Source organism: Ahaetulla prasina, chromosome 1, assembly GCF_028640845.1.
Source record: "Ahaetulla prasina isolate Xishuangbanna chromosome 1, ASM2864084v1, whole genome shotgun sequence".
Taxonomy (NCBI): Eukaryota; Metazoa; Chordata; class Lepidosauria; order Squamata; family Colubridae; genus Ahaetulla; species Ahaetulla prasina.
In genome coordinates, this window is record NC_080539.1 from 131042171 (window position 1) to 131114259 (window position 72089).

General features: G+C 38.6%; 1 protein-coding gene and 1 long non-coding RNA gene across 4 annotated transcripts; one reads left to right on the plus strand and one right to left on the minus strand.

Annotated features, from left to right (window-relative positions):
- The first annotated feature begins 5147 nt into the window (after positions 1–5147).
- LOC131194701 (uncharacterized) lies at positions 5148–12065 on the plus strand. The gene is made up of 3 exons (XR_009154277.1): positions 5148–5216; positions 10696–10786; positions 11518–12065. It is a non-coding gene; the product is annotated as an uncharacterized LOC131194701 (long non-coding RNA).
- TTK (TTK protein kinase) lies at positions 10990–52796 on the minus strand. 3 transcript variants are annotated; one of them, XM_058175978.1, is made up of 23 exons: positions 52674–52746; positions 51447–51474; positions 45888–46031; positions 44289–44514; positions 40551–40657; positions 38223–38366; positions 35637–35733; positions 35467–35548; positions 35261–35358; positions 34555–34642; positions 31625–31736; positions 29480–29658; positions 27296–27462; positions 26160–26280; positions 23495–23587; positions 21363–21520; positions 21117–21268; positions 18180–18304; positions 16781–16861; positions 14895–15071; positions 14598–14688; positions 14300–14397; positions 10990–11591 (listed from the first exon to the last, which is right to left on the minus strand). In XM_058175978.1, exons 1-23 carry the CDS (start codon positions 52698–52700, stop codon positions 11502–11504), a joined length of 2685 nt encoding a protein of 894 aa, XP_058031961.1. In that variant the 5' UTR covers positions 52701–52746; the 3' UTR covers positions 10990–11501. The 3 variants fall into 3 exon arrangements, with proteins under 3 accessions (XP_058031961.1, XP_058031955.1, XP_058031970.1); XM_058175972.1 differs by lacking the exon at positions 52674–52746 and adding an exon at positions 52327–52394; XM_058175987.1 differs by lacking the exon at positions 51447–51474 and having other exon boundaries at positions 52674–52796.
- Between the last annotated feature and the right edge of the window lie 19293 nt (positions 52797–72089).

Consider the following 72089-nt stretch of genomic DNA (forward strand, 5'->3'; position numbering starts at 1 on the left):
GGGGTCTCAACCGCCACAGCGGCAAGTACCTCCAACAGCTCAGGCAGGGCTGTGGTCACGCAGCAAGGAGCCAGGTACGCGATCACCAAGCCCAACTGATTCCTATGGCCCCACCGCACATAGAGGGATTCACAGCCAGCAATCTGAGGAACAGTGGCCTCCCTCGGCTCTAGATCTTCCTTAATAACAACCGCCACCCCCCCACCCCTATCTTGGGCCCTCGGCTGATGAAATGCTCGGAAACCTGGAGGACACATCTCAACGAGGGGAACCCCCCCCCTCTGGACCCAACCAGGTCTCCGTAATGCCCATGAGGTCCGCGGACTCCCCCTGAATAAGGTCGCAAATCAGGGGAGCCTTATTAACCACGGACCGGGCATTACATAACATCAGCCGAAGATCCAAGCTCTGAGGATCATGGCCGCCCGAGGAACGGGTAGGGACTGAGGGGCCGGAGCACGTGATCGCTTTCAGACATCGAACACGTGCTCCCAACTCTCGATACGGGCCCCCCCCGCCATATCTGCCTCTCCCACTTACCGTACAGATTGAACAACCCTCTAGTCCTGGAACAACGCCCTCCCCCCCTGCCTTCGGACCAGATGGAGTAGTGTCGCGAACTAGCACAGGGGCTGGATCCCTCCCCGACGGGTTCTCACCCCACCCGTCAAAGCCCTCCCCCACCCCAACCCAGACCCGTCAGTTTCCCTCCCCCCCCTTAAAATTTCCATTAAAACTCCCACTTAAAAAACGGTTAAAACAATTGATTAAAAATCCCCTAAGCCTCCTAGATTTAGCATGCCAACTCTCGGGGTTCCAAAACCCGTCCTCAAGATGGGCCCTCGATAGTGAGGAGGGCCAAACCTGCGAGAGAGGGGAGTCTCGCAGGGCAAGAAGGTCCGCAGTAGAAAATCTCCGCATAATAAAATTATGGTGCGATTAGCAGCCCATCCAGCCAGTCCAGATGTCATTACAGCAGAAGTTCCACGACTAGCAGAGTAGGCCGTGGCTCACAAGATAAACCATGGACTCCCCGGACTCCATGGGGTCGTTACTCTATCACCAAACCAAACGGCCACCACATTGCCCCAGGTCCAGATGAAGCTAGCCACTCTCCTCTGAGCCAGTCCGTTCAGCCTAGATATTAAAAGATTAATATAGGCCTTGATGTCAAAAGACGATATGGGCCAAAAGCGCCATACCGAGCTACTCTGGCTCTTCAGGACTTAGTCTTAGTCTCAGTCTTAGTGAGGGCCACCGCTACCACCATCTCGGGCCAAACTGTAGAGGGTCTAAAAGAGGGCCAGCCTCGCCTCCGACTCCCTCCTCAACGGGCTGGACCCTCCAGATGACTCATCCGACCCTCTACTTCTCCCACGTCCGATCCTCTCCTCTCTGGCGTCGATGGAAAAGCCCTCCGGCGCTGATGAAAAAAACCCTCAGCCCCTGGAGTGGGGGGGGGAGTCCGCGACCGCTGCGGCCACCACCCCAAACAGAAGGCCAAGGGAGACGCCGAGGGAACACCATGGGAAAGTATCCGGCCATTCCCTGTCCGGCGTCGCTGGAAAAGCCCTCAGCTCCTGGGGGGGCCTCTGCCGCCGCCACCGCCAGACCCAAAAACCATGCCGCGGCTGCCACCATCGCGGCCGCCACCCCAGCAAGAAGCCGAGGGCAGCACCGAAGGAAACATTGTGGGGAAAGCGTCTGACCATCCACTCTCTGGCGTCGTTGGAAGAACCTTCAGCCCCTGGGGGAGGCCTCCGCTGCTGCCGCCGCCGCCAGGCCCAAAGGCCATGCCGCGGCTGCCGCGGCCGCAACCGCCGCCCATCAGGAGGCCGAGGAAAACGCCGAGCCTACCACACGTCCTGGACCCTCAAATCCGACCAGCCTCATCTTAAACGCTGCTTGAGATGTTCCCCCGGCAGGGTCTGGGACCAGAAGGTTGGAAAACACCACCTCCCGGTCCCAGGCCCTAGGAAAGGCCGCCAACCGCTCCGACGAAGACTTTCACCGCGCCATCTTGGCGCATGCTCACTTCTCCAATTTAGTAATGGTTGCAGAAAAGCTTTAATGGAAATTGCAGATTTGGTTTGGAAAATTGATTCAGTTTGATTATTTAAACCCATTTAGAAAATCAATATGAATTGCCAAATTGGATCAACTTAAATCTGGATTTCAAAAAAAAAGCAAGCCCGTTTCTACATATGGCTAGTAAAAAAGTTCAAAAATACCGTATCTCTTTGATCCAACATTTTGGTTTGAATTTGTTTTCAGAATATCAAGTCTATTTGTGGAATTTATCAAACTGCTTTCACATTAAATTTCTAAACTGAAGCATTGTAAATTCTTAAAATTTGAAAGCATTCTCAGCTTCAGTGATGCAGAATAAATAAATATGTTTTAATATGACAGTTTACATAAATGACAACCAATAAAATACTGACCTACCAACAATGATGAAAGCTACTTGTCCTGTAATTTCACAGTAACATGATACAACTGATTTAATGTTGGGATTGTAATTCAAGCAACTAAGAAGACAAACAGAATGATCAGCTATGCCCTCACATATGAGTTCCAGAAAAATCACAGTGAAGGTGACATCAGGTAGTCCGGAGAAAAGGTCAGGAGGGCTAATACCAGTTGCAGCCAAAAGTCTCAAAGAGGCTTTTCCAAAAGGCAACTGGACTTCCTTGGGTTTTGTTTTTTGTTTTTTGAAAAAGTTTCATTTCTTATCCTTCGCTTCTAAGATTCTTGGATAAGAATGCCAGTCAAATGCCTGACATTTTTTTTCCATATTCCTTTTTTTTTAATTGATACAGTGTAATTACTTGCTTAGCTCATAATAGTAATACCTTACTAAGGCCTTAGATTAGCTTTGCAAATTGGGTGCATCAAGGTTTAATCAACATGTCATGGTTAAATAAATCATCATTTATTCACTGCCAATTCACTGTATTTACACCAATGAAAGAATAGTTGCAGAAAGTTACAAGGGATTCTAGCCACCACAGCAAAACTATCATTGCTCGTATTGCATCAACGCTAAGAAAACGTCGATGTTATTGTTCTGAATACAGACAGAATTCCATCTATATTAGGATATATGCATTAAAAAACAAGGCTATAGGCTGCTTTTTACATAAATTACGGTATTTTTTGGAGTATAAGACGCACTTTTCTCCCCCTAAAAGAGGGTGAAAATTTGGGTGCATCTTATACACCAAATGTAGCCCTGCCCAACCCCACCCTTTAGCCTCTGCCTCCCAGCAATTTGCCTCCTTGCAGCCAACAGCCAGTTTCAATTTCAGCACAGCCTGATTAGCACAAGCAGCTGATTGTTGGCTGGATCGGCCTCCTGACCATCAGCTGTTTCAGGCTCCAGGGATTACCATTGCCTCCATGTGCCCCATTTTCGGCCTCCACTGTTCGCTGCGAGGAGGCAAACTGCTGGGAGGCAGAGGCAGGTTTTTTTTTCTTGTGCTAATCAGGCTGTGATGAAAATGAAAACGAAGCAGGCTGTTTGCTGCAAGGAGGCAAATTGCTGGGAGGCAGATGCAGATGCAGATTTTTTTTCTTGTTTCCCCTTCCCCCCCACCCCAAAAAAAGGTAGGTGCGTCTTATAGTCCAGAGCATCTTATATTCCAAAAAAATACAGTAAAGATGACGTTGTCTCCTTTCATAGGAGAAAGAGAGGGAGGGAAGAAAATCACAGTTGTGACACTGAAATTAAGAGTAACTGAAGCATGGTAGGAAGAAAAGAGTAGAACCACAGGTAGTCCTCACCTTACAACCAGTTGTTTACTGTTTAAAGTTACAACAGACCCACCAAAGGTATTGATGACCCAGTTCTGATGTTATAATGGTTCCCCTTCTCCTTGTGGTCTCTTGAATCACATTTCTGGTGCTCGGCAACTGGCCCACCATTTGCAGCATACTACGGTCACATTACTACAATTTTCATTTTTGCCAAAATCGGCATTTATTTCCAGTTTGAATTGAAGAAACGATCAAGTATAAAATAAAAATCTAGATACAGAACAAGATTAAGGAACAGGACTACCTCTGAACACACAATGCTGATTCAGAATTTTTTTTCAACATCAAAGCTAGATCAACTCACTTTGCACAAAAATATATGTCGTTTTATCCCCAAGCTTTCTTCATTAATGTATTGAAGGAGGGGAGAGATATGTTGCTGGTATATCAAATTAAAAATATTGGTAGATCTCAGATCTAAGAAAATTACCAAAGATATAACAATGATATTAATCTGCCGTCTGCCCATATATTCTGTAAATGGCAGTAGCTTATAATTGAATCAAAACTCAATCAAACTGTAAAATTCGCTTGGCTATATAGCTTTGATAACACACACTTCTCATTCGATATGCTTGTTCCCGCATACCACATGAAAGAACACAATTGACCTATTTGTGGCCCAATCATAGCTTGGGATCTTCTTTGCACCAAGCTGAGTTCATAAACTGGTTACATAGTCAACTTGCTACATGTTCTCATTACAATCTGTAGTCAGTATCACTCTCTCTTGGTTTGGGCCTTAATTTTTAATTTTCAAAAAAGTAGCAACAAATCACATTGTTGATGCACCCAACTCACAAGAGTATCTGCAGGGATATTTAATAGTCAGTTCACTCACCTCTGCACTTTCAGAGCAAATGTTGAGTGGCAACATTTATAGCAACTATAAATAGTTTTATATTTATATTTATAGCAACTGAAACAAATGTAATTCACTGCATTTGTGTATATGAAAACAATATGCCTCTTTCGCTAGTGAAATGTTTTCCATCAGCTGAACTGGAAGTTCTTTTCCGTTCTTCCCCTTATAAACCCATTACACCACAACCTGTTTCCATTCCCCTACAAAAATGACTTATAACAGGGGTGTCCAAACTTGGTCCCTTTAAGACTTTTGGACTTCAACTCCCAGAGTCCCTCAGCCAGCAAAGCTGGCTGAGGAACTCTGGGAGTTGAAGTCCAAAAGTCTTAAAGGGACCAAGTTTGGACACCCCTGACTTATAAGAAGGAAGGGTAACTACTTTTTCTGCCTCCAAAAGCTCCAGCAACTAAACAGACAAGTCGGTCTATTTTGTATTTTTCTTTGATTTTCCCTTGCATTTCCATACCATTATGTCTTTTTACAGGTAATTCTCGACTTAAAACTGCAGTGAGCCCAAGACTTCTGCTGTTAAGTGAGTTTTGCCTCATCTTATCACCTTTCTTGCCGCAGTTAAATGAATCAAAGCAGTTGTTAAGTTAGTAACATGGTTGTTAAATGAATCTGGCTTCCCACATTGACAGGTCACAAAAGCTGATCACATGACCCCAGGACACTGCAACCATCATAAATACGTGCCAGTTGCCAAGCATCTGAATTTTGAACCGATGACCATGGGGATGCTGCAAGAGTTGTTAAGTGTGAAAAATGGTCATAAGTCACTTTTTTCAGTCCTGTTGTAATTTTGAACGGCCACTAAATGAACTGTTACAAGTCAAGGATTACCTGTAAAAGGTAGGACAAAACAGTGTTTTTTTTTGTTTTGTTTTGCAGCTGGCTGTAGCACAGGGGTGTCCAAACTTGGTCCCTTTAAGACTTTTGGACTTCAACTCCCAGAGTTCCTCAGCCAGCTTTGCTGGCTGAGGGACTCTGGGAGTTGAAGTCCAAAAGTCTTAAAGGGACCAAGTTTGGACACCCCTGCTGTAGCAGTTCTGAAAATGGCTGCGTTCAATAGAGCATTGTAAAGAAAGGCTTAGTAGATCAGCTCTGATGTCAAGATAGACTGATTACCAAACATATGTATTGGGCCATATTTTTCACTTTCACTAGTAAGAGTATCAATTTTAGCAATTAGTATGATTGCAATAATAGAATTATCAACACTTAGTTTGTGGAGAAACTAAACCTACACTTACATCTAATCAAAAAATACCCTTAAGATAAAATTGAGGAGAAAAATGCTACCAATCAGACCTGAATAAATAGAAAACAGACTCATACAGGAAAGTTTACCTAATGCTTGATGCAATTAAGTTGCATGGTGGCTAGATTGGAAATAGTTTTTAGCATGTTGTCTGAAGCGTGTTGATTCAAAAATCTTCCTTGCCCGTTTGATAAAATACTGACACAAGGAACAATAATTCTACAGATTAAGTTGACTTCATTTACTGAATGAGGGAAAAGAGACACTGTTGTTTTCCCTGTTGTGATGCAATCCTTTAAAAGAATGAGCCACTACAGGTGGGAGATTTATATTAAGATATGCTTTTGTGTGCATCACAGGATTTTCTCTTTCAGTCTTTTGTTTGGGCATAACTACAGTGTTTCCCAGAATATAAGACCCTGTCTTATATTTTGTTTGAACCCTAAAATAAGTGCTTGGCTTTATTGCCGTGTGCTCAAAAGCCTGATTGGTCTTATTATCAGGGGATGTCTTATTTGGGGGGAAACAGTATGTACAAAAACTGCCTTTTCTCTGCTGCCTTTTCCCTAAAGCAGATAGATGCACATGTGGAGGTACAGACATGTGTCCTTTTATTGCATAGCTGGTGGTTGATTCCTTCTTGGTTGTTTAGGAAGATCAAGTAGGCACCATTAGGGAGACTTCTATCTTATCACATCTCTCCCCAAAAAGAGTGATAGGAGAGTACAATTTGTCTAAAGTATGTACTTATAGTTGTATAGGTTTAGGAGGAAATTTTTAAAAATACCAGGGCATTTATGTTAAGGCAGAATCAAACAAACTCTATTAGAGTAGCATATTGTATACATGGAATCTATAATTTACATAGAAACCTGGTTATATTTCTAAAATGGACTCTGACATTCTGGAGTTAAAGAAACTTGTTTTTCTTTAAACAAATCTAAGACTTCTCAAAGCCTAGGGAATTTTGGGCCGAGATTTAACTAAAGTAGATGCACACCCCTAATATATATGCATATTTCCTTTACGGTTTGTTTCACTGTATATTCAAATGGAGCAAAACTAAGACTCCACAGATGAAGAAACTGATAAGAGTATTCAAAGACATTTTCAAGAGGATGTTAACCTCACAATCCTATGCTTTGTTTTTCTCTGTTCAGTCATGTCTAATTTTCGGAAATGGCCTGGATAAGATCCTTGCCGTTTTCTTGGTAAAGTCTTTCAGAAGGGGTTTGCCCACTTGCCTTCTTCCTAGGGCTGAGAGAAAGTGACTGGCACAAGGTCACCCAGCTGGCTTCGTGCCTAAGGGAGGATTAAAACTCACAGTCTGTTTCAATCTTGGTGCCTTAACTACTATACCAAACCGGCTCTCTTATCTACTCTGAAGTACCCCTAGACATAATTAGCTAGGCTCACACATTGCACTAAACCTTGTTTGGTTTTGGCTGATCTCAAAAGGCTAGACAGGGTAAACCTACTTAGCGTATGGGTGGGAGATCAAATGAATACCATAGCTGGAGCTTCGCTTGAAAATTTGGAGAATCATCTTGGAAGAAAGCAGTAACAACCGATGCCCATTTTGTAGCCAAATCAGTGCATCTGGCCATGTGGCCGCGAAGATGCATACCTGACCCAAACGACACTGTACATTTTCTGACTTAGACTTTGAATAACTTTATTATCACTTTGAACGTACACCAATCGGCATACATTAAAACGAAATTTTGTTGCATACAGCTCTCAAAGGGTCACCACCTCCAATATACACCACATAAACATGGCAAAATAAATAGAAAATATGAACTTATGACATGAACCCATCGTTATATTAAAACCATGGTTCATGCCTCCCATTCATCTTTGATTTATTCAGCACACTATGGTTAAGTAAAACATGGTGTTACCTAATGTGTGGACCCAGAATATAACTTATTTCAAAAAAGCGAACAAAGCCAAGTGTTTGGGTCATTCAATCAACTGTCTTACACTTTTAAATAGGGCACCTCTTCTCGCATAAGAGCCACCCTGATTTTAGTAATCCTTCCAATTGGAATCGGCATTTCATGATTGCAGCATTCAGACTGTTCTCTCAGCCAGCAGGAAGTATTGAGGTGAAGAGTCAGATCGTAGATCAGTTGTAGTCCCTCCCAAGAAGTCCCTGACAAACACTCTACTTCCATTGCCTCTTAGCATTTGGGGTTCAAATTTACATTTTCATTAATAAAGGAGAATATTTGTAGCTCAGGGTTGAAATGAGGGGTGCTTGGTACTCTCTGAGCTTGGTTGTTTTCTTGCTGGTACCACTGACGACGTTACCCAGTTTGGGTAATGAAATGTCTGCAAGAAAACAACCAAGCTCAGAGAGCACTAAGGACCCCATCCTAGCTGTATGCCTATGTGACTGAACATGAGAGAAAATCTCTTTTGTGTTTGTTCCTTCTGTCAACAATTTCTGGTTATGTGACTTGTGATTTAAATATCAGACAAATACATTTCGTAGACCAGTGTCTCTTAACTTTGGCAATGTTTAAGATATATGAACCTCAACCACCACCCCAGTTGCAAGGTTGAGAAATAGTGACATAAACTATTTACTGGCTTATTTTGGACTGGAAGCCTAGTATTCCCTGTGGGATCTCATAAGTCTTCTGTACACTCCCAATTATAATTTGTACACAAAAAATGTAAGTTTTTTTCCCTGGAGGACATGAGAAAGAAAAGTGATGGTGATGTTTTCTGTTTAATATTTGCATCACTTTGTTCACCATAAAGGAACATGCACACCTTGTGCAAAACTGAAAAACAGCACATCTAGGCTTGGAATGAGGTTCTCTTACCTCATTCACTAAATAATGTGAAACTATTATGCATATAGTAGAGGTAGTCCTCAATGATAATTGAGCCTGGCAATTATGGTCCTAAGTCATGATAATCATAAAGTGAGTCGCCATGCAATTGGATCCGGTTTTATGATCTCATTTGTGACAGTTGTTAAGTGAATCCATTGTTCACTATAGGCCGTTCTTTGCCAGAAACCAGAAGTAAATGCAGCTTTCCAGCCAAACTGTTGTAAATCATGGTCACATCACCATGGGCCATTACAAACAGACAGTTGCAGGCCAGTTGCCAAGCACCCCAAATGCAGTCAGAAGCTTAACACTTTAATTGAGGCCCTGATGTTGGAAATTCAAAACCACTTTGTAAGTAGCTTTGGGGGGGAAGACGATCCATCATAACTTTGAATGGTTGCTAAGTAACCGATTGTAAGTCAAGTCTCACTTGTACTACCATGTCTGAGTATTCATCATTTGGAGCATTTTTAAATTAAGAGTCAAACTTATTAAAAATATTTGCACGCTTTCAGAAAAAATGCTATAATACTCAACCTATGCACATTGGAAGCATGTCCCATTGAATTCAGTGATACGGAAGTCACACTAATCTAAATGCACAGTCACATTTTACATATTTTATGAATTGTGAATTATTACATGAATTTTATGAGGATACATCTTTCCATAAAAATAATCTAAGTCTGTATCCAGAAATTTGGCCATCAGTTGACCTTCATAAATGACATCTTAACATATGCCTAATAAGCTACACATGTATGTAGGTTAACTTACAGTATATCTGAAAAGATCTGACAAATATCTGGCTAATTGTTTGATTTGATGGGCAACAAATTTGGAATTTTGGAATGTAACTACTATGAACTCAGAAAAGAACCTGTCTAAAGCAAGCATGAGTTGATGCATATTTATGTTGAAATACCAACATTTCCAGAAATAAACTGGGGAGGATGTGTTGCCTAAAAACTCTAAATAATTGTTGTTATTCATACCTCATGATAAAACATTTAATCATAGTTTACTGAATAAATTACAATCAAATAATTTACACGAGAGGGCACACCACCAGTGAATTAAATGTCAGTTTTAGACTCTGTTGCCCAACTTTGTCTACCCCGTTTCCCCGAAAATAAGACATCCCCTGATAATAGGCCTAATCGTGAAAATAAGGCCAAGCACTTATTTCCGGGTTCAAAAAAATATAAGCCAGGGTCTTATTTTCGGGGAAATACAGTAACTTCAGAAGTAACTAGTCCTGCTTAGTACTTAGATATGCAATCACTAAAAAAAAATCCATGGTTGTAAACTGGGCTGGGAACATGGGGGCCCTCACATAATTCTAGAAAAAAGATAATGGCAAACTGTTCTATAATATTTCCAAGACATCCATGAAATTACCAAGTCAAAACAGTCTGAAAGGAGACTTTTTAAAAAAAGGAAGGCAACAGATCAAATCTGCTTAAAAAAAGAGAAACTGTAGAAGAGGCTAGACTAGTTTTGTATATCTACCATCTCTTATTTGCGTAAGTGCTTATCCAGTTCCCAACCCATCCTTTAGTGACTCCTACTATGATGCTTCAGAGCTGGAGGATTCTGCCTGTCTTCTTCTAAACCCATTCCTTGGGAAGGGAGTGGCATCTCCAAGGATTTCCGAGACCATAAAATATTTTAGAAGAATCAGATGTGATTAAGTAGTGTTATATTTCAGAGTGAAGAGGTAATCCATGTTACTTCTGAGGACCTAAGGAGTTAAATCAGAATCTTGTGAAGATTAGGACATCTATCTGTATTTTAGGCACTTGTCCATTGTGATTGTTAGGAAATAATTAGTTGAGTAGTCCAGGGAATCTCTGCACAGGAAGTTGTTCTTATTTTTTATTATATTTTTGTCTTTTTAGTCTTTTTTAGGACACAGGAAATATTTCCCATAGGAAATAGGAGCTGATCTGAAAATTATTAAACTGCAATGCAAATTTCACAGCACAAAAGGTTTGTTTAAGTGATAACATAATTAAATCAAAAATTAAAAGAAAACCTCCAAGCTTAACAGTAAAGAGGAACCAATTTATAGAACCAGAATTAATAGATTACAATTTCAATTTCAGGATCACTAATTTGTTAAGCTTTTCAAATCAGAATATTTGATTTTTATAGGATGTTCTGTTTACTTAGAAACTGCAAGAAGATTAACACAGGATGGATATCTTTTTATTTACAAAGTTGAACATCAGTATCAGTAGACTGTATCATCTGTACACCAAACTCTTTCCATAGGAATATGTACAGGATAAAATAATGGATAAAAGCAGCATAATTTGAAGTACTGCTTTTATAGTATCTACCACAGCAAAACATGAAAAAATGGCAGCTGGATCTGATATAGAAAATAAATGACTTGATTCTTAAAGATAGTTGTCCAGAACTAGGGTTCCTTAGTTCATCTTAAAACAAGTCAAAATATTTCTCTCAAGGTTCAGAATTGCAGCTAAACTTTACTCAAGTAATCCACAAGTATTTGCTATCCAAGTATAACAGCAGACCAGCATGTTATATAGCAGGGATGCTCCATAATATTCATATGCAAATACTAGATGAACAAATGATGAAATGTATTTGTAAGTGGCAAGACAAATATATCCAGATGGGACCAGCCTTTGCTTAGAATATCTTATTTTTATTAATATCTTTTGTAAATCAGGCCTTATTACTTTGTTTTCCAGGTTGTCTGACTGTCAGATTTCGAAAAAGCAGACACATCTAAACCTTCACCTTTGTTGCACTGCTCATATAAAGTCTGAAATTTAAAAAGACAAGACAAATTAAATAATCTTTCCTCTTTACTTTCAAATGCCCTTACTTTCTTCCCCCCACCCTTATGGAACAGTGAGCTTAATCCTTTTTTGTCGTCATCTCTAACTAAAACAAATCCTTAATAAATATTTACTCTTCTTCCCACCCCAAGTTTTTATTTTTGCTTCTGTTTTTATTCCATTCTCTCAGCCACTTAGGAGATGATTTTTTGCTATTTTTTTCTAAAACTTCTTTAGTAGTGGTATGTAAGTGCCAGTTCATTATATACACAAGCACAGTGAAAGCATAAAAAGGGAGTTCCAATGTTACACACATCCTGCAAATAACAGAATTTGTAACAGAATTTGATGCAGCCCTTATTTTTCTCCTCTTATTTTCTACTTAGCATACCGGTACTTTTTTATTCTTCTGGAGGAGAAAAAGAAATAACTATCAAAGAAACCTGGTTGATGTTACAAATGCAGTAAAACAGAGCAAAATAATTTTCTTAGCAGGATCAAAAGCAGCTAGTGAGAAAGTTATATTTCTGAGGCTTGACTGAAGTAATTGTGCATTTATAAAAAAATAAGGGTTTGGCAGTAACTGCTAATTTACAGTTGAATCTCATTAGTTTACATTGCCTTGGAAAGACACATTTTCCTTACTCTTCCCAACATAGATTGCAAATAATCTTCTGGAATTTATTTTGGCCAAACTCAGGAGTGGCAGATTTAATAATTAATAATTTAGAGTATAGTCATACTTTCTGATAAGACTTCTCTACTATATTAGTAAAAACATCAATTTTAATTAAAAATTTATTTAAATTTTTAAATAGCAGGATTACATTTGTTTAAATTTTTCAACAAAGGATTAATGTATTTTTCTGCAATTGTTTTCAAAAGGAATTGGAAATCGTGTCCATAAATATGAGACATTAGAAAGCCCCACAGTATAAATTGTTTATTTTGGTCAAACTAATTAGAAGCACATTGTCGAATTGAATTTTATTTTAATTTCTGTATCTAAACTCAAATTGGCATGATAAAATTTTTCTTTAAAAAGAATCAGGGAAATCAATGAGAAATCAAATTGCTATTTCCACATTTCTAAACTTGTTCATTTAAAATAGCTTACTTGATATTTCAAAGCACACTTAATGAATGAACTGAAATTAAAGACATTCAGAAATATAACTATACTCATAATACTGATCCCCTCAAGATTAGAACACAGAGTATAAATTGTAAATACTCCCACCCCCACTGACAATTTATTGGAAGAAAATTAAGTTTCCCCAATTATCCACAGCTCATTTTATCTTTTCTTGCTGTGCTGGGTGGAAAAGAGGACCCTTTTAGAGTCTTCTATGCAAATACAAAGGGACGTAGTGGCTTAGTGGATAAGACGCTGAGCTTGTCGATCAAAAGGTCAACAATTCTGCAATTTGAATCCCTAGTGCCACGTAACGGGGTGAGCTCCCATTACTTGTCCCAGCTTCTGCCAACCTAGCAGTTCGAAAGCACATAAAAAATGCAAGTAGAAAAATAGGGACCACAGCGTTCCGTGCGCCTTTGGCGTTGAGTCATGCCGGCCACATGACCATGGAGACGTCTGCAGACAGCGCTGGCTCTTCGGCTTTGAAACGGAGATGAGCACCACCCCCTAGAGCCGGAAACGACTAGCACGTATGTGCGAGGGGAACCTTTACCTTTATGCAAATACAGGCCTTGGCCAGGGCAAAAAGAGTCCCTGGTTGGGGCATGAGAGAAGCCCTGGCAGCACCAGCATGAAAAGTGGCACAAAAGCTCTCCCAGCACAGTAGTGGCACACAGCGCGGCAGTGGGCAGTAGACCTGGCTGGGAGGTGGGAGCCACTGGCCAATAGGCAATCGTAAATACAGGTAGGCTCAAGTAAGTCTGAATTTTGTATATGTGACCATGAGAATAATGAAACAGCCAGAAATGTGAGGACTGGTGATAAGTCCCTTTGTTTAGCACTGTCGTAATTTTGAAGAGTTGCTGAATGAACAGATGTTAAGCAAGGACTAGTTGTGTAGAAAAGCATCCCATTTCATCTAACTCAAACTATTGATCATTGTCTACTTTATAAGCGCTTCTATTTCATTAGCAACATACCGTATATACTCGAATATAAGCCGATCCGAGTATAAGCCGAGGTCCCCAATTTTACCCCAAAAACTGGGGTAAACTGGGGACTCGAGTATAAGCCGAGGGTGGGAAATGAGGCACCTACCGGTTGGGGAAACCCTCCCTCCCTCAGCTGAGAAGGCTGGCGGCTCCCCCGCCCCGCCCTCTCACTGCACCGGCAGGGCTTCCGTCCGGTAAAATGTGAAAAAAAGAAGAAAAAAAAAACTCGAGTATAAGCCGTATATACTCGAGTATAAGCCGAGGGGCTTAAAAAAAAAACAAAAAACTCGAGTATAAGCTGTATAGACCCGAGTATAAGCCGAGGGGACGTTTTTCAGCACAAAAAATGTGCTGAAAAACTCGGCTTATACTCGAGTATATACGGTAATTCTTTATCATTTGCTTACTAACTCTTGAAACCATTTCTCATTACACATTCACCACTCTATCAGCCTATGTCTCTCTCCCCCAAAGAAACTCTGAACGAGACATATATAGTTCTAACATGAGTTTATGATTTTCATTTTAATTATACTAGCAGAGATATTACTTATTTACTTACTCTAGCAGCTTTAGAAATAGAGTTAGGAGAATTCAAGCCAATAAGTTGACCAAGAATGCGCTTCATTTCTTCTGATGTTCCTTTTGCATTTTGATGTCCTAGGAGAATTTAAAATTAAACTCTGTTTGAGACATTTGCCCTATGATTTGATTTAAAGCTGTTTGAAAAGTTTGGTGAACTAACTTAAGATAGCATACATAATTTAGTCTGCAAATAGTTTTTTTTTAAATCACTTTTAAACAAAAGAATTTTAATAAAATAAACACAATAGTAATATCTATTAGAAAAGCTGAATTACCTGTTTGAGAATTGGACTGTATATGTACGTAAGGATGAATCAAAAGTTCAGAGATAGATATTCTTTTCTTGGGATTCCTAATTAAACAATGCTGGGGGGGAACACACACATAATATTAGAAAATAATTGAAAATAAAACCAATTATTCTAAAGAATATATACATAAAATCAAGAAACCTATCATGCCTCCATATTCTGGGATATTTAAACATAATTAAAATAAATCATGACTTGGAAAATTATAAAGCAGAACTCAAGAGCATGAAATTATTATAAAAAAGAGATACAAAATATTACCTTTAAGACATCTAGAAGATCCTTTTCTGCAATATCAGGAAACATTATTTCATAATTAGGATCAATTATGGCATGAAGTTTTGTTATATAATTCGTTATGTTCTGAAATGGAGTTTTTCCATATGTCATGCAATATAAAATACAACCCAATGACCATACATCACTTTTTGGGCTAATCTAAAAAGAAGAAAGAAAAACAGGTTCACTCAATCCCACCATTATTTTGGCATTCTTGTCATTCTTAACATAACCCTATCTGAGACAACTGATTATGCAGTAAGGGGAACCATTTATTTTATACAATCATACATTGCGATTCTGCGTACCACCAAAATGGTGTATATTAACAGCTGTACATGTCGTTAATTCACAGTCAAATCAATGAAAGTGAAAGATAATTAACCAAAAGTCAACACTGCTTTCAAGGTAAACAATCTAAGTGGCATTAACAGGCCAAGCTTTTAGGAATATGATAAAGGAATGCTAAAAATTTGCATCCATTAAATCATAAATTAAATACCAAAGTGTCTGCATCTAAGTCTGTGTACTTGTATGATCTAACCTCCTCAACAACAGATTCAGCTGAATCTCAGGGATGACAAAAAATAGGTGAGAGTAGGCCAAGAAAACTGGACCAGGAAAGCGGAACATCCATGCTTGAGGAAGTGGTTCTGAACAACTGTAGCAGCAACGGCACAGCATAATGTGAAATCACATGGAGGTGGCAGTAGTTCTACATCATGCAACTTGCCTATGTATCAGTAGAAATGTATAGTAAAGATAAGGCCAGGGTGAAGAAATCAGCACTATATCACTCCAATTTTAGTTTTGTACTTGAAAGCAACATTACTTGAAGTTGCTGTGGGCTATATTTTGGCATCAAGGATCAAATAGTTCAAACAAAACATTGGAGGGGGAGGAGTCCGTCAACCTTCCTGATCTCAAGAAGCAAAGGCAGCTCACTATAGAAGGCCAGGCATGGAAGAACATAAATATGAGGACAAAAGAAAGCAATGGCCAATGCCACCCATTGCACTAACCAGAGGTCAGTGGATGAAAGGTTGTACTCCCAGATGCAGATTACATAACTTCATCATTTGCATAATATTTCAACACAGATGTCATCATTTTGATGCCGTCAACATGTTGCAGATGCCTATGGGAATAATGCCCCTTACTTTCAAGTCATCTTCTATTAATATTAAATGTCTGCTTGTCTGCAAGATACTTATTTTAGTAAAATTTCTTCAACTTGCTTAATGTCAATCTAATGTAGCAAAGCATGGAGGCATTATGCTTCTCTTTAAGGAATCTACTCAAAAGTTAATGCAACTCTTAAAGCCGCAGCAACCCTTTTTTCTTAGTTCCAGTGGAAGCCTGAAAAATGTGGGCTGCTTTGGTATTTTTATAGGACAGAAGAAAAGTGTTGCAGTTGTGTAAGGTCCAAATCACTTCTAAATCATTCTTTAAAGAGCCACAGTGGTGCAGTGGTTAGAGTGCAGTACTGTAGGCTACTTCTGCTAACTGCCAGCTGCCTGAAATTTGGCAGTTCGAATCTCACCAGGCTCAAGGTTGACTCAGCCTTCCATCCTTCCAAAGTATGTAAAACGAGGACCCAGATTGTTGGGGGCAATATGCTGATTCTGTAAACCGCTTAGAGAGGGCTGTAAAGCACCGTGAAGCGCTATATAAATCTAAATGCTATTGCTATTAAAGCATGCACAGCCCTTACAATTTCGTGCTGCATAAATAAATCCCATGGGTAAAATCAGTCAATCAGCAATTGGCCACATTTAAGATGAACTTTTTCTTCCATTTTGTTTCAGAAGAAAGGAGTGATGATAGGAATAAGGAGTTATTATGTAACTATAGGAAGAATATATTACCTTTGATCTTGACTTGCCATTTTCTGCACTGGAAGACATATCTTTGATCGCCTCTGGTGGCATGTAATTAATGGTGCCAACCTTTTAACATTAAAAATAGGATTATGTACATTTAAATAATAGTTACATTTAATATTTGTATAACTGATTTAAAATATATTAGAGATTTAGTTCCTTTTGGGGTTTTGAGAATACTCATGGATGCTACAAATCAAACTTTTCCCCCCCAAATAGCATGCGATTTCAGCAATTTAATCCCAAAGATTTTACAGGCTTTTGACTGTTTTATTTATTTATTTATTTATTTATTTATTTATTTATTTATTTATTTATTTATTTATTTATTATTTAAATTTGTATACCGCCCTTCTCCCGAAGGACTCAGGGCGGTTCACAGCCAGATAAAATAGACAATAATATTACAATATAAATACTATTAAAATACAATTTAAAAACTTATTCAATTGGCCGAAATTAAAATTTAGAATAAATGATAAAAAATTTATGAACATTTCAACAGAACTCTGGCACCTCATAAGAATTCAGCCATTTTAATTATGGGGATGCTATGTAACTATACCCTGCTCTAATATTTTTTTACATCACGTCAGGAATACCTGATAAAAATGTAATGGATACTAATATTAACCATGCTAAAGGATAAATCAGGTTCTCTGGTTAAGAATTCTAGTAAAATAAGAATTCTAATTTATTCTAGAATCAGTAATAACTACACTAATTTAGCTACTGTCATAACAAGAGAAACTTGTTTTACTGAGAAACCAGTGTAGTCATACAACCCATTCACAATTGCTTAACCTTACTTTAAAAGTGGAACAGTTCTACAAGTAACAGCACAATGTATTAACTTTTTAACCATATTGCAATGATGGGGCAGCAGATACTCCACTTTTAAACCTAAAGGTGGCCATTTAAATATTAGGCTTGTTGGATTCTAGCTTCTCATCAGCTTTACTCAGAATAGCTTTAATCATGGAATAATGAGAGCAAAAGCCACATTAGAGACCAGACTATTGTCTTAACATGTTTTTTAAAACCTTAGATAGATGTTTAATACACTTCATAGTCCCATACATTTACATGTAGAAGACTCTCCTTAAAGTTTTCAGCAACAAAGTGAAATAACTGGAACCGTAATAGGTAGGACAATTCACTTTCATTATGAATCCTTCAACCTAAATCTTTGGAAAAATAAGATTTGACTCTGTCCAAGCATACCAAGAAAGAAGTAAATGAAACACACAAATGCAATATGTGTGTTGCTGAATGTTTCCTGATTACAACATGTTCTTATCATGCTCCATTATCAAACAACAACAACAGACAATTATTTAAGATAATTGCTTCTTTTATGTTTAGTAATTCACAATTGTCTCACCTGGGAATCTTTAACAATGCTAGTCACATCTGGCTGCATCTGATTTGCAATGCCAAAATCTATTAGTTTCAGCATTCCATCTACTAATAGAAAATTTGCTGGTTTCAGATCACTATGAACAATACCTGCAAATTAAAATTTGTTCAATTAATTCAAAGTGTGTCAAGAATGATTATTATTTACCCAGATACTAAAACACAAGGTAGAAAAAAAATGTAAATCCTATGTAAAGTATCTAGGCAATCAGGAATGGAAGGTTTTTGTGCCCCTGATATCACTGGATCTTTTCTGCTATGTGTTATTGTAGAACAACTGGTTTAGAAAACTCTCTGGAGACACATGTGCAATTTTGAATTATATTTTTTTATCCTACACATCAGAACATTGTCTTCTCTATTGATTGTCTCTGAAAATATCTAGAATCCTCAAGTAGTACAGAATATTTCTATTACAATGTGTAATTCCAATTGCAGTTTGAAATCCTGCCTTTTATTTTTAGAATTGTAAATACTTTGTAAATTGGGATCTAGCTACTTGGAAGACTGCATCTATTTCAACCTGTCCATCATTTAAGATTCATTGCTACTTTTCCATGCTGATGTCTTTAGGGGCTGATGATAGCAATTCATAAGAAAGCAATTCTGATGGCATCATCTTGAAGTGCAATTTGCTGCCTCAAGAGCCTATAATCAGCTTCCTGCCTCCTTTGGTTTCTGTAAGAATCGGATTGGTTTTAAAGGGGGCTAAAAGGGGGCTTTTTTTTTTTTTTAGTACTTGGTTAGTGTAAAGTCTGTATAGTTTTTTCCACCCGAATCTTATTTATCCAACAGTTCTAATTAAACACCTCTTTACATTATTATGAATATATAAATATTTTGCCTGATTCCAAGGCATTGTTTTAAATGTACTGTTGTTATGATGGTTGTTTTAATGTTAATATTTGCTAAGTAGGTTGCTGTTAAGTTCTAAAATAATTTTATGGGATTGATTTGTAACTATTGGGGGAAATGTTGTTTGGTTTGGTTTTGTACCAGCCTTTGGTACAATTATATTAATTAATTAATTTATTTATTTATTATATTATATTATTAATATAATATATATAATTAATAAAAATATATAATTAATATATTAATATATTAATAAAAATATATAATTAATTAATTATATTAATTGTATTAATTATTGTATAATTAATACAATTAATTATATTAATAATGAAGTTAATAATAATAATAATGTATTTTCCTGTTATTTAACAATCATTATCATTAGTTTTGTTTTTTTCTTTTTACTTGCTGTACATGTGTTTAAGTTATTTTAAATAGAATGTCTCTATGCTAATTTGTAAGCTACACTGCTTTTTTATGGGAAGATGTGTATGAACCTCTTAAATACAGGTAGTCCCCGACCTACAATAGTTCGTTTAGTGACCAAAGTTACAATGGCACTGAAAAAAGTGACTTATGATCATTTTCACACTTATGACCCGTGCAGCATCCCCATGGTCCCATGCTTTACATTCAGATGCTTGGCAACTGGTTCATATTTATGACGGTTGCAGTGTCCCGGAGTCATGTGATCCCCTTTTGCAAACTTCTGACAAACAAAGTCAACAGGGAATCCAGATTCACTTAACAATCGTATTACTAACTTAACAACTGCAATGATTCACTTAACAACTGTGGCAAGAAAAGTCGTAAAATGAGGTAAAACTCAACAAATTTCTCACTTAGCAACATAAATTCTGGACTCAGTTGTGGTCATAAGTCAAAGGCTACCTGTATCGTAATACCTAGTTCAACTGCAGAATACAGCACTAGCTTTATAAGCAATGAGCAGCTGAGGAGCTTGCTGACTAAGAAATATTTTCAAACCTGACACTATTATCTTACTAATTTCAATGAAACCTACAAAGGCATTTGGTATTGTGTACATTATTGTGTCAACAGCAAAACACAGTCTGACAACTCACACATGGCCAGAGGAAAACAATTTTATAGCAAATCTGGCTATTCTCAAAGCAAGCTTCCAAGTCTCCCACCCAAAATAAGGCCACCTACCTTATTCTATAGCTCAATTTGGAAAAGAAGCACATAAATTAAACTTCACAACAGGATTTTTTTAAATATAGCAGCAGTCATTGAATTCTTTTGCAAGGGCTTCTCAGACTTTCTAGAGTAAAATTATTTATTAGAAATGTAATGAAGTAATAACTATATTATTACTTTATTACATTATACAATACTATATAAGTAATTCCTGTCAGGGCTGGTTGAAAAAAGATCCTATCTTTAGTGTATATGCGTATAAATATATCTAACTGAAATGTAGCATTATTTAATATTTAATAATAATATATTTTTACATTTTTTTTTTCATAGCTAGCTCTGGGAAACCCTTTTTTTTAATCAGAGAGAAATATGAATTGCTTTTCAGGCAAAAATTTCACTCCCATACGCTGACAAATTGTTTTCTTTCTCCCTTCATCTTCTCAGATAGGATACTGTAGTTCGCTGAAGTGCCTCAAATCCGCCAAGAAACATCTTTATTCTTAACCATTATTTTTCTTTGTTTGCATAGCTGAATATTAATGACTCTAACAATGAATCACAGCACTTTCTCTTATATCTAGCTGTATCTTAAGACCTAGATGAGCAATCTTTTTCGTGATATGGTAGTAACCAACAATGCCCTTGTAACTAAGGCAAAGTTGAAAGGATCATATCATACATGTGGGGGAAAGTGGGTTTAACAAGAATTTTTCTTTTTATAAACTCTTTAAATGTGCATTTTACAACTACCATACCATGCATCTATTGTCTTGCCATTTTATTTTCTCTGACTTCAGTTGTACTCTTCTAACTATATTCCTTGCAGTTGCTCAGAGAGAAGCTATTCTAAAGAACAGAGTTCAAACAAGCAAACAGTAGTTACCATGTTGGTGAATTGTATGTACAGCTTCCAGCATGTTTTTCCAATAACTTTTCCGTTCCCATGGATTAATTGTCTTTTTCTTTTTAAGCCAGCTATTAAGATCAATATTTCCACATTCCATCACCATATAGACATTCTTCTCACTGATTTCACTAAAATAACACAGTTGCAAAATAAAAGTTAATCTGAGCGTGCATGAGAGGCAGAAAGAGGGATTAAACTGATTTTACAAAAGCGTTTACTTACTAGTCATAAAGTCGGATGATCTTATCACTATGTTGCTGAAGTTTGTTTAAGTAAGCAATCTCATTTTTATAGCTTTCTATGGTCTGTTGATCTGCTTCTTCTAGATTAACATGTTTGATGGCAAAAAGCTGTTTCTTTTCATCAAGTACTTGAAATACCTTTAAAACCCAATTAAAAAACATAACTGAATTCTTTTTAATATATTGTTATATTTACTCTCATCGTTTTATTTTGGATCGATACATAACTTCACTGCACTTTTTCAACATACAGTATAATAAAAAATACTCTATATTTTAAACAAACAAACAAACAGAATCCTCAATCATGTATGAAATAATAAATACAACAGGCTTGGCTGAGATCCATTTCCCATTTAATACACTATATTAATGCCAATGAACCAATGTTTTATTTTCCACTGCTTCACCACTATCCACAGGCTTGTTTTGAGTACTTTTTTAAAGAGCCTTTAAACAGTATATGATTATTCCTGCATTACTTTCAAAGTCTCAAAACTAACTTATTTATGGCATTCAATATATGCATTCTTCCCATTAGGAGAGTCAAGTATTTATCACCGACTCAAGATTATCCACATATCTGCATATTTCTACCTACTGGAGCAATGTATAACCTTTTAGCATTGTTATTGTTGGTTTAAAAACATTTGCTGAAAAAGTATGTCAATTTTTTAATTAAAAATCCTTATGAATGTACTTTTCAACCAGCTTTTTATCAATTTATATATTTAGAGATTTGAACTTTTTGAGCTCTAAGAGAAGAGTAAAATTCTAGATTAATTTTGGCTGATGATAACTGTTTTTGGATTAAAATAATTTTCAATGACTCACACCTAATAAACTCATAATTGGATGTGTTCCATATGATGTGTTCCAAATAAGCTAGCTTTGAAGGATGTCCAGAAGTTCCATCTGGAACAAAACACAGCTGGGTAGGCAATTAAAGGGGGGGGGGGTACATAAATAACATTATGCATGAGTTTGATGGTATAAATCTGTATATAGAAATCTCAATCACTGAAATCACATAAAGTATTAGCCTTGCTTACACAGGATTGCAGTTTTAGGATTACATCCAGTGTTATGGTCATTATGTTATGGTCATATTTGGGACTTTTGTTGATATTCACTACCTGTCCATACTCTGAAGTGGAGTAGAGAAGTCCAAACCATACTTTCTAAAATAGATCTGGCATTTTTTCAAGGAAAAGATATTAGCTGCTAGAACTGTCTATTCTGTGGTTGGAAGTATATAATCAAATGTAAAAGTATTTTTTTATGGTTATACACATGAAACAAGTATCTTTTCAACACAAAATATTTTAGTACCAAGAATAGTTATGATTTGTTTTCAAATAACGGATAAAATAAGTTCCAAGCTGTGAACTGTGGCACCTTGAGGTTCTACAGTGAACTCCCCAAAGTGCTATGGGATATTTTAAATTTTTTGAGAGCCATTTGAAATATCGTATTTTTGCAACACCAAAGGCCTGATGAACTGAGCTTTGGGAACCTCAGACGTAATCTATTGATATTTTATTTTTCACATCCTATCTTAACCACTTTATTTAAAAAAAACACAGGTATATACCACCACTGTAGTTTTGTATGTGTTAACATGCTGAATTAATGAATAAATTGGATTCTGCTGACAAAAAAATTAAATATTGAATAATGGAGTTTTATGCTGATCTGCTCAAAAGTAACTGCTAAGATTTACTTTCCTCTTTTCCAACTGAACCATTAGAATATGGAAATGAGGAAAAAAATACTGATTTATCAAATTTTGGATGATCTGGCAAGTTTGTACATTTGGAGTAATTTTGACTGATCCTAATTCACCCAATTAATGGATTTTGCACTTTAGTATATTCATACCTTTTTTAATGTTAATCTGAGGTTTTAACTGAATTGCATGATGAATGGTATAATGAACAATTTGAGGATGATTGAGAAACTATATAATGAAGAAGGGAGGCGTTGTATGTTTATGATCTTAACACAATAAAAGTTTAAAGTAGATATATGTGTTTTTTTCACAACAAATCATTTCTCACAAATAACAGCTTTCATCAGATCAAACAAATTTATATTACAATAATATCTTACCTTACTAGATCCTCCTCTGCCTATTTGTTTTAACACAGAGTATAATTTTCCTTTAACAAGTATGCATTCATTTGGTGATACAGAAGCTGAAATCTGAATAAAAAAGTTTGTACGTGAAAAGAAATGTATATAAAAAGAATCAAGTGAAACCTCTGGCTTCGTTGCATTTACTGTATTTTAATTTATTTTTACCATTTATATTTTTTTGGTTTTATTTATACCCAGTCACTGAGTTGGATGGCATATAGTATATATCAGGGGTGTCAAATTTGATTTCATTGAGGGTTACATCAGGGTTGTGTTTGACCTTGGGGGGCTGGGGTGGGTGTGGCCAGGATGGACATGGCCAGCATGACATAATTTGTGCCTGTGTGGCCCAAGTGCTCTGCCAGCGAAAACGAGCTGCCGAACTCTGTTTTCAGCTGGGACAACCTCCTGCAACTTTCTGCCAGTGAAAATGGAGCTTGGGAGGGCCATGTACCACCCTTGCAAACTCAGGTTTCAGTGGCAGAAGCATTGCTGGCCGGTCCTTTGCTTTTCCAGGGTGGCCCCATGGGCCAGAACTAAGCACCCTGCGGGCCAGATTTGGCCCCAAGCCTTGAGTTTGACACCCCTGGTATAGATAATGAATTGTTTGCTGCTGTTGTTAAAACAAAGGGTAAATGTACAATAACCAACATTATTTTATGAAGATGTAAACGGTAAAATCAAGTAAGGCTCCCTTAAACCTTTTTGTGTCTCTCTTTATGATTTAAAATTTGGCAGCAAAACAAACATCAGAAGTGTTATTTTCCAGCTGCTTTTTAGAAAAGAACAAAGTAAATAATATGTTAGCTTTCAGACTGACTATACATGCAGGTAATCCTCGACTTATGATCGGTCACTTAGCAATCATTGAAACGTATGATGACACCCCCCCCCCCAAAAAATCCTTATGACATGGTTTCAAAGTTCCAACATCCTCCCCCATAATCACATGACTGCATTTTGGACAATTAGCAACCACCCTAAGATTTAGGGCTGTTTGCAGCTCCTTGTGGTCGCAATTTGCGAGTTCCTTGGACTGCAAGGCAATCAAACCGGTCAGTCCTAGAGGAGATTAACACTGACTGCTGTTTAGAAGGCCAGATCCTGAAGATGAAACTGAAATACTTTGGCCACCTAATGAGAAGGAAGGACTCACTGGAGAAGAGCCTAATGCTGGGAAAGATTGAGGGCAAAAGAAGAAGAGGACGACAGAGAATGAGGGGGCTGGATGGAGTCACTGAAGCAGTAGGCATGAGCTTAAATGGACTTCAGAGGATGGTAGAGGACAGGAAGGTCTGCAGGAACATTGTCCATGGGGTCTCAATGGGTCGGACATGACTTCATAATTAACAACAACAATAAATGTTTACTTCCGGTTTCCGACAAAAACTGCCCCATAGTGAACAACGGGTCACTTAACAACATGGCATTAATTTAACAACAACTCATTTGTTTAACAACTGCCACAACAATAATTATAAAAATCAGGTTTGGTCACATGGCATTCTGCCCTACAACCATCACCATTTATGACCATAACTGCAAGGCTCAATTACAGTTTTAACTTGAGGACTACTCATACATAAATGTATTGATACATGTTTAAAAATCAGTCCTTTGACCATGTAAAACACCCAAGCTTCTTGAGAGTCCAAGATTTAAAATCAGTCTCAAAACAGCAACTAGCATTACATTTTGATGAAGTCAAAAGAGCAATTGACAACAGAGCAAGGGGTTCAGTTTCCAATTATTTATGTACAATTAAGAGAACAATTTAAAGTACACAAAAAGACCTTTGGAACGCAACGTAAGTCAGCATTTGAAACTGAATTACCTGCAAATTGTGAACATGTAATTGCTAAAATGTACCAGCTTTTACTAAAATTGGAAGAACAACAAATTAAAGAGTGTATGATAAAATTGGCTAAAAGCTTTGGTTATAATATATAGATGGATTAATGGGAAAATATGTGATTGTAAAAAATATTGGTATGACACCAGAAATTTTCTAGAATGTCGAAAGATGCTTCCAACTTTTGGAAAAGTGGAAAACATGAAGGGTTGTTTTATACCTGTGGAGTTCTAAAAAAGCTAGAAAAATTGGTTTCAAATACATACAAAGAGTAATGTTCAATAAAAACCAGATTTTTTTGTTGGGACTAATAAATACCCAACTAGAAAAGACCTATGTAAGATAATTTTTGCACATGGTAACTGCAGCAAGGCGAATAATTTTTGCACATGGTATATGCGCAAAGATGGAAAAGCTCTGAAATACCCAAAATGGAGGAGTGATGGTGAAGGTTTGACAATTAGAAAGAGTAGAATATGGAAAGAAGGAAACCAGTGTAATTATACAGAGGATAGTATATAACTGCATTTTATTGCATTCATAAGTACAATAAAGAAGATTGGAAGCGGCTTTTTATATTTCTTTTCTTTCTTACTTATTCACTAACTTACTTTCTTATACTTTTGTTTGTTAATTATTCATTTATCTTTTTCTTTTTTTTCTACAAATTTGTATTGTTTTACTCAATAAAAATTAAATTTAATGTTAGTATGAAATCACCAGCAAAATTCTTAGACATCAACGCTTCTTTTGCATTATCTTATACAACTTAGAAATAGCTGATACCTGTAATCCACTCTGTAGATGGAATGGAGCTGTTGGAGTACAATGTTGCAAATATGAAAACTGGTTATATGGTGTGGTTGCCTTATCCATAGGAAGAAAATTATTTCTTACAACTGGAGTACTGAAACAGGAAGAAAGAAATATAATTATAATCCATGCACAAATACTGTATTTTTTAACAATCATATTTGCAAATAATGAACAACCATTGTTTTTTTTTCTCTGAGCACTAAGGTTTGAAGATATAAAGTTTGTTTTATTGGATTATTGTGGAGTATACGCCATTTCAATATTTTAAGAAGTACCGTATTTTTCAGAGTATAGATGCACCTTAGTTTTTGGGGAGGAAAATAAGAAAAAAGCTAATTGGCGGGTGGATCGGCCTTCTGGAATAACCCCCAATCAGCTGTTCCCAGAGGTGAATTTTAGCAACAGGTTCCTTGGTTGTGAGCTCTGTGCCTTGCTTTTTTTTCTGCCTCTGAAACTTCTGAAACTCAGTTTCAGAAAAAAACTTTTGTTTCTGCCTCTGAAAACCTCCGAAACCGCTTCAGAAAAAAAGTCTCTGAAGTTCTGTTTGGGGCTTTTTTTCCGGAAGCTGTTTAGGAGCTTCTTTTCTGAAGCTTAGTTTCTGATGCTTTTTTCAGCCTCTGAAACCTCCGTTTGAGAAGCTGGGCGGGGGCTACATTCGGAGTATAATAAGACTTCACCCTCTTTTTTGAGGGGAAAAAGTGCTTCTTATACCCTGAAAAATACAGTACATTAGGCCAACATGAAATAAATTTTCAGAAATACTTTTTCACTTTGCCTGTGAACCGCCCTGAGTCCTTCGGGAGAAGGGCAGTATAAAAATCTAAATAAACTAAACTAAACTAAACTAAACTTTCAACTTCACATTAATCTCTCAGAACATATTTCAACTCTTGTAGAAATGACTGATTCACACTAGTATGGTAAAACAAAAAGTTGTGATTTGTTGTTAAAGCCTTACTCTACTGTTGTTAAAGCCTTATTCTACTGTAATAGATAAGAGACAGAAGTCAATGCTTCTTTTTCTTGGCTTAATCTGTCCAAAAGCAAATTCAAATAAGCTATAAATAAATTTGAATATTAAAAAACCCAGCCTCAAATGAAATTACCAGGCCACATAATCATGAACCATGTTGTTGCGAGGTGTTCCACCAATAAAAGCTTGACTCTTTCTCTCCGAAGCAGTCTCTGGTGAAATGGTACGTGAAACTTGCTCTGATGGTGAACATCTTTTAGGAACTGGAAAGGCAGCATGTTCAAAGCTTGAGTTTTTTCCCTGCAAAATGGGGAAGACTTTTATATGACTTAACATAGTATATGTTATAGTATAGTCACATAGTATATGGACAGACACCTAGTATATGTCCACTTCCATTGATTCATAGCTGACAATATAAATTGAACTGGGAAGCAGAAATGGATAATATTACTTACTCTCTACAATGAGTACAACGATCTTAACACTATTGGGGAAAAACAAGTTATTGGAGAAATCATAGAATCGTAGAGCTGGAAAAGGCCTTGGAGATCTTCTAGTCCAACTCCCTGCCCAAGGCAGAAGTCCTTATTCCATCCCAGACAAATGGTTGTCCAGCCTTTTCTTGAAAAACCCCAGTGATGGAAGCAAAAGTCAATTGAAATCACAGATTTCTTCTGCTTTTCTAGATGATGATATGCATTTTTGTGACTTCAACAAACAAGGTTAAAATACATATGGAATTGTGTAATATGCAGTCAAAGCCAGTCCACTTGAATTTTCCCCCCCAGAATGCAAAAAGGTTACACTTTCAGTTTTGCAAAGCTGATCAGAATGTGTGTATAATTTTCATTCTGGCTATATTTTTCTGCCGACACTGCTGCAAATGTTTGGCTGTAATAACCAATCAATCTATCTAATAAGCTTGTGTCAGTTTGAAAAGTGACCCGTTCTTCATTTTGAGTAGAAACTCAACCAATCTTCAGGCTTATTAGCAGTCATCATAATCAAGAGTAACAGCTCCAGAATTACCCATTATATAGCTTTACTTAAAACTATTTGTGTTCATAGTTAGCATGTTTTTATAAGGAACATGGTCAATTCCCTTCCCTAGTGGGAAAGATATATAAAAGTACAAAAGAAAAAAAAGCCCTACAAAGGACGCTGCTCTAGACTAAAAACTACGGTTTAACATCTACTTTTAACAAACATGTTGTTTATTAAAGTAAAAGCTAAACTTAGTTTTTAGTCTAGAGCAACCTCCTTTATAGGAAAAATCTTTTCCCCTCCTTCCCAGTGTTTTTTTCTGCAAGTCAAAGGTCCACTTATTTGGGCCAATCAGGTGTTAATCCATTGGTTATGACAGGAATTGACTAATCAGGTTGTCCCTCGAACCTAACATCATGGGCTGAGAGAGAATGACTGAATCAAAGTCACCCAGCCAGTTTTCATTTCTAAGGTGAGACTTGAACTCAGAATCCTCTGTTTTCTAACACATTTGGAAAGTTGACACGTGATGAACACCTTTACAAAATGTGTTGTGCTATGGTTACCATGATCAATCACAAAACAGCCATTTATCAGAAGGTGGACTGTAATTTTTCTCCCGGATGTTCTCTGTCATCTTAGTGCCTACCTGAGTATGCCTATGTATAAATGTTACACTAAAAGCTAGTACTTTCCTGATTCCCCTTTACTTTTCTTTTTAATAATAGTAATAATACTTTATCAAATTTGTATGCTGATCGACTCTCAATGACTCTGAGTAGCTCACAATAATCAGAAAAGAAATTAAAATAAAGTCAAGTGGAACAAGGAGTCTGGGGGGAACTAAATGAGATAGCAACAGCAATAGCACTTAGACTTATATAACACTTCACAGTGCTTTACAGCCCTCTCTAAACGGTTTACAGAGTCAGCATATTGCCCCCAACAATCTGGGTCCTCATTTTATCCACCTCAGAAGGATGGAAGGCTGAGCCAACCCTGAGCCTGGTGAGATTCGAACTGCCAAATTGCAGGCAGCCAGCAGGCAGCAGAAGTAGCCTGCAGTACTGCATTCTAACCATTGCGCCATGCGCATACCTGAGATCATACTAATATGTTCCCAGGCACTAGACTGCATATCCTCACTTTGAAATAATGAGATTTTTCCTGGACAGGAAAAGATGGGGTTAAATGAAAAAGACACAGAACATCACTATATTATAGTGAACTATATATTATAGTTCCAGCAAATGTACAATCTCAAAAGCCAGGTAAGCTCAAAATCAATTTTTACATTGACGAAATTAATAATTTGCATTAACAGATTTACCTCTGAGTTTCTTTTACACTGTGTTTCAAGGTGGGACCATTTATTTTTAGATGCAAGACAATTTAATTTGAACTGCTCCTGCTCCTTTTGGTAACTTCCAAGAGAAAGAAGGGGCTGCTGTTGTCCTTCCAGACAGGCGGATTCTATTATTCTTGGTTCCTCATGCAGTATTTCGGTTTCTGAAACAAATAACCTAGTTATTAAAATGAATGTGACAGAGATTCCAGTTGAATATCTAAATAAAACAGCCAGTCAAGAAAAGGACAAATCATATAGGAAATATGATTTTAAAAGTTTTAAAAAGTAATCTATTTGCCAATTTCTATTGTTTTCTATGGCCGAAACACCTGAAAAGATTTGAAACGGAAAATGGAATGTGTGAACTCCCCTGAATTTTGCTTCAGCAGAACATCCGTCTGGAACCCATACCACATCTCTGACATAAATACAATAGAAAGAGTCCAGAAATATTTTATTAGAAGAGTTCTTCACTCCTCCGAAAACAACAAAATACCTTATACCAACAGACTTGAAATCCTGGGATTAGAAAACTTACAACTCTGTCGACTTCGACATGACCTGTGTTTAACACACAAAATCATCTTTTGCAATGTCCTTCCTATAAAAGACTACTTCAGCTTCAATCGCAATTGAAGAGCTAAATTACAAGAGCAAAAAATAGATTCAAGCTAAATGTCAACCGCTTCAAACTTGATTGCAGAAAATATGACTTCTGTAACAGAGTTGTTAATGCTTGGAACTCATTACCTGACTCCATAGTCTCTACTCAAAATCCCAAAATCTTCAACCAAAAACTGTCTACTATTGACCTCACCCCATTCCTGAGAGGACTATAAGGGGCGTGCATGAGAGCACAAATGTGCCTACCGTTCCTGTCCTATTGTTCCCTTCATCATATCAAATTGATATAGTTGATGCATATTTTTTTTACATATATGTATATATTTTCTTCAAAATATGTTGTTTTATCTATGACAATTGTTTGTGTATACTGTTGTGACAAAAAGAAATAATAATAATAAAAAAAGAACATAGCGAGTTCAGAATATTTAGACAGAACATTGCAGGTACAGGTCACCCTCAATTTACAACCCAATTAATGACCATTCAAAGTGATGGTAGCTCAGAAAGAGTGTTTTAAAGTCTGTAAAAGCACTCCCAGCTGTCATAAAATATTGCGCCACCACCTCTGATGGTCACCTAAGCATGATCTGGGTGCTTGGCAACCTGTTTACACTCACGACCGGTTGCTAAGCGCCCCACAATCATGGGATCACCATTTCCAATCGTCTCTGTTGGCTTCCCCAGAAAGTCAATGGGGAAGTTGGCAGGGAAGATTGCAAGCTGCTGCCAACCCGCTGAAGGATTCCCCCCTTGCCCCTCCTCTCCGTGCACAGAGGGGCAGAAATCCTTCATCAGGCTGCAGAAATGAAGCTAGGATCTTTGCAATCCCTGCTTCATTTCTCCAGCCCAACACAGGAATTTCCTTCTGTGGAGGGAAAGGAGAGGATCTCCAAGATCTCAGTTTCATTTCTGTAGCCCGTTGCAGGGGTTCTCTTCTGTGCACAGAGGGGAACTGCCTGTCCTCCTTACCAATTATGGTTGTAAGTCAAGGGCTACCTGTAGTTTCTGGATAAGAATCTATATTGCAATATTCTGATTTGACTCAACCAGTGGTTTCCCCTTTTTCCTCTTTCTATAATTCATATGGAAGATTGTGCTATGTCTATTTCTATGCTCTATTTGAGCATCGAAATCTATGCATACCAACTTAATTGCCTACAGAAAGCATATCTTAAACCAGCACAGAACATTGGTTCCTTTTCAGAATTAAATTTTCAATACAAAATGCAAAATCAAATTTGACACACAATATTCAAGGTACAAATCATAAGCCTTTGCAGTTCCTTGAATTCAAAGGGAAAGAGTTACTTTGGAGCATATGGAGGCAGTTAAGGAACACCTTTCAAACTCCTTAAAGCAGCTGCATCTTTACAAAGGCTGTGCGCTCAACAGATGCATTGAAATCCCACCTTGTTTCTTTTGAACCCAGTGCACTTGAACAGTACTAATAAATTATAAAAATAAAAAAGTAATCATAATTCCACATCCATTAAAACAAACCTCTTTTTTTAACATAAACAGGATCATTTTTCTCCTTTAACGTTAGAGTTGTATTCATAGCAACTTCTGAATTTTCTTCATCTGAGTGTATAAGATTTCTAATTGGCAACGGCTAAATAAAAGAGGAAGAAAAATAAGGCTCCAGTTAATGGCTGCATAACCACTCACTCCTTTTCCCATTGCCACCTGCCCAAAATCCACAGATGAAAATGTGCAGCACATCAAGGGGGTTAAGCAGATGTACCCTTCAAAGAGAATTTATGGCATAGAGAACAGTTTCCCAATCTCTCCTCTAGACAAGCTACCACTGGCCTACTGAGTTTAAAGGCTCTACTGAACAATGCAAAATGAGGCAAAATCTCTCCTGAAAAATTTACAGCACCAGTATCCAGTCTCATCTAAATCAAAGGGTCTAATGAGTAGAAATTTCAAGCATGTCATAAATATTCCGTTTAGTGTCACAATATATCACTTGGTTCAGATGTTCTCTTATTTCATCAACTGCTGTGTTGTTAAGGCTGAATATCTAACCTTTATTTTTTGATTGCATTCAAGGGAAAAGAGCAGTGGTGAAATGTAAAATTTGTTACTATCGGTTCTGTGGGCGTGGTTTGGTGGTGGTGGGGTAATGTGATGGGTGGGCGTGGCCAACATCAACATCATCATCATCATCATCATTATTATTATTATTATTTTTATTACTTTTAAAAGCATTTTTTCTACAACCTCTTCGGCTGAAGAGGTTGTAAAAAAATGCTTTTAAAAGCCTATGGTAATCAGGCAACTCAGCTCAGATCGCCAGAGGAAAAAAAGCTTTTAAAGGGTTCTGACTATCCCAGCTCAGCCAGGTGATCATCAAAGGTTTTTTTTTAACTTTTAAAAGCATTTTTGCGGCAGAAGAAAAAATGCTTTTAAAAGTAAAAAAAAAAACCTCTGATGATCGCACAGCTCAGCTGGAGTGGGGTGGGGGGGAAGGGATTTTTGCTACCAGTTCTCCGAACCACCCACTGCCATCGCTACCGGATCAGGTGATCCGGTCCGAACCCGGAACATTTCACCCCTGGAAAAGAGGGAGGGAAGAACATACAGTTCACCCACATTTGTCTTCCCCAACTATTTTATTTTGCAAGATCGTATCATTTTGCTAAATCGTATCAAAAATTAAATACCGCTTCACAGTGCTTTACAGCCCTCTCTAAGCAGTTTACAGAGTCAGCATATTGCCCCCAACAACCTGAGTCCTCATTTTACTCACCTCGGAAGGAGGGAAGGCTGAGTCATCTTATAACAGGACCTGTTTATTTAACAGGATTATCTTCTTCATTTGAATCCCATCCCAAAATCTGCTTAGAAAAGTTCCTCCCACCTCTATTGGTATGACTCTATTACCAAATTCCTATTTTTTTTTCTATGAGAACCAGTTTGGTGTAGCTGCTAAGGCATCAGGCTAAAAATCAGGAGAAGGTAAATTCTAATCCTGCTTTATGCACAAAGCCAGCTGGGTGACTGAGCTAGTCACTTTCTCTCACCCCTAGTAAGGAGGCAATGGCAAGCCACTTTGGAAAAACCTTGCCAAGAAAACTGCAGGGACTTGTCTAGGCAGTCAGACATGGTTGAACAGAAGAAAATAAATGATCTATACCATGGGTGTCAAACACAATGCTCACGGGCCAAATCTGGCCAGCGGGATGCTTAGATCTGGCCCACAGGAAACAGCGAAGGACCGGCCTGCTGTATCTCTGCCAGCGAAAATGGAGTTCGGGCAGGCCGCACACAGTATGCCCAGGCTCCATTTTCGCTGGCAGAGGGCTGCAGGAAGCCATCGTGGCTGAAAATGGAGCCTCAATAAGTGACGTCAAACAGGCCACGCCCACCCTGGTCATGCCCCCCTGGCCAACCCCTCCCCGGCTTCCCAAGATCAAACAAGGGGTGAAATGCTCCTAGTTCGGACCGGATCACACGATCCAGTAGCGATGGCGGCAGGTGGTTTGGAGAACCGGTAGCAAAAATCCCTGCCCCCCCATGCCCAGCTGAGCTGCGCGATCATCAGAGGTTTGGGGTTTTTTTTAAAAAAAGCATTTTTTCTTCGGCCAAAAAAATGCTTTTAAAAGTAAAAAAAAAGCCTCTAATGATCACACAGCTCAGCTGGGATCGTCAGAGGAGCCTTTTAAAAGCATTTTTTTACAACCTCTTCAACCAAAGTGGTTGTAGAAAAAATGCTTTTAAAAGTAAAAAAAAAAAAAAGTTGGCCACGCACACCCAGTCACATTAACCCCTCCCTCCACCAAGCCACACCCACAGAACCGGTAGTAACTAATTTTATATTTCACCCTTGGGTCAAACACAACCCTGAAGCAGCCCTCAATGAGATAGAGTTTCACACCCCTGATCTATACTGTATGCAGAATGGAAATCTCTATTCTGTGGGACAACTTTGTCTGCTCTCAGCCAAGGGTGGCTGAAGCACAGCTCTTTATTTGCAGTGCAAGACACAGTTAACAAGTACTCTAGCTAGAACATCTGTAAGAGAGACTTTCCTTCAGTTTCCAATCTATTTTCTTTGATAAAGGGAAAAGGCGATTGACCCACATTTTCTAGACATTTTATTTGGAGCACTGCAAGTTCAGCTCTGCTATTTTCTCTTCAATATTAAATGAATTACCCCTGTTGGTGCTACACAGAAAAAAAAAATTCTCTGTGTAGGAGCCAGCAGCAGGAAACATTCCTGAGAAAGGACATCAAGAAGCAAATTTTTCTCTCCAGGATTAGAACTCTGATATCTGGCCCCCCCTCCCCCAGGTCTCTTATTTGTATCTGTAATTTCTAGATGCAATTCCCCACAATTTACACAATCAAATTCCATTTCTCTTATTCCTCCTCCTACAACTTTATAAATGATAACAACAGACATGAAGCAGATATTCTATTACCTTCAAGTCTCTGGGCAGGTAAGGACCACTTTGGTTAAGTTTTGATTCAGGCTGCAATAGCTGGATCAGATTGGTTCCAGACGTTTGCCTAGTTTCCCAGAATATTAAAATTTAGTTACAAGGTTCCAGACATAAGAAGCAAAGGACTCAAAAGTTAGCAAGGAACAAGCTAATATAACTATTCTTAAAAAAACACACACACACAAGATATCAAAAGTCTCTCAATTTGGCACTTTTCAAACACTAAAACAGACTTCAATAGGAATTTTCCAAAACCTGTGGCCTTGGGTTTGTCTTTACAATCCTTTCTGCCCTTTCTGCCCTTTATCAATCCTATCATAATTCAAAATTGTCTTTTAGAAGCAAATGAGTTTGAACCATTACTCTGTAATAGAGATGACCAGCTTGTGCCCCATAGTTGTACTTATGGTACATTTAAGCAAATTTTGTAAAGCTATTCAGAGGTCTGGAAAGTTACCTGCTCCTTCCCTGTCTACTACATGTGGGGAAGAAACAGAAAAAACAGACCCAAGCCACAAATGCAACATAGGTTGCTCATGCTATTCTGTATAATGTAGAAACGCTAGTCTGGAGACTACCTTCTAAGCCAACCTATTGAGGACTCTGTCCTTTCAACGTCAGCTTACACATAGGATACTCTTTCCTGTCAAAATCCTTCTCTATAGCCAGTTTAATTGTTTCATACCTCTTTGCAACAGTAGGAATTTCCATCTTCAATGATTCGTTTGCATTACTCTCACTTTCATTTGTTAATTGAAGAGGAACTCTCCCAAACATACATTTCTAAATAATAAAATACAATGGAACTGATCAGATGGAAATCAATCAATAAATATAACAGAAGCATAAAGAATATTTTGTATTTATATTTATAAAAACTAAGCTTTCTACCTGGCTAGACTTATTTAATTGTGTTAATGGTTTGCGTCCACCAAAAATCAATTCAATCTCTCTTGAGGAATCATTTTTCTCTCTAAAATGAAAACATGGGACATGAAGTTGTATCAAGGCAACTGAAGCTAGAACAAAAAGAATGTTGTGTAATAATTTAATTCACTTACCCTGGGAAAAAACTGGGCATACTGGTAGTGATCTCATTAAAATCAGTATTTTTTTTCTTATTCTCCAAGTTCCCAGTTATATTGTGCAAGTTTGGTCCTGTAAATATGCAATTTATCAAGATACAAAATTAAAATATTTGAGCCAATCTCTGCTGAATACTGTACATTTAAACATTACAATAAAATTCACAATATTTCAGAATACATGTTTTAATATATTTTATCATAGCACCATGAAGAACTTTAAGAAGTTTACTCATCTTTTTCAAGCAAGTAAGGCACATTGAATAACATTTTAGGATTTGAATCAGGGGTGAAATGCTCCCGGTTGGGACCGGATCATCCAATCTGATAGCCATGGTGGCAGGTGGTTCAGAGAACTGGTAACAAAAATCCCTGCCCCTCTCCCCGCCCCAGCTGAGCCGTGCGATCATCAGAGGTTTTTGTTTTTTTGTTTTTTTACTTTTAAAAGCATTTTTTCTTTGGCCGAAAAAAATGCTTTTAAAAGTTAAAAAGAGCCTCTGATGATCGCGCAGCTCAGCTGGGATCGTCAGAACCCTTTAAAAGCTTTTTTTCCTCTGGCGATCCCAGCTGAGTTGCCTGATCATCACAGGTTTTTAAAATCATTTATTTACAACCTCTTACAATAGCCCCCACCCATGCCCATGCAGTCGGCCGGTCCCCACTTGCCTACTTGCTGTTTCTTTCGGCCTCCCTAAGCCTTGCTTCAGCTGCTGCAATCAATTGCATCAGCTAGAAACTGAATCTGCCTGCCTGCAATCCATCTCATCGGTGAGCAACTCAATCTGCCTGCCTTCAATTGGGTAAGTAACTGGGGAGGAGGAATCTTTAAAAAATAATTAATAGGGTTTTTTTTAAGGAATTGGGTTTTTTTAGACAGCAATTTAAAGTTAAGAAAGTTTTAAATTTAGCTGCTTTTATCTAAAAAATATAAATAAAATAAAATAATAAAAATAAAATATTTGTGCAGCTTTGAGATTTGGTGTGTTTCTGTGGTGTTTCACTCTAACTACACAAACGCACAAAATCTCACAAAGCTGTATGTGGTATTTTGTGTGTGTGTGTGTGTGAGAGAGAGAGAGAGAGAGAGAATCAGTTGTGTTGTGTGTGTGTGTAAAGTATGAAAGTTGGTTTTTGGTACCTCTTATTGTTTTGTGTACTTTGTTTATTATTTTTTTATTGTTATTAGTCACACCCACTCAGTCACCTGATCACCACGCCACGTCCACCAATTAAGCCACGCCCACAGAACCGGTAGGGAAATTTTTTTAGATTTCACCCGATTTGAATTAATGTCACATCATGATTCATTGTGATGGGATTCAAAGGGCAAAATATATTTCAAAGTAAATGTGGACTGGCATACAATATCTATCAGGAACACCTTAAAGCAATTGCATCTTGGCACATTTATATTCTATGGCTGATGCATGATATCCAAAAAATACGTATTTGGTTTAATGCAGGAATGAAGTATTATGTGCATGTCCATTTGTACAGAATCTAACACACATATATAATACTTGATAACATCGAACCAAATAAAAATACCCAGTGCTTGGGAGCAGGCTTTCAATGCTTCCATGGTTCTTGCTCTTACCCCTTACTAAAATAATAAAAAAATGATGCTGAAGAATACAGAAAATGAGGAAAATTAAACATATGTATCTATTCATTTATTAAATGTATGCGCTTCCCAACTCCCAGTAACTCTGGACAATTTATAAAATGCTAAAAACAATTTAAAGTTCAAGATGGTGGTCTTCAAGGGCAGCCTTATGTCGAGATGTGAGATGTCTTAAGGCATGAATAATTACTAAAAGGATCCCTTGATCTAGCAAAAAGCACATTATAAACATAATCCAAGGACGACCTGTATAGATTTGTCTAAAGTAAAATGCCCCCTATCTATAATTGATAGGTTTGTGCATACTAAACATCCAATTTAATTAGAGTTAACCTAGTCACAAGCATTGTAGGCAATAAAATGAAAGCTGGAATTATCAGAGTGCGCACAGTGACTATTTTGAGACAACCCAGGAGCAAAATACGGTAAACAGAGATTTGTCTTTCAAATAGTGGTTTATCTACAAGGAATATATACATACACATACTTGGCAAAGTCAGGCAATTAGTCATCAACTATAGCATGGAAGCACATACGGAGAGAGAGATATGCCCCAAAAGGGCCTCTCTTATAATACAGACTCTTAAAGTGGTAACAGTCAAATAACCCTGCTGACTCATTACTACCACTGCATCATCATTACAGTATTACTGCATTACAGCAGCTGGTCAGCTATTAAATCATCATTACCCTGACAGGAATTATGATTGATACATTTGAATGAATAAATTAAAATTGTGAGCCACTTTTTTCAAAAATAAAATAGTTATTTTCTAAATAGCTATAGTATATATTAAGTGTTTAATTTCCTAGTGAAATGAACTCCAAACTTTAAGTTTATATGAAAATTCTACTAAGGATTAGTTTAGAACAGAATGAGGTTACTTACCCAATTTATAATCCTTTTAATTAAAAATGCTCAATAGTTTATGGCTCACCTGACAAATTTTCTTTTTCTTCAACAGAAAGTAGTTGTGTTTTTTGTAAGTTTAAGTTTCGTAGGGCAATTTCTAACATTTCTGCTGGAACTGCTCTGGATTCTACACCTTTTTCAAGCAGCTGTTTTGCTTTCTTGATATTTCCTAGTAAAAGATAACAGTCCTTTTTTTCCCCCAAGGAAAAAGAATTGCATATTTTTGAAAATAATAAAGAAAAAAATGTCCTGTGGAGTTCCTGTTGTGCGATTATGTGGATATACCAATGCAACTTTCTTCACAACAACACCAAATCATGTCCCAATCTATCCTAAAGGAACAAATTCCCCAGAAATCTTCAACTAATTAGAACCAATCCCATCTGGCTCCCAAGCACAAAGTGCTCCCAAGCACAAAGTGCTTAACAAAGAACTATTACTTGTTGCAATCATTTTCAAAAGGATTATTTCTCAAAGCATTCTGCTGAATTATTTTCCTTTACAACAGATCTAGCTTTTCTTTGCTTCTTGTGAAACATTAATTTCAATAGTAAAGTATCATAGAAAACCTTTTATACAGAATTAATATAATAGCTTTTATCAAAAGAAATAATCCATAATTAGGCAAATAAATTAAATTTACTTGAGATAGTTTTCAATGTCACACAGATATTTAAAACAAATCAATGGCCAATGCATTTTCTCTATTTAAAATTTGACATTATCAAGCTAAGGGAAAACAATGTAAGACATAGATGTCAAATCTGATTTGATATTTATTATAGACTGAAATAAGTAAACATAGTCCTTGCTTAATGTTCATTTGTTCAGCTTTCTGACTTATGACTGGTCCTTTAAATTCCAGCCATTGTAGCACCCCTGCGGTCAACGGACCAAAATTCTGGATTACCCCGCATTTATAATCCCCTTTTGGCTGCCCATCTACTTGCTGCCTTTAGCTGCTCCCACAGTCTGGCCTTGCCTGCCACTATCATGCCACCTCACTGTACAGACTGCGAGCGTTCTTTTTCTGCCAGTATAGGTAGCGCCTTCCTCTTACACACCGGCTGGGGCTTTTCTTACACTTTGGCTAGGTGTTTCTTTTGCGAATGGAGGATAAGGTCAACATCCAAGAGACAGTCTCCCCTGCACTGGCATAAAAGAATGGAGCAAAAGTCAAATCAGTACAGTGGTGGAATGCAATATTGTGGGCACTGTAGGAAGTGTTGAGCAGCGGGGAAATCAGCGGAAAGGGATAGGTGGATGGGGGGAAGATGAAGTGGAAGCAGCCCCTTATCTTCTTCCAAGAATGGATTGGATCCAGGTGAGTCCTCACCTAACAACCACGTGAGATTCACTCAACAGCAGCAACTGGAATTGCCAGAACTGCTGTCGCTAAGCAGAGTAGTCACATGACATTTGCGTAATGACCACATCACTTCGCAACAGTTGCTGGTCCCATCTTCAATAATTAAGTGAGGATTACCTATATTTCCTTTAAGATTTAAAATGTATATATATCAATATTTTTCTAAGATCTTAATGTAGTTGTTTTGAAAGTTTAATATTAAATTAAATTATTTAAATATAAGCGCCAGTTTGGCAACTGGTTAAGGGCCGAGATAAAAATTTAAGGTCTTGAGTTCTAGTCCTCCTTCTCTTACGCATGAAAGCCAGTGCAGTGATTTTGGGCCAGTTATTCTCTTTGTCCAACCTGCCTAATTGGGTTGCTCTGGTGGAGAAAATAGAAGATGGGAGGATTATGTATACCATTTTGAATTATATAAAATAAAGATGGGATACATATCCTGTAATGAAATAAATACAGTTGAAAGAATTATATTAAATACATTATTTAATATTTTATAGAAATATTTAAAATATTTAAATATTTTATATTTATTTATTAAACAATCACTATTACATAGAAATGCCACTTTAGTTTATTTCTATTCACTATTTCAATTTACAGCTACCCAAGCACTGCACAGCAAAAATATCTTTACCGCAATTAAAAATAGTTTCCTTTTGACCAGCTGAATTTGTAATACATTGGAGAAGTAGTGAAGTGAAAAAATAGAGTGAGAACAGGACAATATGATGTTCAAGTTACAGTAAAGAAATGATGTATTCTAATTTTATCTTCTTTGGTGTAAAATTTGTTGGAAACTACCTTTAAAAAGAAAAGAACCATTTAATCATTCTGTAATTAATGTGTTCTCCTACTTAATCAAATAATTGTGTCCTTAGAAGAAAAAACATTGACTGTAACTGCACAGTTGACTCTCTACATGGCTAAGATAGGCTAAATAGCAGCAAATCTACATTTAACTATAAACCTGTTCCTACAAACCTTGTGAGAGTTCAAATTGTGCAAAAGCTACATGGACAAAAGCAAATTTCTTGCAGTTCAGCCTAGCAAGATGGAATTGATCACGTGCATCTTCTGGTTCTTCAATACTGCAAATAAAAAAACCCAATACAACACTGATTAATTCAGAGAGAAAAATGTTACATATGGTTTTAAACAATAAAAACCCTTACAGGATTGCAGAAGCTATAACATTTACACAAAACTATCTTCTTCATACTATAAAGGTATACCCTTCAGGTCAAACTTAACTTTGGGTGTCATCGGACACATCCATCTGGGTTTCTTGGAAACAGTACAGAACTGTTTCACTACTACTTTTTCTCTGGAATTTTTTCACCTTCCATTCTTGCCTCTATCCCTAGCACGGTGGTCTCTAACAGAAGTATCTTATCCAGTTCTTCTTAGTCAAAGCCAGCAAATGTTATTTCAAGTAGCAACTGAGGCTCAATAGAATGTATTCCACAACAATTCCACATGATCAACCAAATCCAAGCATGAGCTACCATGGATTACTAGTACCATAGTGTTCAGGAAGCTGCCACAAAATGGATACTCTAGCCTAATGCGGAAAACAAAAGGAGCTGAAAATGTGGAATTGAGAAACAGGTAGCAAAAACAACAAAATGAGCAATAAGAATTGCTAATGTCAAATCTTTAAAATTTGACATTGGGTATTTTCAAGACTACCTCTGCCAATAACAATCAACCTATTGAATGCCTGCTTCCTGTGATAACCTACTAAGTCTTTTCTACTTCCATGAAGGGAAGGAGGGGAAGGCCAGGAAGTAGTTTTTTTTTCCTTTTCAAAAGAACCCTATCGGAAAGTCTCCCTCCATGAAATCAGACTTTTGGGCAATTAAATGAGAAAGGAGTGAAGGATATGAAATTTTGTAATTTGTGCCTCCCCAGACTTTTGGAGACTTTCTGAGAGCTTCAATGAATGTAATCTGGGAATCACCTTATCAGCTTTGCTTACTAGAATTTTCAAAAGCATTTGAATTAGTGGTTAAGGGATAGAAGGTACAGATCTTCTAAGAATTTGTACCGTGTTTCCCCGAAAATAGGACATGTCCCGAAAATAAGGCCAAGCCTGATTTTTGGGGTAGGCGTAAATATACGCCTCCCCCGAAAATAAGCCTAGTGATGGAGTAGACGTGGTCAGCACAGGAGGCAGCCCTTCCCTTCCCCGGTCACCTCAGGGCTTCTCGGCCCCTTAATCAGATCAGCTGAGCTACTCAGGCCACCATTCACAACTGATTTGCAGGTGCCGCTCAGGCCACCGCCTCCAGCAAATGTGGCACTTTTGCAAACACGGCACTTTTGCCTTGCAGCTCCATTGCGTGTCTTGCCACTGTCTGCAGGCAAACACATTATAGGGTAAAAAAAACCTCACAAGTTCAATCAAACTTCTCAAACTCGCAAGAACTTTGTTTTTACCCTACATGTGGTAAACACCTGCAGATAACATCGAGACACGCGATGGAGCTACAAGGCAGGTAAGATGCGTGTCTCGTGTCTCCCCAGCCCCATCTCTCCCTACCTGCCACCCCGAAATTGCATCCAATTTGGGCAGGGACAAGAAGCCCTGCCATGCCCGGCAAGAGGGGGAGAAGAGAGGACAAGAGGAGCAAGCCCTGTCTCGCTCCACGCATCTCGCTTCTTCTCCACCCCACTGCCACCTCCCTCAACAAAGAAACAGCGGGGAAAGGAGCAGCCAGGCTGCTGGTATTGGGGTGCAGGGAGCCGTCTTACCTGCCTTGCAGCTCCATCGCGTGTCTCGCTGTTGTCTGCAGGCAAACACATTGCAGGGTAAAGAAAACCTCGCAAGTTCAATCAAACTTCTCAAACCCGCGAGAACTTTGTTTTTACCCTACAACATGTTTGCCTGCAGACGACGTCAAGACACGTGGCGGAGCTGCAAGGCAGGTAAGATGCGCACCTCGCGTCTTCCCGGCCCCTGGCGAGGGGGGGAGAAGAGATGGCAAGAGGAGTGAGCCCTATCTCGCTTCACGGGTCTTGCTTCTCCCCCCCCATGCCACCCCCTCGATAAAGAGCAGGATGCTGTGAAAAAAGGAACCGCGCGGGCACAGGCTTTGGGCATCGGGGGCTGCCAGGGGTTGCCCGGCAGAGAGGCGAGAGTTTGCAGGCGAGGGGGATGGATGGGAGGCCAAGAACACCGGGAAGATTCCCACCTTTGGTTGCCCCACCGAACAGCTGACAAGCAGCTGTGTTGCGCTGCCATAGCAGTGCAACACAGCAGCAGCCATGAGGGGACCACGCTCACCGCCTCCTGCACCCCCAAAATAATAAGAAACACACACACACGATAATAAGGCCAAGCCCTTATTTTGGGGTTCAAAAAAATATAAGACAAAAATACAAACAAACTGTTGGCAAATATTAATGAAAGTGATTAAATGGAGCCACTTAAGAACCTGTTTTAGTTTTTAAACTGCTTTTAATTATCATGATTTAAAGGTAAACAGTGAATTCCCCAAATATGCAAATGACACCATCTCTTTGTGGGTAGCGAAAAGTAATGTGATTCTGAAGAGTTCGAGAAGGATCATTTTGAACAGGGTGAATGATCCGTCAAAAAGCAAATGCAATCAAGTTATGTAAAGTTTAAACAATAGAAATTATGGCAGAATAACTACATAACTTTACACATGGAAAGGTTGAATGACAAATGCCTCCAATATTATAAATTGTCCACAGATGGCAGTACTGCTGTGGCAGAATATCTGTCATGTTCTTCAGCATTGCTCTGTCACCTCATTGGATAGGAAGCAAGAGGCTTGTGTTGCTAGTGTTTGGAAGTAGAAGCCTGCAGTGAGTACCCATTCCTGTGCTTTAAATAATAGGTTGAATTTTTGTGAGTATTCTAGGTCGTTGGTCCGAAACAACGTGAAGATGGTAAACCAAGAAGAGCTGTGTAATCACATACAAAGTGGAGGTTGGTGAAAGAAACAGACAAGTTTCATATCAGGAAGGTTGATAAACTGATTAAAGACAATCAGTGATTCACTCATAGGGAAATTGCTTGGCTTTTCATAAGAATGTACGTCAGACATTACTGATGTGTTTCTATATTAGAAGGTTTGTGGAAGATGGATTTTACAATACAGAAGTATTTTAATTTTTGGTTTTATTGTACACCCACTGAGTCAATTTGGGTTAGATGGGTAGCCACATAAATTTGACAAATAAAAATAAAAAAACAGTTGTAAAAATGATAGCCACATATGTGGATGGCTTTAAAAGAAAACTGGATCAATTCATGAAAGACAGGCCTATCAAGGTCTATTAGTCTTGATGGCTTAATATCATTTCCAGTCTGAGGGAAAAATGCCTCTAAACACCAGTTACAGATCAACAATGGAAACGTAAGATTGTCTCCACCTCCTCGAGACTACCTCAGAGGCTGGATGTGTAAAAAAAAATGTTGAGTTAAGATGGGCCTGATCTAACAGGACTAGTTCATGTTCTAGATGGGGTATGTGTAAAGTCAAAGCCTCTAATCTAGAAATGCAAGGGCAAAAGCAAAAGCAACAAAAAGGAAGCAATCAAAATTTAAATCTCAGAATTGTTTTTCTTTTCTAGAAGATGCACTTTTTTATGACTTCAACAAAACATAGTTAAAATAAGCATGGTTTTGTGTAAAACACTATCAAAGTGAGTCCATTTGAATTTTTTCCCCGGATTGCAAATACTTACGCCTTCAGTTCCGCAAATCTAACCAGAATATGAGCATAATTTTCATTCTGGCTATATTTTTCTGCTGACAGTGATGCAACTGCTTGGCTGTAACGACCAATCAATCTATTTAGTAAGCTTGTGTCAGTCTGAAAAGTGCCCCTTTTCTCCATTTTGAGTAAGAAACTCAACCAATCCTCAGGATTATTAGCAGTCATCATAATCTGATTAACAGTTCCAGAATTATCTAAAACACACAAACAAAATTAAGTGTCTTTCAGGCACTGTTAAAAGAAACAAATTCATCTTCAAAATTAATATAGGAAATTATTCCTCACAAAATAGTAATCAAGTCTACAAACAGATGTGTGTATGCATGTCTGACTAGATACAACAATCCCCATTATAACACCCAGGTTATTATTTTAATTTGTAATGCAATAATTGTGAAGAGGGATTGGTGGCTTGTGTGCATTACATAACAGCATCAGATTTTGCAAGACACTTAAATATTTTCTTTTAATGCTTTTTGAATGGAATTATTGCTTATTAAATACAAAGATGGATTACACCTAGAAATGTAAACGTTTGGTAATCAAACAACAAATATTTAGTTGAAAGAAACTCAAAATATCAAGTTGAAGCAGGACCCCAATGCTTTATAATACAAGTGCTTTATGTTTATTTGTTAGGATTATAACAAAATGTATTAGAGATGGAAGTCGATGTGTCACATAAAAGAGGAAGTATATTGCTTGGCAGAGGTGTGGTGTTGCCAGCTTTCTGTAAAGCACAGGAATATTTCTACATGCTGTTCTTTGTAACCTGTTCCAGTAACTATATGTGGCAAGTAAGGGGCATCGATAGCAACATATGCATCAACATATGTATCCCGATGGTGTATAATAATGGTAGTCCATATATGGGCTTTTGTCTGTGACAACCAATTAGGATAACTTCTTCTTTTTCTTATGTGATATCTGTAACCAAAGGTATAAAAGATTATGCTTGAGCCTTGTTCGAGGCTCAGACCTTTGTTTTCCACATGAGTGGGGGTCTGTGTCCTATTTGCGCAAATAATAAATTAATTCTTGTTTCTCAAATCCTTCGTGGTCTTGTCTCCTCACTTTAAGACGAAAGTTTTCTATTACAAAGTGACCACTGGAAGTTCTCTTGTGTGTGTGTGTGCGTGTGTGTGTGTGTTCATGTATGCACAATAATACAGAGAGAATGAGTAGGCAACATATTTCAAAATAGGCCATTCCAGCTGAGATCATTATCTGACAAATAAATAAATGTTCCTTATATTTAGCTAATAAAAAATAGCCAAATATAAGGCTATTTTTTAATACTTAAAAATAAGTATTACTTAAATCTTTAAGATTTGAGTAACAAACAAAGTTAAACAAGTGTCAATACAAAAATATATAGCTACCTTAGAAAAACATTGCAGGGAAAATTGAAAGTAATAGTTATAAAGAGAAACTACTATTTTTTTCTGTCAGAAGAAATTTAATACATGTCCATTGAACATAATTTGTTTAAAAAATTAAAGAAAACAGACCTTTTTTTTGTGGAGAAGGAATTCTTCTATTCAGTTGATCATTAAAAGTGACATACCTGTTGTATCAGTTGATACTTTAGTAAAGTTAAGTTCATCTGTAACATTATCTTCATTTTTACATTTGTTTTTTAGGTCTCTAACTCTACTCATAATAGATGTGACAAACCGATCCTCTTCACTCAAATCGTCTTCCTGCATCTCTAGAAAAAGGGAAATCATATTAAATATACAGTTTTCTAAATATCTGAATGTTTAACTTCAGCATTAAAAAGAAACTGGGATAACTTTATAACCAGTATTATACAGGAATAATTAATTGCAAAAACATTGTAATGTTATACGTTTCAGTAAAATAGAATAATTTAGATCCATCAAATTCTGATTTATTCAGCACATATACTAAGAATTCAGTTAAATGCAATTGAAATCATATTAATTTGTACATTAAAAAATAAGTAATTTAGTAGGAAATATTTGCATTTGCCTAGCTTAGTTTTTAATGCAATATTTTCTGTATTCCCACAAAGGTAACCAAGCAACTTTTCTGAGAATGTGGCATAATCACGTGTAGCATATACATTCAGTTTTTCTGGCAAGGGAGCACATTAACAATCTAGTCATACCGTACTGAGACTGGAAAAGTTGCAAAAGCAACCAGCTGAAGCAGTATAAAGCCACCTCACAGAATTGCCACATTTGCCTCTCCCCAGTCCATCCTCAGAGTTTAAATTAAAAGTATACAATTTAGGATGTGAGATAAAAAATTATGTTATTTTTTAAAAAAATCTATTACTAAATGTATCAGTGATGTTTTGCTACAAAAATAACATTCCAATTTTCTTTATTTCTACTTCTTTGTAATACTTCTGTGAACCACATTAATGGAAATGGAAATAATTCTGCCTTAAAAGATCAATTGTTTCTAGCGCCCCTTTTCCTTTTTATAGAGGAATAGCTATTTTCTCTGAAGGGAGAGGAGAGGGGCTCTGTTTAATAGACAACTCAAACTTTCATCCTCTTAAATGAAGTCCATTTATCTCTGAGCAAATGTTTATCTTCAAAGCGCTCCATGGCATAGGGCCGGGTTACTTACGGGACTGTCTGCTGCCACTGAATGCCTCCCACCGACCCGTGCGCTCTCACAGGGAGGGACTCCTCAGGGTGCTGTCGGCCAGGAAGTGCCGACTGGCGACGCCCAGGGGAAGGGCCTTTTCTGTGGGGGCTCCCACCCTCTGGAACGAGCTTCCCCCAGGACTTCGTCAACTTCCTGACCTTCGGACCTTCCGCCAAGAGTTTAAGACACATCTATTTATCTGCGCAGGACTAGACTAGGGTTTTAAATTTTTAAATGTCTAAATTTTAGATTTGGTTTTAAATTGGGTTTTATTATTTATATGTTTATTTTAAATATTTGGCCTATATAATAAGTTTTTTAGATGAATGTTTTACTTTGTATATTTATGTGTTTTTATATGGCTGTACACCGCCCTGAGTCCCTAGGGAGATAGGGCGGTATAAAAGTACGAATAAATAAATAAATAAATAAATAAATATCACCAATCCTGCTGGAAGTGAAGGTATGTAAGTGGGAAAAGCATGCTGAACCATTACAGAAAAGGTAATGACTCCTGGGAAAGTAGAAAGCCTGGGGAAAAAAACCTGAAAACAGCTCCACCTTGATTGGTTAAGTATAAATGGAAATAGAAAGGGGCTGTGACAAGATTTCAAGAGTCTGTTGCAATAATCTAAACCTCATTAAAGTGTATTAAAGACTCCTAAATACTACCTAATTCTTGCTTAACCATCTTTTCTAGGCTGTTTGGCGATTTACTTTCACTTGGGAAACTTGATTTTCTCAAACTTCTTACAGTCTGAAGTCAGATAGTGGACATTATCTGTAAATTGGGAATGACTGACTTCCGTTTAATCTGTTGCTGAGATTTGTTTTCCTTCATTAATTTGCTAAAATTAGCTAGTGTAGCTCTTTCTTGTTCAACCTCTTTTCTGACTGTTTTCTTCATTCATTCAAACAATTTTCTTCACTGCTAGTACAGTTTCCCTACCTCTTCTTGGGGGAAAAAATAAAGCACACATTTTAGTCATTTGTACATCTCAATATTTTTTCCTGGGTTTCCCCCCCCCCCTAAAAAGCCGCACTGTTGCATTCTTAGTACACACAAACATATTCAATTTTCTGATAACAGAGGATTTATGTCTTTGCTTCCACACAGTTCAGAATCATAAGAACTAAGAACTATAGCAACTAAAATACCAAACTTGGATCAAAACTGGGGAAAAAATTATTGCATGAAGAATTTAAAAATAAATGTTGAAGCTAATGTTTTGTTAGGAATTACTTTAGTTTGAAATTTATCTAGTGTTGGATAAAATGGATTTTTATCTTGTGGATCCTTTTAGGCATACATAAAATTCCTCAGTAGGCCCTTCCATAATGTGGACAGTTCATAAGAAGCTGGAGCAGAAAATATAAGTGAATGAGGAAAATGGTACCAAGCTACCAAAAAATCTATATATATAAAAGTGAAAACCTCTCATGCATTAATCACGAAATCTCCAGAACTGTAAAGCCTACAAACTTGAAATTTGCCACATATGTTCCTCTTGGCTTCTAGGTGCTCACTAAGAAAGGATTTTTCGAAATGACCATCAGAGCATTAGTATTTCCTATATTATTATAATAAGTTCTGATGCTAATTAGTTAGACGTTCTACTCCCCCTCCCAACTTGAAAATAACTCTGGAGAGAAAGGGATAGCATGGGACAGGCTTCTGTGAGGCCAGCCTGAGGGGGAGAAGGGGAGAAGAGAGGCTTCTATGGAGCCAACTTCGGGGAGAGGAGAGGCTTTTGTGGGGCCATCCTGAGGGAGAGAAGGGGAGAGGAGAGGCCGTAACTACACATTAATTTTCAAATTCTAACTGTCGATTTATCCAGCCCGATCACATAATTTCATAATAGAGCATGGGTATTCATCTAGTTTATTAATAAAGCAGTAACACTGAATTATTATAAGAAAGATTGCCTTACAATCATATGGATTTTGTTATGATATTTTGTATATTTTGGAAATCATTATGGTACATTACGTACTTAGCCCTTAATCTTGAATCAGATGAGTGTCGGCTGGCGGCCCCCAGGGGAAGGTCCTTCTCTGTGGGAGCACCTACCCTCTGGAACGAACTTCCCCCCGGTTTACGCCAATTGCCTGACCTTCGGACCTTTCGCCGGGAACTGAAAACTTATTTATTTATCCAAGCGGGACTGGCCTGATTTTTAAACTCTAAATTTTAAATTTTTCAATTGTAATTTTATTGGGTATTTTATATGGTCAATTGGACGGTTTTAATTTTGGCCTTTTATTGAATAAGCTTTTTAATTGTTATTTTAGTGTGTATATTAATTGTTTTAAATGAAGGCTGTACACCACCCTGAGTCCTTCGGGAGAAGGGCGGTATAAAAGTTTAATTAAATAAATAAATAAATAATAAATAATACTCATTTATGTTATTCATTGTAATCTGACTGTAAGAACCAGGACTTCAGTGATGATACTTTCAAATGCATCCATAAAAGTCTTACAAGAAATCAGGCCTCTTTACCTTCCAATCTACAAAAGTGAAATGCAACCCATAGTATGCACTGGAGTAGATGCTTGACAATCGCCTTTGGTTTTATAGATTCAAAGTTTATCAAGTTCTGTTGATCATTAGCTTGGTGGCTTATCACCAGGCAAATCCATAGTTTAAAGGAAAAGATGGGATATATATCTTAGATTATATCTTTCAAGTATCAACAATACTGGATCATTATCCATTACTCTGCAATTTAGCCAATTCATTCTTTTGTTTAATATAATTTTAAAGTGACTTGAAGCTTAGCATATTGGCTAAGAAAACACTTCTCTGTTACTAATACTAGGCAATGACAATAAGCATAATATAATCCTATAAACAACTCCACCACTGTAAATTGAAATGAAAACAATTTGGAAAGCAAATGTCAATGTTAATCTCACATTCATTTTCTAACATAATTGCATATGCACATGAAGACACAAAATCTTTCACTCTATCTTAAACAATCCTTTAAAATTAAGCAAGACTGATACTTTAGAATCTTGCTCTCAACAAAGCATTCCCACACACTCACACAAGAATTAAGAAACACAGTTTTATACCAACACCAGACCTAATGCCCCAAATCTCACTCGTGTGGAGGCGAGAGGAAGCATAATTTACATTTACACCACCACAGTGTTAGGCAACTTTTCCCATTGGCAATACAAGATTTTGCTCAGTTTGTTTCTCTGATTGAACTGATTTTTTTTCCACAAACAAATCACTCCCTTGCCTTAACTGATCCTAGCATCTTGAACAAATATGGACTTGCAAGAGTTTGGAAACAAGCAAATGCTTTTTGGATCTCAATTGACACACTTCCTGATGACACACTGTGGTGTTCCTTCTAGAGAGGTAGACACATTTAAAATGCTGCAACAAATACATAAATGAGGTCGTATATATATTGTGGCAAAAACCTGCATGGGGAGCCAATTTTAATAAGTAGATCAAATGTTTTTCTCAGTTGGCACACATGTAGGAATCCAGAAGGGGAGAACAGACTGCAGAATAGGCTGCAAAATGAAAGGTGTAAGGACTATGACCTATCATCTATGTTTATTACAAGACTTATTTCCATAAACCACCAACACCTTTCTGTCATTGCAACTATCAAATTTAGATTTTAACTGTTTCTATCATTAACTCAAGTGTAATACTGACCTCAATCTAACAGGATTTGTAATGGTCCCAGCTATGGAAAATCTGAGGATAACCATAGAAACTATGTCCTTATTTTCACACAGTAAGAATGTTCTTAGATCACTCAATTGGATACACTAATGAAGTATATCCAAATCAAAAATTTAATAAATAAGAGCCTTATAATTATAGATGTGCTCTATAGATAAAACAGCTGTTTCTCTTACCAAAGAGCCAGCATGATGCAGGGCTTGAAGCACGGGTGGGAACTTATAGCCCCTTTATAACTTGTGAACTTTAACTCCCAGAATTCCCGAGCCAGTCAGGAATTTGTCTTAAAGTGTTGGGCAAGCAATGGAAAGACCCAGGATTACCAAAGTTTACTTGATGACTCTGAGTCTGTCGTTCTCTTAGCACAAACCAACTCACAGGTTTGTTGTTGTGGGAATAAATTGGAGGAATGCTACACTGACTTGAGCTTTTAAAGGAAAAAAAAAGGATATGAATCTAATAAATTCCATTAAGAAACATTGGAATTAATTAAATCCACCTATTAAGGAAATTTGCTATATGTGCGTAGAAGTGAATGTTTCTCAATATATTCTAGGAGTCTTGATTTTGGATTTCTGTGCATTATTTAAAATATACAAACTAAATTGTCATTGTTTTGGCTTTAGTACCCAAACCTTAAATATATTGTCCTCTAACAATCACCAATATCATTTTCTCTAGGAATAAATCTCTATACACTGATACCATACTCAAAGATGCACTATAAACCATTATGAAATAGTGATGATAGCAATACTGTGAACTTAATAAAGTCAATTTTCTCACCCATTATTATTTCAGTTTTCTTCAAAACCTGTAATAATTATAAGAGATAATGTTTATTACTATAATAATCCTCGAGATTGCACCAGCCTATGAATGGTTCAACTCAAATAATACTTTACATCTTCTCCCAGTACTTTATCATTTACCTAAGATGAATCAACCACTTACAATATTCATCAACTGACTCCATGGGAAAAAGGCTTTTGAGAAATATCCCCCTCTACAAATTGAAATAGAATCATACCAAACAAAACAATAACTTTGCCCCTGTTGTTTATCTAACTGATGCATATGATATCATAGTACATATCAACGTATGTATCTCAATGCTCTCATTGAGCATGTCACTCAATTCTCAGGGGTTGGTTGAGAAACACTTCCATCATTTTTAAAATAACCAGGACCAATCAAAACTTCCTAGAACAATACAAGTGATTTCTCTTGGACTTGCAGTTCTTAATATTACCTGTGAAATGCTTTCTGACAGACACCTAATTCACTAGAAAGGAATTGCAAAAAGTTCCAGTTTAATTCTTTGCTTCAATGCAAATATTCTATAGAATATAGATCTTAATCTAAACTATGCTCCACAGCAGTGGTGAAATCCAAATTTTTTTACTACCAGTTCTGTGGGAGTGGCTTGGTGGGCGTGGCAGGGGAAGGATACTGCAAAATCCCCATTCCCTCCCCTTTCCAAGGGAAGGATATTTCAAAATCTCCACTCAAGGGGTGAAATGTAAAATTTGTTACTACCGGTTCTGTGGGCGTGGCTTGGGGGGATAATGTGCAGCACTTCATATGCCTCGTTCTGGTTTCCCCCCGACCCCCTTTGAAATACGTTCTTGGCCTTGTCTGGATCAACCAACCAATACACACACACCTTTTTTTTTTTTTCTTTTACGGCGAGGATTTGGGAATCAGGCTCTTTGCTCCGATCAAATGGCGAGCAGGGAGGCTCGGCTTTCCTTCAAAACCAAAACCCGGGAGAGGAGGAAGAGGAAATGAAACGAATGTACCGAGGAAGGCAGCGACTCAAACAGGGGAACGGTGGCGGGGGGGGGGACAAGCAGCAAAACGGGCCGCCAAAAAGCCGCCTCCGCTCAACTGGGAAAGGCCTGCAAGGCCATCAAGAGCACCGCGCTCGCCTTCAGAAGGCGGCCTCTTCCCGAACGGAGCAAAACTCCACCGAGGCCCCGAAGGGAAGAGCGCCGTTACAGAGCAACTCACCGCATTCGTGTTATTAAGACTCTTCATGGAAGGACGACGGTGGGGGCGAGGTGCAGCCTTCCCACCGTTTGAATCTCGTCACCAAGGAGCAGCTTGTCAGGCGATTGGCTAGTTCCACGGCGGAAGTTTACGCCGCTTCTGATTGGATCTCCGTTTGATCGGCGGGAGGGCCTCCCGCGCGAGCCGCTTCTGATTGGATCATTGTTTGATTGGCAAGCGGCCCGGGCCACTTCTTGCCGGGGGAAAAATAGGGATGGACGGCAGATTCCCGATTGCTTGAAAAGTCACGTCTTAAGCCGGGCTAATCAGTCGCCAGCGATGCCTCGGCGGCGCGGATAAAATAAGCTCACGGCTCAACCTATCCTTACCGCTTGGAGGCCGCGTTCAGTTCAGCGCCGGCTGCGGTCGCCTCAAGGTTCTTCGATCATGCAGTTCAGAAAACAACAGAGTTGGAAGGGACCTTGTAGGTCATCTAGTCCAGAGGTCACCAACCTTGGCAATTCTAAGCCTGGTGGATTTCAACTCCCAGAATTCCCCAGCCAGCAAAGCTGAAGTCCTCCAGGCTTAGAGTTGCCAAGGTTGGAGACCCCTGATCTAGTCCAACCCCCACGCCCAAGCAGGAGACCCTACACCATTTCTGACAAATGGCAGTCTGGTCTCTTTTTGAAAGCCTCCAGTGATGAAGCTCCCACAACTTCCGAAGGCAACTTCTGTTCCATTGGTTGATTGTTCTCAGTGTCAGAAAGTGCTTCCTTATATCTAAATTCATTCCACTAATTCGTTGTTCTAACTGCCAGGAAATTTCTCCTTGGTTCTAGGTTACTTCTCTCCTTGATACAACATGAACTGAGTACTGTTATATGGACTAAATATGTGTGAGTCCAGCACTCATATCATGAGCCAATCGGAGTTCAGTTCCTTTCCATCCTTCCAACCCATCTGAACAATATTAAATAACATCTGGTCAGTGCTAAATTTCCTTAGTTATGATAACTTCTGTCTACTAGAGCTTAATGACCCTAGACATGTCTGTGAATGATACAAAACTGAACTGCCGTAGCCACCTGGTATATATAGACAAAAGTTATCATAACAGTATATATATTGACATCATAGTATAGCTTTGCCTCCCATAGTTCCAGTCCAAATGCTGCTAAAGTTTTGAGCACAGACAGAAAGTTGAAGTATCTCCTGCATTCATCACTGATGAAAAATAAAATTGTGTTTTCCATTTTATTCCTCCATTCCTCCCTCTCTCTTGCTCTTGCCCTTGCCCTTGCCCTTGCCCTTGCCCTTGCCCTTGCCCTTGCCCTTGCCCTTGCCCTTGCTCTTGCTCTTGCTCTTGCTCTTGCTCTTGCTCTTGCTCTTGCCCTTGCCCTTGCCCTTGCCCTTGCCCTTGCCCTTGCCCTTGCCCTTGCCCTTGCCCTTGCTCTTGCTCTTGCTCTTGCTCTTGCTCTTGCTCTTGCTCTTGCTCTTGCTCTTGCTCTTGCTCTTGCTCTCTCGTGTTTCTATCAACAGAACCCACATAGTTGTATATAGGGAGTGAGGCAGTGGTGGGTTGCTCCCGGTTCTGTCCTGTTCTTGCGAACTAGTAGTAAAAGCGTCAGGAGGCTCCGTCCACCTGGCCAGACATCATAAGGTACAATCTCTGCATGCTGCTGTTGCAAACCGGTAGTAACGGTAAGTAGAACCCACCCCTGGAGTGAGGAGTACAGAGATGAAGGAAAATAAATTCTTAAATCATGCATATAGAAAAGAAGATAGAAACACAGAAATCTAAATGGCTGTGCAAAAAGTTATATTTGTTTTGGCTCAAGAGGCAGGAGACAAAATAATTCTTACCAACTGGAAAACATTGACCATAAGAGGAGATTTAGAAGAGATTGTTGCTCTTGCCACAATTTTCACTCGAACAGAATAGGAAATAAAATGATAATTTCCCCAAATAAACATTATGAAAATCATCCCGTATCATTCAGAACTAATTCCTGAAGTAGTTCAAAACATTGTGTAAATCTTATAAGAGATGAATGGGGATATTGATGGATCTAGTAGTCAAGATACCAGGAGATTGTGAATTCTAGTCCTGCCTTAAGCTTAAAAGCTAGCTGAGTGACCTAGGGGCAGTCATTCTCTCAGCCCAACTCACCTTAGGTTTGTTGTGCTGGGGAAGAATAGGAGAAGGAATTACAGGTAGTCGTTGACTTATGACCACAATTGGGGGCAGAATTTTTGTTGCTAAGCAAGGCAATTGTTAGATGAGTAGTGTCCAATTTTATGACATTTTTGCTGTAGTCGTTAAGTGAATTACACTTAATCTGGCTTCCCCCATTGACTCCTTGCTCAGAAGTCAGCTGGGAAGGTCACAAATGGTGATCATGTGACCCCAGGATGCTGCAATTGTAAATACATGCTGGTAGCCAAGCACTTGAATTTTGATCATGTCACTGTCAGGATGCGTGGACCAGTCATACCTCCCTTTTTTCAGTACCATTGTAACTTCATAAGTCACTAAATGAATGGTTATAAGTCGAGGACTACCTGTATTCTGTACGTTTTCTGCCTTGAAATAAAAATTAATAAAGGTGCAATATACATAAAATAATAAGCAAACTACACAATCTATCCTGAAAATTAAATTCAAGGTGGTCTCTTATGCAGTAAGTGGCTAAAGCAACCCTGGGCCTGATACCAGAAAATCAATGATCGACAGAAGATGCCAGGATATTTAAAATCAATAAAGATTTATAAATTAAATCTGGGTACTTAATTTATTTATTTATTTATTAATCAAACTTATATACTGCACCATCTCCTGTAGGACTCAGGGCGGTTCACAGGCATATTAAAACAATATAATAAACATTAAGACCCAGTTAAAACTAAATATTATCATGGCCTGATCACTAAAACAATAGAAACCAATAAAAACCCCATTAAAATATGCTAAAACATTTTATCTTAGGCTAGTCCCGCACGCTGAAATAATAGAGTCTTCAGTTCACGTCTGAAGGTCCGGAGGTCGGGTAGTTGTCGTAATCCTGGAGGAAGCTCGTTCCACAGGGCTGGTGCCGCCACAGAGAAGGCCCTCCCCCTGGGGGCCGCCAACCTACATTGTTTGGTCGACGGCACCCTGAGGAGGCCCACTCTGTGGGAGCGCACAGGTCGTTGGGAGGCAATCGGCGGCAGAAGGCGGTCTCGAAGGTATCCCGGTCCTAAGCCATGGTAGGCTTAATGGTAGGAAGATCCTCCCCTCATCAGCTGCAGTGAGCAAAAATAGCAACAAGAAAGGTTTGGCATGGCACACATAGCTCACAAAGGGGTAGATCCTTCCTTTCTTCGGTAGATCTTCAGATTCTTTTCCCCACCCTTTGGAATGCTCATCCCAAGAAAAGGAGTCAAACAGTGAGGAATCCACAAGAAAGATTACATACTATCACAGATGGTTCACCTTTTTAAGCCTTTAAGAGGAAGGCAGAAGCCATGCAGAAGATGAAAGCAATAAGTTTATTAAGGTCAGAGCGAGGAGACTGTTTGTGGCCTGGCGTTTAGTAAGCAAAATAGTGCACTGCTCAGGAAAGCACACTGGAAGAGTTGGCTTACTCAAGCGGCCTTTATTCTTGCCATTAATTAAAAGTGTGAGTCAATCGCAGGACAGGGTTGATAAGAGTACAGCCTGATCACACTGTTTAAGCTTCATTTTAATTGGATGGAAAATCTGATACCACTGAAGCTTTGGATAATTTCATACCCAGTAGGGCCAATAATCAGAGATAGTAGAGGTGATAGTCCAAAACATTATTAGTGTTAGTATATTAGTATTAGGACAATAGTGTTTACTTCTCAATAGACAGGCAAATGATATGTGATCCACATCAGTGTGTAAGTCTCACAGTTCTGACTTTATAAGGAAAAGACAAGCCATGAGAGGATGAAGCAAACCCATCTCAACAAATATGTGTTCTAATTTTGCCAGGATCTTTTTATGCAATAAACATAATATTTATGGATATTTACTATTATGGATATTTAAGGTGCAATCTTATGCATATTTAATGTAGGTTCATTGAACTTCAAAGACTTAGACTTAGAGTAACTTTATTGTCACTTTAAATGTACACTAACCAGCATACATTAAAATGAAATTCCGTTCCATACAGCTCTCGAAGTATCACTACCTTCAATATACACTACATAAACATGACAAATAAATAAATATGCATATACCCACATATATTATTATATGACACAAAGAAGCATCTGGTTCGGCTGTACATTGTGAGAAAAATGAATCTTGTGAATTTACCAGATGAATGGCATAGGGAACAAAGCTGTTACAGAATCTGGTACTCCTGCTAAAATACTTCAAAACCTCCTCCTTATGTTCTGATACTGCTTTTTAAAGACCTGAATAATCTAGAGGAAAAAATTCTTAAGGGACATCTTCTCCCATATACATACCAGCTCAATAATTGTTTATCATTCCTGGTGGCTTTACTCCGTGTGACCCATCATGTAAAATTATCTTGGTGGCTAAGTCATCTTTTTCACTGGATCTTCAGGCCTGCCACACAGTTTCTTTGCTGTGGGGCTACATTTGTGAAACTGTGAAATGCTAACCCTAGAGTACCGACGCCATCATTCATCTTCTCCCAGACATTTACATAGTTAATCTTTTATTTTAAATTGTTTACATTAATTTTGATGGTAGCTTTTCCATGGATTTGTTCTTATATCTATTCTGATCTATTTACTAATAATTGGGAGAGGGGCTTTCCCTTTTAATGTTTTCAACAGGTTTATAATCTATCAATAAATTCCATATATTGGGTGGATTAAGCAAGTCAGGAAGAAAATCAATTCATTTGAGCTATGGGGTTGGAGAAGCCTGCATATTCCTTGGACAGCAAAGGTGACCAACAAGCAAGTTATTGTTAGTTGCGAAGTCATGTCTGACCCATCGTAACCACATGGACAATGTTCCTCCAGGCCTTCCTCTCCTCTACCATCCTCTGGAGTCCATTTAAGCTCACGCCGGCTGCTTCAGTGACTCCATTCAGCCACCTCGTTCTCTGTCGTTCCATTCTTCTTTTGCCCTCAATCTTTCCCAGCATTAGGCTCTTCTCCAGTGAGTCCTTCCTTCTCATTTGGTGGCCAAAATATTTGAGTTTCATCTTCAGGATCTGGCCTTCTAAGAGTACTCAGGGTTGATCTCCTCTAGGACTGACAGGTTTGATCGCCTTGCAAGGGACTCACAAGAGTGTTATTGTTATGACCCAGGTTCCTGGACTCAGACTCCTGGAGGAGGAGGATTCAGAAAGTGAGGAGGAGGAGCTGGCAAGGCCTGCTTCCCCTGCGCCCTCTCCCTCCCTGGCACCGACCCAGGAGGAGGAGGAGGAGCTGGCAAGGCCTGATTCCCCCGGCCTTCTTCTGATTTGGCAACGCCCCAAGAACAATCTTGGCTCGATGTGAGACTGGGCAGACGTGACCAGCGCGTGCAGCAGAGAAAGCTTTGGGACCGGCTCAGGGAATGATGAGTCACGGAGCAACACCCACAGGGGATAAAAGCAAGAGGCGGAGCTTCTTGGCTTTTTGTGTTGGACAAAGAAGTGAATTTGCGCGGGCAAACTGTTTCATGGATGGAAGAATCTATTCGTGAGTGACTCTTGCTTTATCTATAACTTTCTAGTTATCTCCAGAGATTTTGGCAGGCGCATGGGGAGACATGGCCAGAACATTTCTGTGCCAGAAGGAATCCAGCCAAGTGTAAATAAACTTGAAGAAGGCCTTTGACTGACTTTTTGTTGGGAGTGTTGGGAGGGGAAAACAGAACAGTTTTAGCACCATAGTTCAAAAGCCTCAATTCTTGGGTGCTCAGCCTTTCTTATGGTCCAACTTTCACAGCTATACATTGCAACTGGGAAAACCATAGCCCTGACTATACATACTTTTGTTGGCAAGGTTGACAAGCAAGTACTGGAGTGCATAACACCAGACACATCACTAAAAGGCAAAACCACAAAACTGCATCTCACATATTTTGGCCATATCGTAATGGGGGAATTCACTAGAGAAAGCTATTATATTTGGAAGAGCTGGAGGCAAAAGAAAACCAGGCCACCAAAGAACAGATTGGCTGGACACCATCAAAGATGACCCAGAACATACAAAAACTCAAAGAAGTTGGCCAAAATCGGAAGATGTGAAAAGACCTGGCACATAGAATTGCCAAACGTTGGACACAACTCAATGGATAACATCATCATTAAGAAGGACTTGGAAAGTGGTGCCTTGCCTGTTTTAACACATTTGTCATTTCATATATCTGCATATATTTAAGAATCAAAAATAGGAATATACTTAGTATAATGTGATCCACCTGAGACTGCCCTTGGAGAGTATTTGGACATTTCAGGTACAAAATATAGATCAGTTCTAAGTACCCCTCGATTGGCGCACATTATACTTCTGCTCTATTCCAGTTTAGTTGCCACTTTCTTTCCAGATTAAATTCAAGGTGCTGTTAATGACCTATAAAGCCTGCATGGCTAAGGTGACCAACTTTTTTACAATGAGAAGGAGACAAATAAATTGAAGAAAAAAAATATCGTAAATAAAAGAAACATTTTATTCATTGCAACAATAATACAGAATACACTATAATATGATAAATGCATAATAAAAAACATTTGTGTCAATAAAATTTTATATTGTAATTATGCTTACATGCCTATTAATTATTATTTAAATGAGTACTTTTCCATTGAATGAAATTTTTTGTCAATCTTCTAACAATATATTGGAAATATCTGAACAAGAAATATCCTTCATATTGAATTTTACGGCAAGTGCTGCACTAGAGTATCAACATTCAATCTCAATTTTTCACTTTTCCAAAAATCATTAGCAATGGATAAATAAAATTAATTATTAAAACTGAAACAGTAACATAAGTGAATAAACTTGTAAATAAAATTATACATATTTGTGAATCTTTGTTATGTAGAATAGACTGGCCCAGGCCTTAATGGCCCATTGACAAAGGTGGAGGGGGGCTGAGTTTCTGCCCTTTTAATATTTCCTAAAATATCTCATTTTCCTAGGAGAGGGGTGGGTGCTAACTTCCTACACCATCAAGACAAGTGCCATTTCTACTGGCATACTTTCCTGGACAAGATATTAACATCACTGTGAGAAAGAACCTTAAATCTAGGATTTGATTTACAGGTTTATTTCTTAAAAATCAGATCTGAGGATGCAGTGAGATCCAAATAATTGGTAGATTGACAATTGATGTCAGTTTGAATAATGTGAGATTCTATTTAATGTGAACTTTAAATCGATATCAGGTCGTAGCAACACCAAATTCAGTCACTAGCAAGACTAGTGTGTGTATGTGCAATTGAGACTAGCACATAAATGGTTATGCTGTGGTTTTAGACGCTGCTAATCTTTGTATGGGAAAAATGGAGAAAAGGAAGATTCCATCAGAGGAAAACAATAGATGTTTTTAAAAGAACAGGCTCAGGACTGCCTTGTTTAGCAAGCATTCACAGGTTCATAAGGTATGAGAAAGTAACTCTGAAATTAGTTCTCACATTTACATCTTTTGTAGTCTGTAAATTCAAGGAAAACTGAAGTGACATCGTAAAATTATGGTGTTTTTTAAAAAACTTCTCTTTAAGAATATAATACAATGTAAATTTCAATCTTTTCAGCCAAAATGTCACTATGAACACCAACCACTACGTTGCTGGCATCGGCCTGCACGACGAACAGCTTGGCAAGGTCTGGATGTTTGAGTACCGGTTCTCTTGCAAACAATGCTTTTAGATGTTCGAATGCTTACTGAAAAGCTACTGTCCACTGTATGGGGTGACCCAGACGTGGCTTCCCGACCAAATGTTTGGTCCGTAGCAGATCCATTAATGGCAGAGCCATGCGGGCAAAGGACGGGATGAACTGGCAGTATTTGCAAACCCCAAAAAGCTTTGCAATTTTCCCATTGTTCCATCAGTATATTATAACCAAAATTTTTAGCTTGGTTTATCATGCACTCCACTTGTTCTTCTGTTTCAAATGTCAATAAAGGTTAATAAATTTATTAAATTTATTAATACATGTACACAATTCTATTTCAAATTTACCTAACAGTGTTCAAAAACGTACATTCTTTTGTCTCATATAATTCTTTATAACAATTGTAGGAAAGGGCATTTCGTGAAGTGCTTAAGGCATCAGGCTAAAAACCAGGAGACAGTGATTCTATTCCTGCTTTAGACACTCAGCCACCTTGAGTGATCTTGTGCCAGTTACTTTCTCTTAGCCCTAGGAAGGAGGCAATGGCAAACCAGTTCTAAAAACCGCACCAAGAAAACTGCAGAGACTTGTCCAGGCAGTCTCCATGAATCAGATATTAATAAATGGAATATTTTAAAAAAATTGTAAATAAGAGAACCGTTGACAACTATATTCTCTCCAGCAAAGACAACTTGTCATTTCTCCCATCTTAACATACCCTTCTTAATTTCATACCAAATCTTAGCATAGTTATTTCAAAATAACATACAGTTCATATCTGTCAGTGACAGGATCTTCACATTAATAGCAATATTTTGATATAGCTAGCATTTCAAATAGCTATATTTGTATATCTTTGTATTTCCCTAGGATATGCACCGAAATATGTCTCAATGTGCAATAGTAACTTGACTTTAAAAACTTTTGTAAATATATGTGTGTGTGAGTGTGTGTGTGTTTGTGTGTGTGTGTGTGTGTGTGTGCACGCACACATGTACACACACACACACATATATGAATAATAGGAAACATAAATAATCCCTGTAGAGTAAAACTTCAGGCCATTCAAGTATAACTCATGGCTGACAGATGATCTCATAAATTTGTGTCTATCATATAAAAAGTATATTGCAACTCTTATGTCATTTCAAAATCAAAATCCAGTAAATGTATATATATTGCACAATCAACATCCAGTCTCCCTACTCTCCACTATGTTGCCACAAGCCACTGAAGAAGATTAGTTTGAATATTAATGCAGAAGTCATGATGCAAAATTATTCTTGTGAACAGATACACACCTTCAACTAGGTGATACACCCACTGAGGTGGATGTTGTAACCATTGCATACACCTGCAGAGTATGGACCAGCTAAGTGACATACTTTAAATCTGATCATACTTGAGACTATAATTTCAACATAAAACTCCCAGTTTGGCATATCCTTGCCTCAAAGTCAATACAATATACAATATTGCAAAAATTCACCACACCTAATATACGCTAGATAGTATGATAACATAATTTTAACTTATTACTCAAAAGATATTCAGATTAATGTAATGAATTTTTTAAGATGCAAATCCATAACACTCTAAAGCAATGTATGTCAATGTATATTGTTAGTACAGACAGTCGTCAACTTATAACTGATCATTTAACAGCTGGTTGGAGTGAGAACAGTTTCAAAAGATGTGATTTATGGCTTAGGAAGCACTTCCAGCCATTGTAAAATATCACATCCCCCCCCCGGTCACATGACCTCATTTCAGGCACGAGGCAACCTGTTCACATTTATGATTGGTTGCAGTGTCCTGTAGTACATGACCGAAATTTGTTACTTTTTTGCTGATTTCCAACAAAAAAATGCCCATTTGAGAGAATGCATTCTGATTTACAACAACGTGATTTGGATCTATCACTGCATGATTTGCATAATGACTGCCATAAAAACAGTTGTAAAATCGGATCTGGTCACATGGGTGCCTCAATTTATAACCATCACAGTTTATGATCAAAATTCCAGGTGCAATTGCAATTGTAAGTCAAGGACTACCTGTAATACCTTTATTAATCTACGTCAGGCGTGTCAAACTCTATTTCATTGAGGGCCATGTCAGAGTTGTGTTTGGCCTCGGTGGGCCAGAGTGGACATGGCCAGAGAGGGATGGGTGTATCACTCGTGTTGGGATGCCTGTGGTGGCGAAAATGGGCTCCCGAGGTGTGTTTTGGGCTGTGATGGCCTCCTGCAACCCTCTGTCAGCAAAAACAGAGCTCGGGAGGGCCGCCCGTGGCTATCGCATGCTCCATTTTTGGCAGTGATGACCTCCTGCAACCCTCTGCCAGGGAAAATGGAGCTCAAGAGGGTCCCCCATGGCCCTCCATAGCTCCATTTTCATTGGCAGAGGCACCGCGGGCTGGTCCTTCACTGTTTCCAAGACAGCCCTGCGGGCCAGATCTAAGCACCCCATGGGTCGCATCCAGCCCCCTGGGCCTTGAGTTTGACACCTCTGATCTACGTCTATGGCTGTGAAGAAGACCTGAGATGATTTTTGATCATTCATCATCTTCAATGGTATAATTTGCTTTTCCCAAAGCAAAGCTCCCACAGCTCAGGAAGAAAAGAGAAATTTGGCTGGCAGTATTGCTAATCATTCCAGTGTGGTTGTTTTTTTTTTTTTTTATTCAAGGAACTTATCATTAAGTATTCAAGGTGTTGCACTCATTCCATTTTCTGTGGGGTTGTTTATTTTAACATAAAGCCTGGCTGGATTTGATCAAAAAAGACTTTATGATCTAGTAGGAAAAAATGGCCAACCAGCTCTTCCCATAAGCAGGAGAAACCCTACTCATGCATATGATCCAATTCTTACTATTCAAGGGCTGACTGCTCTTGATGTCGGAGATGGTCAGTGGTGGGATTCAGCCAATTCGCACCACTTCGGGAGAACCGGTTGTTAACTTTGTGAGCAGTTTGGCAAACTGGTTGTTGGAAGAAATCATTAGGGTAGAGAACCGGTTGTTAAATTACTTGAATCCCACCACTGGAGATGGTAAAGTGTTGTGTTTTTTTAAAATTTGGGATACAAACGTTCTTTTGTAAAGTTCTAAGCTCCCATTCCCAATCTTTTTAGAATTGAATTTTATGTATGTGCTCAGTGAAGAATGACCTTGCTTTTTTCTTCTCTCTTGTATTTCCCACATTTCAAAAATATGCATTCTAAACGAATGACTAATTTATTTATTATTTTTTAAAGTTTTATCTCAGCTTTATTATTTTATACGTAATTCAAGGTGTCCTGTGAGGTGAATTGGGCTGAGAGAAAGTGACTGGCTGAAAGTCACCCAGCTGGCTTTCATTGCTAAGGTGGGACTAGAATTTACAGTCTGCTGGTTTCTAGGCCACCACTTTAGTTATTACAACAAACTGCTAATATTAATATTAATAATATTAAGTTATAACCTAATATTGCTGTTTGAATAAAACTCATGTTTTTGAAAGATCTGATATCCAATTTCCGTTTCCAGGTTATGTTTTTATCTGTTCTGTCATTTTTATTTATTTTTTGTTCAAAGTAAAATAGTCTATGCTGTAGCTGTATAACTGGCTACCTGAGAGGCTGAACTTGTTTGTAGAAGTTCTAGAATTTAAATGGTGTAGAATTTAAATGGTTCCACCCATCGCCAATGTAGTGATCTAGTCCTCAGATTTCTCCTGTTTCTCCTATTGGTGGATACATCACTGGACTATGAATCTTGCAGTGACACATATTGCTTAATCTAATTCCATATTTCCTTTTCACTTTGACAGGTAATAGCAGGATCTCTCATAGGCGATACCATTTTTATTCATGAAGCCAGAGTATTAGTATTTAGTATTGCTGTTATTCTTTCTTTTATTTATTTTAATGTGTACTAGTTTTAATGTTTGTAAACTGCCCAGAATCATCTCTGATGAGATGGGTGGCATATAAATTTAATAAATAAATAAATTAAGCCAATCAGTACAGTATTGTAGACCCTGCATCTTTTATGTTTGTAAAGATAAAAAATAAAAATATCTTTTATACCACTTGCACAGTGGTGAAATCCTCTGCGGATTGCCACTGGTTCGCTGCCCGCACATGCATGGTGCGCGCCAAATGCGTGCTGTGTGCACGCATCCGCAATGCGCACCAGAGTGCTTCATGTGGAAAAAGGAGGCTTGGGAAGGTAAGGGCCTCTGGTGGCTCAACAGACTAAGTCTATCTGTTATTAACACAGCTGCTTGCAATTACTGCAAGTTCAAGTCCCACCAGGCCCAAGGTTGACTCAGCCTTCCATCCTTTATAAGGTAGGTAAAATGAGGACCCAGATTGTTGGGGGAAATAAGTTGACTTTGTATATAAATATACAAATGGATGAAGACTATTGCTTAACACAATGTAAGCTGCCCTGAGTCTTCGGAGAAGGGCAGGATATAAATTCAAATTTTAAAAAAAAGTAGGGGGGAACAGCTGTGCTGTGAATATAAACCAGTTGATCATCGAAATTACCAGTTCAAACGAACCGGTAGCTTTTTTTTACTACCGATTTATCCGAACCGGTAGTTTTTATCACTACCTGAACATGTGTGAACTGGTAGCATTTCACCCCTGCACTTGCAGTGTGAAGAATGTTCTAGAATCAAATCTGTTTGGATAGATGCACAAATGTGTGCTTTATTACTGAACAAGGATTCTTTCTCCTTCTCCTTTCCTGGCCCTAACGGAATCTTTACAGTACTATTATGCAGAGGTAACACAAGATAATCCAATTCATCATTTTGTTGTTGGGACATAAAAACTGAACAGTATCTACCTTAGTGAGGAGAAGACTATCACAGGCAGGAAAACAATGGCAATGACTTCTCTCTTTCTTGTCATCAACTGTGGCAGAGCACCATTTTTTGTAGCCTTGTAATAAGTTTCCCAAGGACCTGAAGAAGCAGATAACAAGACAATGTTGTGACTGAAATACTAGTTGTTCAACTTCTGCTGTTAAGATCTCCTCCCTTTGGGGAACAATTGTTGTTGTCATTAACTGAGAATTGTTCAAGCTTGCGGTCAGCAGCATACGGCCAGTGGTGGGATTGAAGTAATTAAACAACCGGTTCTCTGCCCTAATGATTTCTTCCAACAACCAGTTTGCCAAACTGCTCAGAAAGTTAACAACCGGTTCTCCTGCAGTGGTGCGAACTGGCTGAATCCCACCACTGCATGCAGCCCTCATTGGTTCAGAGTGGTAGTGAAGTATGATCATTAGCTTGATCTAGTGGTATGTGGTCTGCCTTCTCTGGTTAAAAGCATTGTTGAACCCAGCATAGTTGGTAGGCAGCAATCCGTTCCTCATTAACTAATACAAAGAAGTAGGCATGAAGGAAGTGAAGGACCATCAGCCTTAAGAACTATGAGTTCAACACCATGATAATTCTAACACCACAGAGATTGGTATAATTAAGGTTAAGAAGAATTACTGTCTTCTTCATGTTTTCAATGCTAAGGGAGCAGTTTCTTTTTATGCTACCTCAACTTTTCTTTCCACATCCACATGGTTCTTTTCTGTGAATCCCAGATTTCTTGCCTAATTTTCTTTTTTATTTGCCATTCCACCATAAAAGAAAGCCAGTTTGGCATGATGGTGACGGTGACGGGCTAGAAACCAGGAGACACTGAGTTCTAGGTCTGCTTTAGGCATGAAAACTGGGGAGTTAGTGCTAGATACTTCTAAGTCCGACCCACCTCATAGGGCTGTTGCCATGAAGAAAATAGGAAGCAGGAGTATTACCTGTGTTTTCCCCTTACCATATATATTCAAAAAAGGACTTGGAAGAGAAACAAGTTATTCCAGAAAAGTGTAAGGCTAATCTGAAGGTAGATTTTAAATGACAGATTACAAAAATGAGATGGAATGAGATTTTTTTAAAAGGAAGAAAATAAAAAAACAAACAAACCAGGAATGACAACTATTACTCAACAAATTAAGCTTTTTCAGAGGAAACCATCTGTGGTAAGAATAAGACAGATGGAAATGAAGATGATCTATGCAAAACAAAGAAATTTTGAACTTGCAAATAAGGCAGAAAAATGGCATATAAAAAGAAAAGAAAGTGATATTAAAATTACAAGAAGGTAAAACTGTAATAAAATATAAAATATAAATCAAATATGCAAAAAGTGCTTCATAGGTATTATATTATTTTATACGAAGGTCAAAAACTTATCACAGAAAAAGTGGATAAATATTTATATAAACAGAATTTATCAAAAAGTACAGAGAATCAGATACAAATTTAGAACCGAACTATAACAATAAGTTAATTATATGAAGCTACCAAAAAGACTAAAACAGTAAAGGTACCTGGTCCAATGGGCTGTTGGCTTTTTACTATTTATGTTTTGAGGTAAAAAGCTTTTATAAACTTTACAACAATGAATATTATTCTAAAAACTGGAAAAATTCGTGATAGCTAGAAAGATGCTAATATTTATTTATTTATTTATTTGTTTAGATTTTTATACCGCCCTTCTCCCAAAGGACTCAGGGCGGTGTACAGCCAAAAGATAAAAACCCAATGTATATACAATTAAAACAAAAAATTTAAAACAAAGCATATTACAAAATGGCCGACATATAAAAATTTAAAATTTAAAAAACCCTAAAATAATAATAAAACCCCAATTAAAACCTCGATTAAAATTTAAAACTATTAAGCCAGTCCTGCTTGAATAAATAAGTGTGTTTTTAGCTCACGGCGAAAGGTCCGAAGATCAGGCACTTGGCGTAGGCCAGGGGAAAGTTCGTTCCAGAGTGTAGGAGCTCCAACAGAGAAGGCCCTGCCCCTGGGGGCCGCCAGCCGACATTGTTTGGCAGATGGCACCCTGAGAAGGCCCTCTCTGTGTGAGTGTACGGGTCGGTGGGAGGCATAAGGTAACAGCAGGCAGTCCCGTAAGTACCCAGGTCCTAAGCCATGGAGCGATTTAAAGGTGATAACCAAAATCTTGAAGTGCACCCGAAAGACTACAGGAAGCCAGTGCAGACTGCGTAGCAGTGGTGTTACGTTGGAGGAACGAGTGGCTCCCGTTACTACTCGCGCAGCTGCATTCTGGACTAGCTGCAGCCTCCGGGTGCACCTCAAGGGCAGCCCCATGTAGAGAGCATTGCAATAATCCAAACGAGAAGTGACCAGAGCATGAGTGACCGTGCATAAGGCATCCCGGTCAAGGAAGGGACGCAACTGGCGAACCAAGCGTACTTGGTAGAAGGCCCTCCTGGAGACGGCCGCCAGGTGTTCATCAAAAGACAGCCGTCCATCCAGGAGGACACCCAAGTTGCGTACCCCCTCCCTTGGGGCCAATAACTCGTCCCCAACAGTCAGCCGCGGTTGCAGCTGACTGTACCGGGGTGCCGGCATCCACAGCCACTCCGTCTTGGAGGAATTGAGCTTGAGTCTGTTCCTCCCCATCCAGACCCGTACGGCTTCCAGGCACCGGGACAGCACTTCGACAGCTTCGTTGGGATGGTCTGGGGTGGAAAAGTACAGCTGAGTATCATCAGCGTACAGATGGTAACTCACCCCGAAACCACTGATGACCTCACCCAGTGGCTTCATATAGATGTTGAACAGGAGAGGCGAGAGAATCAACCCCTGAGGCACCCCACAAGTAAGGCGCCTCGCGGACGACCTCTGCCCCCCTGTCAACACCGTCTGCGACCGGTCAGAGAGATAGGAGGAGAACCACCGATAAACGGTGCCCCCCACTCCCAATCCCTCCAACCGGTGCAGCAGGATACCATGGTCGATGGTATCAAAAGCCGCTGAGAGATCTAATAGGACCAAGGCAGAGGAACAACCCCTGTCCTTGGCCCTCCAGAGGTCATCCACCAACGCGACCAAAGCCGTCTCCGTACTATAACCGGGTCAGAAGCTGGACTGGAACGGGTCTAGATAGACAGCTTCATCCAGGTACCAGGGAAGCTGCCATGCAACTACACTCTCTACAACCTTCGCCACAAAGCAAAGGTTGGAGACTGGACGATAATTCCCCAAAATAGCTGGGTCCAGGGAAGGCTTCTTGAGGAAGGGTCTCACCACCGCCTCTTTCAAGGCAGCGGGGAAAACCCCTTCCACCAAAGAAGCATTTATAATCCCCCGGAGCCAGCCTCGTGTCACTTCCTGAGTAGCCAGTACTAACCAGGAGGGACACGGGTCCAGTAAACATATAGTTGCATGCAACCTCCCCAGTAACCTGTCCATGTCCTCGAGAGCCACAGAATCAAACTCATCCCAAATAACCTCAACAAGACGCGTCTCTGTCATCTCGGCTGGATCATCGCAATTTTGGTCCAAACTATCCCGAAGCTGAACGATTTTATTGAATAGATAACCATTAAACTCCTCAGCACATCCCTGTAAAAGGTCATCCCGTCCCTCCTGATGAAGGAGGGAATGGGTCACCCGAAATAAGGCAGCTGGGCGGTTATCTGCCGATGCAATGAGGGTGGAAATGTAGGAACGTTTCGCCTCCCTCATTGCCACTAGGTAGGTCTTAGTAAAAGACCTCACTAGTGTCCGATCAGCCTCGGAACGGCTAGACCTCCAAGTGCTCTCTAGGCGTCTTCTCCGGCATGTATAACATTACACTTAAAGATTTGACTTTAACAAGAAACTATTGATCAATGCCCATAATAAGGAATAATGGAAATGTATTAATGACTATGATTTTCACTTAATGTTTGAAAATAATTTTACCAATCTTTATTTATGAAGATCATTATAGACTTTTACGTAACAGACAATTATTAGATATTAGAAATATGTTGGATATTTTGGAATATTTGGAGCAACATAATGAAAAATAAGCTGCATTGAAATTCTTATACAGAGAAGGTCTTTGACAATTTGAATGGTATTTTCTTGTTAAGAATTTTGGAATATATGAACCTTCAAGATAATGTTATTAAATGGGTAAGATCCAAGGGTGGGATTCAGCTGGTTCAGGCAAACCGGTAGTTATTTATTATTTATTTATTTATTTTATTAAATTTTTATACCGCCCTTCTCCCGAAGGACTCAGGGCGGTGTACAGCCAAAATAAAATACAGAATATATACAATTAAAAGAATTTAAAATAAAACTATTACTAAACGGCTGATAATTAAAAAAGATTTAAAAATTTAAAATATTAATAAAACCCCAATTTAAAATCAACTATTTATGCCAGTCCTGCTTGAATGAATAAATATGTTTTTAGCTCACGACGAAAGGTCCGAAGATCAGGCACTTGATGTAAGCCAGGGGGGAGTTCATTCCAGAGCGTCGGTGCTCCCACAGAGAAGGCCCTACTCCTGGGGGCCGCCAGCTGACATTGTTTGGCGGACGGCACCCTGAGAAGGCCCTCTGTGTGAGAGCGTACGGGTCTGTGGGAGGCATAAGGTAACAGCAGGCGGTCTCGTAAGTACCCGGGTCCTAAGCCATGGAGCGCTTTAAAGGTGGTAACCAGGATCTTGAAGCGCACCGGAAAGACTACAGGAAGCCAGTGCAGACTACGGAGCAGTGGTGTTACGTGGGAGCCACGAGCGGCTCCCATTACCACTCGCGCAGCTGCATTCTGGACTAACTGCAGCCTCCGGGTGCACCTCAAGGGCAGTCTCATGTAGAGAGCATTGCAATAATCCAGCCGAGACGTAACCAGAGCGTGAGTGACTGTGCATAAGGCATCCCAGTCAAGGAAGGGACGCAACTGGTGGACCAAGCAAACTTGGTAAAAGGCCCTCCTGGAGACGGCCGCCAGATGTTCATCAAAGGACAGCCGACTATCCAGGAGGACGCCCAAGTTGCGAACCATCTCCTTTGGGGCCACTAACTCGCCCCCAACAGTCAGCTGCGGGTGCAGCTGACTGTACCGGGGTGCCGGCATCCACAGCCACTCCGTCTTGGAGGGATTGAGCTTGAGTCTGTTTCTCCCCATCCAGACCCATACGGCTTCCAGACACCGGGACAGCACTTCGACCGCTTTGTTGGGGTGGTCCGGTGTGGAAAAGTACAGCTGAGTATCATCAGCCTACAGATGATAACTCACCCCGAAACCACTGATGACCTCACCCAGCGGCTTCATATAGATGTTGAACAGGGTAGGCGAGAGAATCGACCCCTGAGGTACTCCACAAGTGAGGCACCTCGAGGACGACCTCTGCCCCCCTGTCAACACCATCTGCGACCGGTCAGAGAGATAGGAGGAGAACCACCGATAAACGGTGCCTCCCACTCCCAATCCCTCCAACCGGTGCAGCAAGATACCATGGTCGATGGTATCAAAAGCCGCTGAGAGATCTAATAGGACCAAGGCAGAGGAACAACCCCTGTCCCTGGCCCTCCAGAGGTCATCCACCAACGCGACCAAAGCCATCTCCGTGCTGTAACCGGGTCGGAAGCCGGACTGGAACGGGCCTAGATAGACAGCTTCCTCCAGGTGCCGGGGAAGCTGCCATGCAACCACACTCTCTACAACCTTCGTTGTGACCTGTAGGTGGACTATGCCATCCTATTTAGCTGCATTTTTAAGCCACGTGCATGTGTGCAAGCATGCACATGAGCAAAGTGCATGCACAGAAGGCTGTACACATATGCAGAAGGCATGCGAGTGGGCTCACGTTTTTGGTGCTGGGGTGAACTGGTTGTTAAATTATGTGAAACCCACCTCTGGTAAGATCCATCGATACTTCAATGAAAACACAAATAATTGTTAACAAATAACTAGTAAAACCTTGTGAGATTGAAAAAAGGACAAGACAAGGATGTCTACCAACTCCACTCTTGTTCATTTTAGTTCTTAAAGTACATAAGAAAGAATTATGGAAGTATGGAAGAAACTTATAAGTTAAGGGCATTTGAGGATGACTTGCTGTTAGTATTGGAAGATCCACTAGAGGGAGTAAAAACATCAATAAGAAAATTAAAAGATTTGGTATGTTCACAGGTTTTAAGATTAACAATCAAAAAATGAAGTTGTTAAAAATAATAATAATAATAATAATAATAATTATTATTATTATTATTATTATTATTATTATTATTATTATTATTATTATTATTATTATTATTATTATTATTATTATTTAATTTGTATACCGCCCTTCTCCCGAAGGACTCAGGGCGGTGAACAGGCAGATAAAATGAAAACAATACATTACAATAAAAACAACATTTAAAAAACTTATTCCAATAGCCTAAATTTAAAATACAATACAAAATATAAAATAAACCCCATAAAATCCATATTTAAAACCCTATTAAGCCAGTCCTGCTCGAAAGAATAAATATGTTTTAAGCTCGCGGCGAAAGGTCCGGAGGTCTGGAAGCTGTCGAAGTCCTGGGGGAAGCTCATTCCAGAGGGTAGGTGCCCCCACAGAGAAGGCTCTCCCCCTGGGGGTCGCCAGCCTGCACTGTCTGGCTGACGGCACCCTGAGGAGGCCCTCTCTATGAGAGCGTACCGGTCGGTGGGAGGCATGTGGTAACAGAAGGCGGTCCCGAAGATATCCCGGTCCTATGCCATGGAGCGCTTTAAAGGTGGTAACCAACACCTTGAAGTGCACTC

Coding starts and splice junctions, on each gene's coding strand:
- TTK (XM_058175978.1), bottom strand. CDS start 52,700: ATGAAGAGTCTTAATAACACGAATGCG. Junction 23,588..26,159: donor ATCTACAGAGTGGATTACAG/GTATCAGCTATT, acceptor TTTTTTATTCAG/ATTTCAGCTTCTGTATCACC. Junction 11,592..14,299: donor CTATTTCTAAAGCTGCTAGA/GTAAGTAAATAA, acceptor TTTAAATTTCAG/ACTTTATATGAGCAGTGCAA.